The 72,089-nt window shown below is 38.6% G+C and overlaps 1 protein-coding gene, 2 non-coding genes and 1 pseudogene across 3 annotated transcripts; all 4 read left to right on the top strand.

Moving 5' to 3' along the window:
• Positions 1–3,637: 3,637 nt before the first annotated feature.
• On the top strand, positions 3,638–6,498 carry LOC130933776 (pentatricopeptide repeat-containing protein At2g26790, mitochondrial-like; annotated as a pseudogene).
• An 11,780-nt stretch (positions 6,499–18,278) lies between these two features.
• LOC130933777 (pentatricopeptide repeat-containing protein At2g26790, mitochondrial-like) lies at positions 18,279–41,933 on the top strand. Its single transcript, XM_057863390.1, has 2 exons — positions 18,279–18,923; positions 41,055–41,933. The coding sequence occupies exons 1-2, from the start codon at positions 18,279–18,281 to the stop codon at positions 41,931–41,933; spliced, it is 1,524 nt and encodes a 507-aa protein (XP_057719373.1).
• A 15,221-nt stretch (positions 41,934–57,154) lies between these two features.
• LOC130937697 (small nucleolar RNA R71) lies at positions 57,155–57,262 on the top strand. The gene has a single exon (XR_009068902.1). It is a non-coding gene; the product is annotated as a small nucleolar RNA R71 (small nucleolar RNA).
• A 10,253-nt stretch (positions 57,263–67,515) lies between these two features.
• On the top strand, positions 67,516–67,623 carry LOC130938062 (small nucleolar RNA R71). Its single transcript, XR_009069244.1, has one exon. It is a non-coding gene; the product is annotated as a small nucleolar RNA R71 (small nucleolar RNA).
• Positions 67,624–72,089: the final 4,466 nt, after the last annotated feature.

Raw genomic sequence — 72,089 nt, forward strand, 5'->3', positions numbered from 1 at the left:
GAGCTGCCGCCTTTGCCTTTGAACTTCACCATTTTCCTGAATTTTTTGGCAAACAACACAAATTCATTTTCAGATGAGTTATCACTAGATTCATCATCCAGAGGGTTAGTTACAGAAGAAAATGCAATTCCTTTCTTTCTTGACTCCTTTTTTAAATAAGTGTTTTCAAAAGCAAGAAGGTTTCCTCTCAAATCATCAAGTGTCATGGAATCAAGATTACTGCTCTCAGAAATAATTAAAGCTTTTGTTCCCACTCTTTAGTGAGACATCTCAGCACTCTTCTCACAAGCACAGAATCAGAATGTGTCACTCCTATAGCATCCAAGCCAACAGTGATGGTGTTGAACCGTTCAAACAGTTCATCAATGGATTCTCCTTCCTTCATTGTAAACATTTCATACTCCCTGTTTAACATGTCTATTTGAGTCTTCTTTACAATGGTGGTTCCTTCATGAGTGATTTGTAATTTATCCCAGATTTTCTTTACCGTTGTGCATCGTGATACCCGTCGGTACTCCTCGAAGCTGATAGCACAGTTGAGTAGATTTATGGCCTTGGCATTTAGCTCCACTTTCTTCCTATCTTCCTCTGTCCAGCTTGCTTCTGGTTTAAGAGTGACTACTCCTTCAGCACTAGTGTTAGTAGGAAACTGTGGTCCTTCTAGGATGATCTTCCAAAGCCTGTAGTCTACTGCTTGCACAAAGATCTTCATTCTCTCCTTCTAATAGGTATAGTTTTTCCCATTGAAAAGAGGCGGTCTGTTGCTTGACTGCCCTTCTGTGAGATTGTACGATACCAGATTTGAGCCACTACTTTCTGCCATGAGGATCTTTTCTCCAAGCTGCAAAGCTTGATCTCTTTGAGACCAGGCTCTGATACCAATTGATGGTTTCAGTGGCTAAGAGAAGGGGGGTTGAATCTTAGCCCCCTTTTTCTTGATTATACTTTCTGGTCTTTGAGGAGACTTTTCTATTTTTGTCTCGTCCCTAGCCACGAGACTTTTTACTTTTGTCTCGTCACTTGGCACGAGATATTTTTGATTTTAGCTCTTGTGCAGCAGAAACAGAAATGAAGAAGTAGAGAGAATATTACACCCAGATATATCCTGGTTCAGCTGCTAAGTGCAATGCAGCCTACATCCAGTCTCCATCACAATAATGATGGAATTTCACTATAATCAACCAGATTACAAATTGTAAAGTGCTAACCCAACTTACAAGGAGATTCCCACAGAATCATGAAATACAACCTAGATGAACAAAGGAACTCTAAGACATCTATGGCTTTTTCTTTTAATTTTGTACTCTCTACCTTTTTCCGCTCTATGGCTTTTTCATACAAACCTCACTTGTTTGCCTTTTTCCACGAGACTCAAGACATGACAAAATTAAACAGAAAATACAAAACAGAATACATTGAAAGAGAAGAAAATCTGTAAGCTTAGGTAACTCTGAGACTTCTGTGCCCTGCACTCTCAATGCTTACTTCTAACTCCTTGCTTCAAACCATGGCTGTTCACCCTTTTTATAGAAGAGTGAAGCCTCCACAGTTGAAACAAAACAAACCAAGCTTAACTTCTTCTCCATGCAGAACAAACCGGTTCGGCCAGAAAGAGAGAGGAGGTTATCCATGCAAAAACCAACATGCAAGTACCTCTAGTCCTTCCTTGGTCATCACCCTTCATCAATCCGAGCGCTCCATCCTTGGCTTGCTCTCCAATATGAATTTCTGGCCCTTGATGCTTCATGATGATGATGGCTTCATCTGCTCCAATCTCTGCCTCCTCCATCACTTCGCCACTCTAGCTACTTCCTGTGGTGGTTGAGCAAAATCAGAGACAAGCCATCCTCCAAAGATCTTCCTTGCTGGCCGAATCTTCATCAACCATTTTTGGTATGAAGAAGCCAAGATCTCATCACAGAATCTTACCATAAGTGATGCAGATCTTAGCCACATCATACTTTTCTTTTGTTATGTTTTCTTGCCATCATTAGTTCGATGGTCTTGAAGCATGCATCTTCTTCATTCATTTGGTCTTCCTTTGTTTCCTAGACAATAACCGAAGCAAAGAAAGAAAGAGATGAGAGAGAGAATAAGCAATCTTGGAAGAAAAGCAATTAAGTGAGTTAAACCAATTAATTGGTAAAAGTTGCTTTTACTTCCCTTAGAGTGGCGTGTAGCAAGGATCATAATGATTCCCATCAAATCAAAGTCAAATTCTCTCTCATAGTTCCCATGCAATAAATGGTAATGTAATGAATTTGAAATCCATCACATGGTTGGAATTGAGATCCGTTGGAAGGCATAGGCAAATATCAACATTTGCTTTCCTGATGAAGTATATTTCGGATCATGCATGAGGAACACTTTTTGGGCTCGGAGCATTTAAACTCATTCTGGCCCAAGTTATTTATTTTCTATTCAGCCACAAGAAGCTAACTTCATATTAATGCTGAATATTTTAATCATTGGGCTAGCAACATTTTTATTTCGGCCCAATGGTTTTAGCCATATATGATCATAATATACTAATACCAAGGCTGAATTGGGCTTGCACCAGAATTTTATTTTCGGCCCAAATAAAATCTGCATAGCAAAATTAATTTAATTAACATATATAGATCAAAATTAGATTAATTATTTTGCTGTTAATAATGTTTGATCATCATCAATTTAAATTAGAGTTTTCCAAACTCATCAATTATAAATTGTTGATTTTTGGCAGTGTAATATATATCGGTTTAATGGTGGATTGATGTTTTTTCTTTTTCTGATTTGGTGTTAATGATTGTTTTTGTTGCTGAGCTATGTTGTTGGGTTGCTGTGAATTTATAATTTATATTGTTGGATAGGGATAGGTTGATTAGGTTATGTGAATTTAGGATAACTGCTGTTTTATATTGTTGCTTTTTCATATTGTTTTAGGATAGCTTCGTCAAATACCCCATCAGAAACACTATTGGATATAGTTCATGGGTTGTTATTCTTATTGTGTCAAATTAAGATATTATTGTATTAGTACTGATTAATTTTGTCTTTTTATTAGTTATTTTTAGAATTCGAGACTTGATTTCTTAAAATATTAGTGAAGTTATGTATTTTAAATTTTGATTCTATGTTTTTGATTATTTTATATTGTTTATTTACATAGGACTGGCTCTACCGGTTCAACCAATGATTCATTAGTTGAACCAATATGCTGCTCTACTTCCTCTTTTTTGCTACTCTTTTAGTTGATAATGATGTGTTGTTGCTTCTGCTATAAGTGAATCTTTGCAGTGCATTATTGAATTGTAGCTGCTATAAGTGTTGTTGTTGCTTCTAATTTAGTTATTTATTGTTGCTGCTGCTGCTGATAATTTTTATTTATACCAATTCCTATGAATCTGAATTTGTTCTAAAGGTTAAACTATGTATGCTTGTTAAAGAAAATTGGATTAGGCATTGATAATAGAGCCAAGAAGTAGTATATTTGGAACATTAGGCAAGAAAAGAAACAAAATTATTGGATTATTTTGCACTAGCTTATTTTCAGCACAAGATTTTGTATTGTACGATTATCATTGAAGCATGTTTTCTGTTGTAAAGCCAAAAATTGAGGTTGTACAAAATTTTGATTCATTCTATAGATGGTGTTATGGCAATTGAGTATGATCAAGTTTTGCTGTTAGATTGCTGTATTAGAACTAATACTACATACCAGAATATCTTTAACTTGTAGTGTGCAATTTGATATTTATTTCTTCTTGCTAGGTTTGATGTCTAGTGTCTACTCCAGTTTTCGGAAGCTTGGTTTCCCTAACCAGTTACTCATAATACTTGGTGCTTTGTCTCTCTCTCTCTCTCTGCCACAGTTTTTGTTGTCAGAACAAAACCGAGTTTTGCTGTTGGTGTTGCTCAATATTAATCTTCCAAGTGGCTTCGCTTCAAGTTCCCCATCACCAAGTTCACTCACAGCTCCAAGTTTAAATTCAAGTTTGCTTCAACTGCTGCACTTGCACACTTCAACGATTCACACAACGATTTTAGTGAAAGTGAGCATTCTTCTTCGTCATCATCTTCTTCTTACTGTAGCAGCAATAACATCACCAACGACAACATAAAAGAAGAAAGTTTTCACATTGTGAAAAGTTTGCAGAACAATCCTTCTCTTGCTTTTTCATTCTTCACTCAACTGAAGCAACAACAATTTGTGGGGTTCCCTGAGAACATTTCAACCTATACAGCAATCATCAGGATTTTTTGCTACTGGGGCTTGAATAGAAGGTTGACTTTTGTGTTCCTTGATCTTATTGCACTGTCTAAACAGCACCCTTCATTTGAAATCCATGACTTGTTTGAGTTACTATTGGATGATGGTGGTGTTAATGGTGGGAATCACAATTACATGCTTAGAGCAATTGATGCGTATGTTAAAGATTGTATTGTTCTTAAAATGTTTGACGAGGCCATTGATTTCTTGTCCCCAACTAGGCACAGTGTTGTGCCGAATATCCTTACTTGTAACTTTCTTATAAATAGGTTGGTTGAGAATGGTAAGGTTGATATGGCGTTGGCAATTTATAGTCAACTCAAGAGACTTGGTTTGTGTCCTAACCATTACACTTATGCTATTGTGATAAAGGCATTCTGTAAGAAGTGTGAACTGGAAAAGGCAGTTTATGTGTTCAAGGAGATGGAAGAAGCCGGGGTAAGGCCTGATTCGTATTGTTACACGGCTTATATTGAGGGGCTTTGCAACAATATGAGGTCTAATTCGGGATATGAAGTCCTCCAAGCATGTAGAAGGGTGAATGTCCCTGTAGACCCTTATGCTTACATAGTCATTGTCCGGGGGTTTTGTAGTGAGATGAAGTTGGTTGGAGCTGAGATTATGTTTTCAAATATGATAAAGAAGTGGATGGTTTGTCAGCATGTTTATTCAGCATTGACCTATGGGTACTGTAAAAGTCATAAACTGTCAAAAGCTTTAGACCTATATGAAGACATGCGTTCAAGAGGTATAAAAAGGAATTGCGTGATTGTTAGCTACATCCTCCAGTGCTTGGTTGAGATGGGCCTTACTATGGATGCGGTTCAACTGTTCAAAGAATTTAAGAAATCAGGCATGTTTCTTGATGAGGTGGCCTACAACATTGTATTCAGCGCTTTGTGTAAGTTGGGGGAAGTGGACGATGCATTGGACATGGTGGAAGACATGAAAGCTAAGCGTATGGTTTTAGATATTAAGCACTATACAACCCTTATAAATGGATGCTTCCTTCGACGTCAACTTGTTGATGCCTTTGCTATGATCAGAGAAATGAAAGAGAAAGGTTTGAAGCCTGATATTGTCACATATAATGTTATTGCCGCTGGTTTGTCTAGAATTGGCTGGGCTCAGGATGCAGTTGACCTTTTGGACGAAATGGAGACTCAAGGTGTGAAGCCAAACTCCATTACACACAAGAGGATCATCGAAGGTTTATGTTCAGCGGGGAAGGTAGTGGAAGCCGAGACATTTTATCAGGTTGGAAGATAAGAGCATTGAAGTCGATTTCACTATGGTGAATGGCTACTGTGAAGCAAACCTTATCAAAAAATCCTATGAACTATTCCTTATTCTGTCAAACCAAGAAAATATTTCTAAAGGTTCTTGTTTTAAGCTACTTGATAAACTCTGCAAGGCAGATGGCATCCAAGAAGCTATTATGCTGCTAGACACAGTGATGGCTCTTAACGTGGGACTTGGCAAAATAATGTATTCTAAAGCAATAGCTGCTATGTGCCAAGATGGGAAATTGGAATATGCTCGTTCTTTGTTTCATTTATTCATCAAGAAAGGATTTACACCTGATTTAATAACTTACACAATTATGATAAATACATATTGTAGGATTAATTACTTGCAAAAGGCCCATGAACTCTTTGAGGATATGAAGAGAAAAGGGATAAAACCTGATGTCGTTACGTATATAGTTATACTTGATGGGAACTTGAAAGCAAATTTAAGAAGGCATTTCTTGTCTCCAAGTGGAAAAAGAACATGGGACGTTACTTCCCTCTGGAGAGAGATGCAGCAAATGGAAATAACTCAAGATGTTGTTAGTTACACTGTTTTGATTGATGGTCAAATAAGGGCGGCTAACTTTCAAGATGCTATTAGCCTCTTCGATGAAATGGTTGACAGAGGAATACAACCAGATACTGTAACATATAGTGCTATGATTTCTGGGTTTTGTATCCGAGGGAACATGGAGAAAGCTGATACACTGCTTAAGGAAATGTCTTCCAAAGGAATGACACCAGACTCTGATCTCATCTCGGCTTTTAAACGTGGTATTATGAAAGCTAGAAAGGTTCAATTTCAAAAGTAATCAATCAGTATAGACGGTTTGAGCTTGGGTTTGTCTGAAGTCTTAAAGTGTAACATCCTAAGTTAAAACCTATCCTTGATTTGGCCTATTCATGTATTCAGGATAAATGGAAAACATTAGTGCACACTGCGAAAATTTTGCCTCAACAAAGGAGAGGAGAGCCAGTTCCCCAGGATCTGTTGAATAGGGTTTTGACTGCACATGCTTACTGGTGTCACCACCAAGCCAAGCAGCATGGGCATGGCAAGAACCAGGCTCTTACCATGAAGACTCCAGAAGCTTCTGCTGGAGAACTCAGTGTTGGTGCCGTCCTTGTGATTATGTAGAAAGAAATGGTTGATGTTGTTGACTTATGCAACGAACTTGTACATTTTGATTCAATTCCCTTGTAATATTCTCTCACCAAATTCATTGCCAGCCTTTTAGTTGCATTGAGGTGTTGGCATTTGTAAATGATTTGAAAGAATAAGATTATTATGGTAGGAACTTAACTATGTTCTTTCAATTTCTTGAATGTAAGTAGAACTCTCCAATGAACATGACAGCATAGCAAAGAAATAGGAAAGTGTTGTTGATTCCTTTTATTGTTGATCTTTTTCTATATCTTTGTCACATTCTACCAGTTGTTCTGTTTGGTTTATTTTCTTAAGAAGAGTAAAAACTAAAGAGGTTCAGGGCCACCTAATTAGAAGATAAGAGTTTGATTTTAATACAATAACAGATTTAATATATTCATTTTTTTAGATGATAATATAAAAGGTAAATATTTTTATTAATGTCATATTACGTATCTAAATTAAATTCTTTTAAACATTAGCCCGAAAAGAAAATATGCAAGTTTCATTGAACCTTAAACGCCTTGGCTATGTTGCTCGCTCTGCCTTCAAGGTTCTCGAAACTACTTCTTCTTCTTTTTCTAACTAACTAACTAACTAACTTTGAGTTAACAGTTGGTACAGATACAGAAGCAGCACAAGCTCATCAAGGCTGGCTCATCCGTACTGGAAGAAGCGTTTTTTGGAATTTACTGTTTTAATTTGGGGAGTGGTGGAACAATGTAGAAGAAGCAACAGGAAGAGGATAAAGAAGAAGTGGTTGTGGTTCCTGTTGGAGGATTCTAAGGCAATTATGAAGGACGCTGTTTTTCATGAAAATTAATTACCTATGTAAAGTAATCAAATAGAAAAGATGTTTGATTCTTTATATGAAAGATAAAATATTTTTTCTAATCTTACGTAAAAATATCTTAAAATGATAATTGAGATATAAATGTATTAAATTATCTAATAATGTTTAATTGTTATTTTCATGTAATAAAATATTTTTAGATAAGTAATCTATGTATTAAAGAAAGAGATCCATGCATTACTTTTAAGTTTTAATTAAGTTTTGCATGAGCTAAGGGGTAGGGTAAGCCCTAATTAAGATACGAGACTTGATAAGTGAGGAAATATGTTGAGAAAGTAACTAGGGAATCAGTGCATTATATTGTAGTAGTAATATTCTCTTCTATAAATAAAAGAGTAAACTCTTCTTTGGTCTCTAACCATTTATAAAAAGGACATGATGACTTTTGACTATTAGAAAATAATAATGCGGTTCTTATCTATTTTTTCTGTGTAATCGAAAGGACCCTGTAACAGTTCTTCTGTAAAATATAACTGAAAAATTCTATGTCTAACGGTAACTATCTGACGTGGATTCAAATAATTTGATGAGACAACTAGGTTCTTGCAAAATCATAAAAAAACGTTGCCGTTTTGATGCAGGATGGAATCAAATTCTAACATACATTCCTCATTCTCTCCCTGACATATCACACACTCTCACTTTTTGCCTTCATCTCACACAAAAAATTACCGTCAACCCTAGAGACGGTCAGACTTCCCGACAGAAACAACGAAGAAGGAGAGCCGATGAGGATGACGACGTGGCGTTTGCTGATGGAAGTGGTGACGTGTTGCTGACGAAGCTGGACTTCCATTCTTGGAGGTGAGTTTTTTCAACTGTTTGTAGACCACATCATTGTGGTCTTTCGTTTGTTTATTTGAAGCAAGTATTTTTCCTATGGACCACCATACAGTATGATATCTGTATTGTTTTACATTTATAAAGAACAGTCACTTTCACTAGAGGGATTATTAGTTCAAGTAAATTTTTTTATTTGTTTTGGGGATATTAATGTCTGTTAATTATAATTTATTTGTGGACTATTGAGTAAAGTTTATATATTGCAAATGTCTGTTAAGATTATACCACTATTTCATCATGGGGGGTGGTTTGAAAGAGACGAAAATGAAATGCTTTGCTACCTTGATGGTAAGGTGGAGAGATTTTTCAAATTAGACATTGACTTTGTTAATTTTAAGGATTTAGAGGAGCTGTTCAAAGGTTTAGGGTATACAGAGTACAAGATCATGTATTGGCAAGACCCCATTGCCCCTTACCTAGAGGCTGGCCTCCACATATTGAAAGGTGACAAAGAAATTAACCATATGTGTGATAATAAGACGGCGAATTTGGAAACTAATGAGTTGCATGTGTATTTTGATCATCCTGTGAGCCAGCCAGTTGTGAACGAAGCAGGAGATGTTCTTGTAGAGTTAAATGATTCCTCCACTGATGATGGCTATGAGAGCACTGAAGACGAGGCTTATAAGCCTCCCCCACCTGGTTATAAGATACTAAGCAGCAGTAGTAGTGAGGAGTTAAGGTCAAGGAACAGGCTCAGAAATAAGAGTAAGAAGGACATACCCAAAAAGAAGACAATGACACCTAAAAAGAAAAGAGCAACACCTAGAAAAAAAACAATGACACCTGTGAAGGAAAAAGTTAACGATGATGATGGCATATCTCCTAAAACCAAGAAGAAGAAAAATAAAAAATATGTGGCGAGGACAAGAAGGCATATCTTGGAAAGGGATGGACTGTAAATGGGCCAAAGCAAGGGCAACATGCTGGAGAGGAAGGTCCAAATTGTAATCATACTATGGGTGAGAATGAAAACCCAAACGAAGTGCTTAAAGCAGAGGCCAATGATGAGCCCATTGTGGAGGAGGTAGATTTTGATATTGGCAAATCATATCAGTATGAGTCAGAAGCATTCAACTCTCCAATTTCGTCTGATGATGAGGGCAGAAGGCCTAAATTTTATGAATTTGATGATGACACTGGTAATGGTGAGGTGGATTTTGAAGTTGGAGAAATGTTTGACACCATGGCACAATTGAAGCAAGCATTGAACGACATGTTTATTTTTGAAGGAAAAAAGTTAGAGTATATAAAAAATGAAAAGTATAGAGTGAGAGCAAAGTGCGTGGAAGAGGGCTGTCCTTGGCTAATCCTAACTTCCTGGAACAGTCAGAAAATGTGTTTTCAAGTCAAAACATATGTTAAAGAGCACACATGTGCTAGAAATCTGACAAGCAACATGGCAAGTAGATCATGGGTCACAAGCAAGCTAGTGAAAAGGTTGGTCACACAGTCACAGCTATCACCTAAGGAGGCATTAGAGCACATGAAAGATGACTATAATCTGCATATCCACTATAAAATGATCAGCAGAGCTTTGAAGGCAGCTAGAGAGGAGGTTATAGAAAATGAAAAGGAACAATTTGGAAAGGTTAGAGATCACTTGTCTGAGCTTCATAAGAGTAATCCAGGGTCAACAGCTATAGTGGATGTGATCCCCCAACTTGAATCACCACCTATGTTTGACAAGATATACATATCATTATATGCATACAAGCGTGGATTCAAGGCAGGATGTCTCCTTTAATCAGGCTAGATGGCTGTCACCTGAAGGGTTACTTTGGTGGCCACCTCCTTTCAGCCGTTGCTCAAGATGATAACAACCACTTCTTCGTCATTACTTACGCTGTGGTTGATAGTGAATGTACTGAAACATGGAGGTGGTTCCTAACTCTCCTCCAGGAGGACCTAGGCTCATGCACTGAATTTGGCTGGAATTTTATTTCTGATTAGTAGAAGGTACGTTAATTATTAATGTGTTAATTAATTTTGTGTTCATTTTATTAATGTGTTCATTAATGTGTTAATTATTGATCTGATGCCTGTCTGAATTATTAATCCAATGATTGCGTGTCTATTGTTTAGAAGGAATTGGAGGTTGCTCTTCAAGAAGTTATGCCAGGGGTGCATCACAGAAACTGTGTCCTCCACATCCGGAAAAATTTTGTTAAGCAATGGAAAGACAAACAATCCAAGGGTTTAGTATGGGAATGTGCAAGGAGTACAACAACTCCAAAGTTTCATGCGAATATGGACAAGTTGAAATCAGTTAACCAGCCTGCTTGGGAGTATCTCTCTAGATTTCGTGAATCTGCATGGACTAAAAGTCAATTCTCTCATTATCCGAAGGTTGATAACATCACCAACAATATGTGTGAGGTTTGAAATGCGAAGATTGTAGAGTATAGGAGCAAGTCGATATTGACAATGTGTGAGGATTTGCAGTGTTATATAATGAAAAAAAAATGGCTGGACATGAGAAAAGGTTAAGTAATTATCATGAAAAATTGGCTCCTGTGCAACAGCAAAGATTGGATGAATTTATTAAGCCTGAAAGTACCAAGTGGACTAGAGACAATGAACAAGTTATCTTTGAGGTTCAAAGACGCCAAAGCAAGCTTGGGATGAATCTAAAGAAAAAGACATGCACTTGTAATCTATGGCAGCTTACTGGTAATTCTCTAGTAAAGTCCAATTTGTTGTTTTTATTAAGTACACATGTAATAATGTAATTTGTTGCAGGCATGCCATGTAAACATGCAGTTGCTGCAATCTCAAGGCTGCGAAAGCTTAACTTGAAGCCTGAAGATTTTGTGCATGAGTGGCTTACCATGGATGTCATGCATGCAACTTATGGTATTATTCAACCTGTAAATAGTGAGAAATTTTAGGAGACATCATATGCTCTTAGGCCAGTGGCACCTGCCATCAAGAGACCCCCTGGTCGTCCTAAGAAGAGAAGAACTACTGATCATGTGTCTGAGAGCCAACTAACAGGGAGAAGGTAAAGAAGGCCTTCAAGGTGACATGTAGCAAGTGCGGAGAAAAGGGTCACTATTACAAGACATGTAAGGGAGCTCCAAAGAATCCCAATTGGCAGACAAAGAAGAAGAAGGCAAGACATCCAAAGGTACAATACTTAGGCTAGTATTAAGAATTATGGGGATTTAAATGTTTCATAGTGTGAGTATCGAAGGGATTTATGTGTCTTGCAAATAGTTTAATGAGGGATTTATGAGTCTTAAAATGGTATAATGAGGGGTTTATGAGTCCTAGAAATAGTTTAATGAGGGGTTTATGTGTACTAAATGTCTCATTATTGATTACAGGGTGATAACCAAGCTAATGTTGCACCTAAATCTGGTACTGCTTCCTCTACGGTTATAGATCCTGTGGTAAGTTTATAACTAATTTGTGTTATCAAATTATGGTGTGACTTAAAATAGGATAACCCTAACATTGTGCAAAAATTATAGGCTAAAGCAAGGAAGCATAAGAAGAAGTTACCAAAAAATATTACTCCAGTGACACTTCCACAAACAGGAGAATAAATTTCAGTATCACAGTCTGCTCCTACGAATGAGGTAATAGTAGTGAAGAAGTTAACATTGTGACTGAAATTTTAGTGTAATGTTCATTCTCTAATCCACATTATCTTTGGTCAAAAAAGCAGACTCAAGACATCAACAGACAAAGTGGTGAAAATGCCAATAGATCACTTGCACCAAACCTAGCTATACCTAGTCCAATTGCTCCAAGCCCAACCACAACTATAACCAACCATGTCTTGCAAAATATGATGAATGATCCACAAATTCCTGCACCATTCAGGAAGAAACAGCCAATTCGTAAGCCATTAACACCTCAAGTTCATGGGCCGTTACTTCCACCCACTGTGGCCACAATCCAAGCCCCATTAACTGAACCAAAGATAGCTACAAGATCAACTAAGTCCATTGGCATTTCTCTTGAGACACAGGCAACAACTAGTGTGGACACAGCAGCTAGGTTGTTCCAATTCATCCCAACACCAGGACTCAAACAAGGAATCAAGGCACCAAGCTTCAGAGCACCACCAAGCTTTAAAGAATTTGGCTCCACTGCACTCCCTTTTAAAGCTCCATAAAAAAATGAAGACTAGATAGTTATTGCTAGTATTTTGGATAGTATTTTGTAACTTATATTTGAATGCAAACTAGCCTAGCATTGGTTTAGTATTTTGGAACTTCTAATACTTGAACACTTTAGATTATCTATTTTGTTTAGTTATCAAGGCACAGTATGTAATGGCATGTAGGTGTTTTGCAACTTTTTATATATTATGCTATTTTATGTTTCAGGCTAAAGATTTTCATTGCATACTAGATTTGGTTTATTCTTGATTGAATGAGATTGTATGAAAACATACTTCAAATAACAAAATACTGAAAAATTGTCACTTCAACTTAAAACAGTAAAAAATACTAGAAGACCAAATATCACAAAGTTACTTACAATTTAACTCACAATAATCTTTTCATCATTGAAATTCAACAATTTTATATCACAGTCATCATCCTTAATGTGCATCTAGTTTATAACATCAACATCTAAAATAAGTTATAATTTTTTACATCCTACTAAGCTGAAGTGCAATGAAAAAAAATCCAACAACAACAGCAATGAAAAATGCCATGATGATACATCTATTTTGTCTTGTGTATCTTCTTTCTTGAACTCCATCATATACCTTAATCTCCATATCTTTAATTTTGTCCTCCAACTCTTTCAATCTACCATGAACTTTCATCTTCTGGACTTCCACCACTATATAGCCCTTCTCAGTTATGAGCTCATCCAGCCACTTAAAATATTTGCAATGTGTTGAAGGAGTCTACAATTATGAACAATTATTTTTTAATCAATCTAATTACAGAGAAGATTGTAAGATGGAGTAAACCCTAATGTACCTTGAAATAACTGTAACCAAAGAACAACCTATTTGAGTTATTTGATGTGGTGGATTCAAAGAGAATCACATAAGCTCCACAATAGCAGTTTGGATGTGTGAAGTTCTTCCTTGTCATGCCAACATTGCCAGAGTTGTCGCTTGAAGAGCCCATCAACTTCTCTTTCCATGAACGACTGATTGAACCTGATGAATGTTCTTTCGTGTTCATTACTAAAGGCAAGGTGAAATTTGATATCTAAGGTTCACATTAACATTTGGGATTGCTCTTATTAAGAGCTGGAATCAAAACTACAGCGTTTTTGATGACTGTATACAGAAATTTTATCCTATCAATAATAATCAGTCCACATATAACAGTAATCGGTACAAGTAAGCTCTTCCAATTATTTTTCACTCAAAAACTGACAAGAGAATCCTTTCAATCACACGAAAAAAATAGATAAGGACTGCGTTGTTATTTTTTAATAGTCAAGAATTGCCAGATCCATTTCATAAATCGTTAAGAACTGAGAAAGAGTTTTACTCTAAATGAAATACCATAATCTTTTTTATTTTCCCGTTATGTTTGTTTTGGACACTATTAGGTTCAAATATGTATTGATTTTTTGATACGGCTATGATGGAGCCTCTCTTTAAATATGTATTGGTTCAAATATTAACACGCATGGAAATTAATGCATTACAAACAAAACAAAATAGACGAAACCTACAGGTAAGTAATCTATGTATTGAAAAAATATTTGCATCTTTTAAATTTTGAATTTTTATTTTAGAGAATAAAGTGTGATCTTTTATTTTTAAATAGTTTTTTTTATATTTTTTTTGTTTCACCTATAAAATAAATGGTGAGAAATCACATTTTACTCTCTAAAATAAAATTCAAAATTTAAAAAATCTAAATCCATTGAAAAAAAAATTTCTTGCTAATGCTAAGTATGGAGTGTTGTAGATCTCGTTCATTCATTGATTCTAAACTCTTTCTGGATTAAAAAAAATCCTGTTAATCAAGTTAATCATTTTTTTAATTATAAAATTTAGATTTGTTTTATAAGTTTTAAATATTGAACTGAAGTCCAAAATAAAAAAATAATATATGAATATTAAAATAATATGTCTGTACAAAAAAAATATAACTGAACTTTAGAATTAAAATAAATAATACCCAAAATAAATTAAAAATCCATGTACCAAATCTAGAAAAAAAAATACATTAGATTTTTAGAAAAAATAATATTAAATATGTATTATGTATATAATATTAAACTTTAAATAAATTTTATTTTGTGTGAAACAAAATTACAATATTAAATATAAACACAATGATAAAAGATTTTGTATTATATAAATTTAATTAAAAAATATATATACTCACGTAAAAAGTAAACAAACATATAATAATTTTATTTTGTGTGAAACAAAATTATAATATTAAATATGAACACAATAATAAAAGATTTTGTATTATATAAATTTAATAAAAAAAACATATATACTCACCTAAAAAACAAAATTATAATTGCTTTGTTCTTTTTAAAATTAGTTATGAGAGAATTTTAGTTTTTAGAGTACACATTTATTCTCTCTAATATAATTAAATAAACTTTATTCTAAAAGCATATTTTAATATTTTTAAAATTAATGCAAAAAAAATATTTATTTTTTAAATGTATTTGGTGGGTATTTTAGTCTTTTGTAATTAAATTTAAATTTTAATTTGTAATATAGTAAAAAAAACTTAAACATAAAATAGCATTTTAGTCTGTTTAATATTATTAATCATAGAATACTAACTTTTAAGAATATTAAAAAAAAAGTTTTTAACTCTTAAAAAATTAATGTATATTTATACCTAAAGATTCAAATAATATGCTATCTTCACAGTTTACACATATGCCTTGTTATTTTTCATCACAATTATATTTTTAATGGAGACAAATTTATTCACATTTGATTATTTTTATCATGATCTTAAAAATTAAAATTATTGGCAATATTTTTATTATTTTTGTCATTTAAAATTATTTTTGTTGGCACTTAGATTCTTAGAAATATTTTTAGTAATTTATTTTTATTTTTTTACTTCTTGGTGACATAATATGCTTTTATTAGATAGATTAATTTATTTATAATTTTTTACAAGATATTATATACTATATTTTTATTATCCAATTTTTTTAATTGATTACGAGACAAATTTATATATTTTCGGTTTAAAAATTATTTATATTTTAAATTAATTGTTTTCATATATTTTAATAAACTATGTTTTATTCATGTAAATATTTTTTACTTAAAAGAAAAAAAAAAAGAATAATTTCAACCCAATTTCATCTCAAACAGACTCAATAATATCCATTTTTATCGCATAAAAGTATAAAGCCATAATGAAAACTATTCCTAAAAATTTGCACAGTTTACTCTCTAAGTTAGCCAATTAGCCATAAGTCCATAACTACTACTGCAAAGTTGCTCTCTAATTAAAAACAAAAGCTAAAAACTAATGTATCTACAATACATGTGTCATTATAGCAAAGTTTTAAAATTGAATCGATTATCAAACCGCTCTAATTACTGATTTATTGGTTTAATCGGTTCGACTGTAGTTCAACCAAAAAAACTATTTTTTAGTAAAATAAGACATAAAATATAAATACACATAGTAAAATATAATTATAGTCTAATATAAACTTTAAAATATTATTAAAATTAAAAATATTACGTAAACCACAATGTTATGATCTCTTTCCAATACAAACTCAAAAGTAAAATAAGAAAAATCATAAAATGCCATATGATAAACTATTCAAGATTATTCACAATCGTACACCACACAATAATAAAAAATTACAGTTCACGAATTAACTAACAACAAATATTCAAGATTATTCACAATCCTAACCAACACAGTAATAAAAAATCACACTTCACATATTAACAAACAACAACTATTAAAGATTATTTCCAATCCTAAATCTCAAAGTAATAAAAAATCACAGTACACAGATTAACTGACAACAATTACTCAAAATTATTCACAATTCTAAACCACACATTAATAAAAAATTATAGTTCACAAATTAACTAACAATAGTGACAGATAAAAAAATATTTAAAAGAGAGCAAACTGAGTAGTGAGCACACAAGGAGACAGGGAGCACGACTAGAGGGGCTGACGCAGTTGAAGGGGAGGAGCGCGGTGGAACAGAAATAATATATATTAACTATAATCACAAATTAAACTATTTTAAATTAAATAATTTATATAACGGTAATTTCATTTATTATTATAAATACTGAATTAAATAAGTCATTATGATTATTTTTTATTTAGAATTAGATGAGAATAAGATCAGAGATACTATTTTTTTTAACTTTAGAATTTAATAGGTGCCATATATGATATATAAATATTGACTTTAAGATTTCGATCCTAACATATCAAAATTGCTTCCGTAACTCTTTTCCTATAAGAGTTGCGCATTAGAAAAGGTTTTGGTGGAGAAAAATTAAAGAACTATAAAATTCAAGCTCTCTCAATCATGCTCTCAAATTTAAGTATGTACTCACTTTTCTTTTTTAATAATTTAACATGGGTGAGATTGAGAATTCTTGAATTTCAACCGTAATTACTTAGTAAAAAATATTTATCTAAACTAAAAAAAGTTTTTAACATGAAGTTTTTTTTTGTAATTTTAACATTATGCTAATTTCAATCACAGTTGTCAGATAGGATTGAACTAGCCGGTCGGACTAGAAAATTGAAAAATCAGTTATTAAACCGATTCAATTGAGGTATCTGACCAGACAAAAAAGAAAATCGGTCGAAACTGGTTTGAACCAGCCGGTTCGGATTTGTTAAAAAAACCACCCCCGTGCCAAAACGAGGTTTTGGAAGTTTAAAAGAAACCTAATTGCTCGAAGGCCCCTTAACTCTCTCAAACTCACACAGCCTCCATACCAAAGGCCCTCTCTCACACTCACAAGAAAACTACCGGCCACCCCAACTGCACGGTTGCTGCCACGTTTTGCCGGCTCCTCTGCCTCGTCTCGCCGGCTCTCACCGCGTCTCCGTCACTGCGTCGCCCTCCGTCAGTGGCTCGCCTGGTTTGCGTCGTCTGTCTGTGGTTCGCCTGGTCTACGTCTCGCCTGTGCGTCTCTCGTCGTCATCGTCGTCGCACCCTCGTCCGGCGTAGCTCACTGTCGCTACTGCCTCCCCCTTGCTAGTCTCTGCTTCGCCTTGCTTGGACAGTTTGGTTTCTCTCTTCTCTGCCCGCGTTCTGCATCAGATTCAGCCGTTCAGGTATGCTTTTTTATTTTACTTATGAATGATTATTTTTGTTGATTATAACTTGTTGATGATTATACTTATTGATTATAAATTGTTGATTTTTGGCAGTGTAATATATAGTTTTAATGGTGGATTGATGTTTTTTCTTTTTCTGATTTGGTGTTTATGATTGTTTTTGTTGTTGTGCTATGTTGGGTTGCTGTGAATTTATAATTTATATTCTTGGATAGGGATAGGTTGATTAGGTTGTGAATTTAGGATAACTGCTGCTTTATATTGTTGCTGTTCAATATTATTTTAGGATGGCTTCCTCAAATACACCATCAGAAACACCATTGCATATAGTTTATGGATTGTTATTCTTATTGTGTTAAATTAAGATACTATTGTATTAGTGCTGATTGATTTTATGTCATTGCATATAGTTCATGAATTGTTATTTTTATTGTGTCAAATTAAGATACTATTGCATTAGTGCTGATTGATTTTATGTCTTCTTATTAGTTATTTTTAGAATTCGAGACTTGATTTTTTAAAAATATTAGTGAAGATATGTATTTCAAATTTTGTTTCTAGGTTTTTGATTATTTTATATTTTTTATTTATATGGAACCAGTTCTACCGGTTCAACCAATATTTCATTAGTTGAACCATGTGGCTTAGCTTCAAGTTCCCCATTACCAAGTTCACTCACAGCTCTAAGTTCAAATTCAAGTTTGCTTCAACTGCTGCACTTGTACACTTCAACGATTCACACACCGATTTCAGCGAAAGTGAGGATTCTTCTTCGTCATCATCTTCTTCTTATTGTAGCAGCAATAACATCACCAACGACAACATAAAAGAAAAAAGTTTTCCCATTGTGAAAAGTTTGCAGAACGATCCTTCTCTTGCTTTTTCATTCTTCACTCAACTGAAGCAACAACAATTTGTGGGGTTCCTTGAGAACATTTCAACCTATGCAGCAATCATCAGGATTTTCTGCTACTGGGACTTGAATAGAAGGATGGATTCCGTGTTCCTTGATCTTATTGCACTGTCTAAACAGCACCCTTCATTTGAAATCCATGACTTGTTTGAGTTACTATTGGATGATGGTGGTGTTAATGGTGGGAATCACAATTACATGCTTAGAGCGATTGATGCGTATGTTAAAGCTTGTACTGTTCTTAAAATGTTTGACGAGGCCATTGATTTCTTGTTCCGAACTAGGAGGCGCAGTGTTGTGCCGAATATCCTTATTTGTAACTTTCTTATAAATAGGATGGTTGAGAATGGTAAGATTGATATGGCGTTGGCAATTTATTGGCAACTCAAGAGACTGGGTTTGTGTCTGATGAGCGGATAATTTATACGCTTTTTGGCATTGTTTTTAGGTAGTTTTTAGTAAGTTCAAGCTACTTTTAAGGATGTTTTCATTAGTTTTTATGTTAAATTCACATTTCTGGACTTTACTATGAGTTTGTGTGTTTTTCTGTGATTTCAGGTAATTTCTGGCTGAAATTGAGGGATGGTGCACGAAATTGCAATCACACTTTTGCAATCCCGCACAACTAACCAGCAAGTGCACTGGGTCGTCCAAGTAATACCTTACGTGAGTAAGGGTCGATCCCATGGAGATTGTCGGCTTGAAGCAAGCTATGGTTATCTTGTAACTCTTAGTCAGGATATCAAAGATTATCAGGATTGATTGTAAAAAGCAAAAGAACATAGAACAGGTACTTGAATTGCAGTGATGGAAAATAGGTTGAGGTTTTGGAGATGCTCTGTCTTCTGAACCTCTGCTTTCCTACTGTCTTCTTCTTCAAACACGCAAGGCTCCTTCCATGGCAAGCTGTATGCAAGGGTTTCACCGTTGTCAGTGGCTACCTCCCATCCTCTCAGTGGAAATGTTCAACGCACCCTGTCACGGCACGGCTATCCAGCTGTCGGTTCTCGATCATGTCGGAATAGAATCTAGTGATTCTTTTGCGTCTGTCACTAACGCCCCACAATCGCGAGTTTGAAGCTCGTCACAGTCATTCAATCATTGAATCCTACTCAGAATACCACAGACAAGGTTTAGACCTTCCGGATTCTCTTGAATGCCGCCATCAATTCTAGCTTATACCACGAAGATTCTGATTAAGGAATCCAAGAGATATCTACTCAATCTAAGGTAGAACGGAGGTGGTTGTCAGGCACGCGTTCATAATTGAGAATATGATGAGTGTCACGGATCATCACATTCATCTGGGTTAAGAACAAGTGATATCTTAGAACGAAGCAAGCATGATTGAATAAGAAACAGTAGTAATTGCATTAATCCATCAAGACACAGCAGAGCTCCTCACCCCCAACCATGGGGTTTAGAGACTCATGACGTAGAAGATACAATGAGAAACGTGTAAAGTGTCATGAGGTCCAGATACAATGTCAAAAGATCCTATTAATAGTGAACTAGTAACCTAGGGTTTACAGAAATGAGTAAAAGACAGAAAAATCCACTTCCGGGCCCACTTGGTGTGTGCTTGGGCTGAGCATTGAAGCATTTTCGTGTAGAGGCTCTTTCTGGAGTTAAACGCCAGCTTTTATGCCAGTTTGGGCGTTTAACTCCAATTTTTATGCCAGTTCCGGCGTTAAACGCTGGGAATTCTGAAGCTGATTTGCAACGCCGGTTTGGGCCATCAAATATCGGGAAAAGTATGGACTATTATACATTACTAGAAAGCCCAGGATGTCTACTTTCCAACTCCGTTGAGAGCGCGCCAATTGGGCTTCTGTACCTCCAGAAAATTCATTTCGAGTGCAGGGAGGTCAGAATCCAACAGCATCTGCAGTCCTTTTCAGCCTCTGAATAAGATTTTTGCTCAGGACCCTCAATTTCAGCCAGAAAATACCTGAAATCACAGAAAAACACACAAACTCATAGTAAAGTCCAGAAAAGTGAATTTTAATTAAAAACTAATAAAAATATAATAAAAACTAACTAAATCATACTAAAAACATACAAGAAATAATGCCAAAAAGCGTATAAATTATCCGCTCATCATAACACCAAACTTAAATTGTTGCTTGTCCCCAAGCAACGGAAAATCAAAATAGAATAAAAAGAAGAGAATATACTATAGACTCCAAAATATCAAAGAAACATAGTTCCAATTAGATGAGCGGGACTAGTGGCTTTTTGCTTTCGAACAGTTTTGGCATCTCGCTTTATCCTTTGAGGTTCATAATGATTGGCATCTATAGGAACTCAGGATTCAGATAGTGTTATTGATTCTCCTAGTTAGGTATGATGATTCTTGAACACAGCTACTTTATGAGTCTTGGCCGTGGCCCAAAGCACTCTGTCTTCCAGTATTACCACCGGATACATACATGCCACAGACACATGATTGGGTGAACCTTTTCAGATTGTGACTCAGCTTTGCTAGAGTCCCCAATTAGAGGTGTCCAGGGTTCTTAAGCACACTCTTTTTGCCTTGGATCACGACTTTAACCGCTCAGTCTCAAGTTGTCACTTGACACCTTCACGCCACAAGCACATGGTTAGGGACAGCTTGGTTTAGCCGCTTAGGCCAGGATGTTATTCCTGTAGGCCCTCCTATCCACTGATGCTCAAAGCCTTGGATCCTTTTTATTACCCTTGCCTTTTGGTTTAAAGGGCTATTGGCTTCTTCTGCTTGCTCTTTCTTTTTCTTTTTTTTTTCGTTTTTTTTAAATCACTGCTTTTTCTTGCTTCAAGAATCATTTTTATAAAAATTTTTCAGATCCTCAATAACAGTTCTCCTTTTCCATCATTCTTTCAAGAGCCAACAATTTTAACATTCTTAAAACAACAAATTCAAAAGACATATGCACTGTTCAAGCATGCATTCAGAAAACAAAAAGTATTGTCACCACATCAAACTAATTCAACTAGTTTCAGAGATAAATTCGAAATCCTGTACTTCTTGTTCTTTTGTGATTAAAGCATTTTTCATTTAAGAGAGGTGATGGATTCATAGGACATTCACAGCCTTAAGACATGAATTTTAAATTTTATTAATCATGAATTAAGAACAAAACTCAGAAATAGATATAAGATAAGACTAATAATAATATAAAACAAAAAAAAATTTAAATAGGCTCCTAATGATAGAGGTTATCACAGAGTTAGGACTCAACAACCTTGATTTTGAGAAGTGGATGCTCCCTCAACTTGAGGGGAGAGCTTTTGGCGTTTCATCTCTTGAAGTTCACGCCCCTGCTTCTCTTGTTCCTTCAGCAATTTGCAGAGCATGCAGTTCTGATTCTGCTATTCTTCCTTAAGTTGCTCCATAGTTTCTTGCAACTTGGTGATGGATGCTTCTAGGCTGGCCCAGTAGTCAATTTCAGGAAATTCAGGGAGGAATTCCTGCGCCCTCTTTTTGATAGAATTGTCTTGCATTTGTCCTTCCATTGACTTCTTGGTGATTGGATGTTCAATGGGTATGAATTCATCTACTCCCATCTTCACCCCAGCCTCTTTACAGAGCAAAGAGATCAAGCTTGGGTAAGCCAGTTTGGCTTCAGTGGAATTCTTATTTGCAATTGTGTAAATCTCACAAGCAATCAGATCGTGAACCTCCACTTCTTTTCCAAGCATAATGCAATGAATCATCACTGCTCTCTTGATGGTGACCTCAGAACGGTTGCTAGTGGGCAATATGGAACGCCCAATAAAGTCTAGCCAACCTCTTGCAATTGGTTTGAGGTCTCCTCTCTTGAGTTGGTTTGGGACACCTTTTGAATTGGTTATCCATTTAGTTCCAGGGAGGCATATGTCCTCTAGAACTTGATCCAACCCTTTATCTGCTCTCACCATCCTCCTATTAAAGGATTCAGGATCATCATGCAGTTGAGGCAATTTGAAGACCTCTCTTATTTTGTCCAGATGGAAGTAAATAATTCTCCCTCTGACCATGGTTCTGTAGGTATGAAAAGCAGTTCCAGTCATTCTCTGCTTATCTGTCAGCCACAGATTTGAGTAGAATTCCTGAACCATGTTCCTTCCAACCTTTGTCTTAGGGTTGGTTAGAACTTCCCATCCTCTATTTCGAATTTGCTCTTGGATTTCCGGATATTCATCTTCTTTCAGATTGAATTTGACTTCCGGGATCACTGACCTCAGACTCATTATTTTGTGGTAATGGTCTGCATGTTCTTTGGTTAAGAACTTCTCTTGACTCCAAACATCCTTTGGATTATTCTCTTTCTTGCCTCTTGAATTGGTTTGTTTTCCTCTAGGAGCCATGATCTTGATAAATCTTGGCCTAGTGATCACGGAAAAGCACACCAAACTTAGAGGTTTGCTTGTCCTCAAGCAAAAGAAAGGAAAGAGGAGAGAGAGGAGAAGAGAAAATTCGAATGGTGTGGGGGATTAGGGAGGCCGAACATGTATATATAAGGGGGGAAGGAGAGATTTCGAAAATTTGGAAGGAGATTTGAGAAGATATGGAAAAAAATTGAGAGAAAATTGAGTTTTTGAACAAGATTTGGGAAGGATTTGAGAGAGATTTGAAAATTGATTTTGATTTTTTTGAAGATTTGAAGATGAATGATGAAAGTTTGAAATGTGTTTGTGTTGAAAAGTATGGTTCAAAAAAGGAAAGTTTGAAAAAAAATTTAATCAGAAAACAAAATCTCTGTCCCCCCACCTTTCTGGCGTTAAACGCCCAGAATGGTATCCATTCTGGCGTTTAACGCCCATTTGCTAGCCATTGTGGGCGTTTAACGCCCAGCCAGGTACCCTGGCTGGCGTTAAACGCCAGAGTCCCCTTTGCCACTGGGCGTTTTGTTAAACGCCCAGGATGCTGCACACCTGGCGTTAAACACCCAGAATGGTGCCCATTCTGGCGTTTAACGCCCAAAATGGCACCCTTACTGGCGTTAAACGCCCAGAATGGTGCCCATTCTGGCGTTTAACGCCCAAAGTACCTCTTACTGGCATTTTTTCGCCAGTAAGCTCTTTTTCTCTGCTTTTTGCACTGGATCCTTCTGTAACTCTGTGAATTCCTTCAATTTTGATAATTGCCCTTGTAGAAATAAAACACATAACCTGCTAATGACTGGGTTGCCTCCCAGCAAGCGCTTCTTTATTGTCTTTAGCTGGACCTTTACTGAGGATCATTCCAGCCTCAGTTTTGAGCATTCCTGCTCAAAATTGCTTTCAAGATAATGCTTGATCCTCTGTCCATTAACAATGAACTTTTTGTCAGAATCAATATCCTGAAGCTCAACATATCCATATGGTGACACTTCTGTAATCACATACAAACCCCTCCACCGGGATTTAAGTTTTCCTGGGAACAATCTGAGCCTAGAGTTGAATAGCAGAACCTTTTGTCCTGGCTCAAAGACTCTGGAGGACAACTTCTTGTCATGCCACTTCTTTGCCTTTTCCTTATAAATCTTTGCATTTTCAAAGGCACTGAGTCTAAATTCATCTAGCTCATTTAGCTGGAGTAATCTCTTCTCACCAGCTAACTTAGCATCCAGGTTTAGGAATCTGGTTGCCCAGTAGGCTTTATGTTCCAGTTCCACGGGCAAATGACAGGCCTTGCCATACACAAGTTGGTATGGTGAGGTCCCAATTGGGGTCTTAAATGCTGTTCTGTATGCCCACAGAGCATCATCCAAGCTCCTTGCCCAATCCTTTTTTCGGGCCATCACAGTCCGTTCTAGGATTCTTTTTAACTCTCTGTTAGAGACCTCAGCTTGCCCACTTGTCTATGGATGATACGGGGTAGCCACTTTGTGGCTAATTCCATATCGGACCATAGTAGAGTACAGCTGTTTATTGCAGAAATGAGTGCCCCCATCACTGATTATGACTCTGGGAACACCAAATCTGCTGAAGATGTGTTTCTGGAGGAATTTCAGCACGGTCTTAGTATCATTAGTGGGTGTGGCAATTGCTTCCACCCATTTAGATACATAGTCTACTGCCACTAGAATATAAGTGTTTGAGTATGATGGTGGGAAGGGACCCATGAAGTCAATTCCCCATACATCAAACAATTCAATCTCTAAGATCCGTTGTTGAGGCATGGCGTATCCATGAGGTAAGTTACCAGCTCTTTGGCAGCTGTCACAGTTACGCACAAACTCTCGGGCATCTCTATAGAGAGTAGGCCAGTAGAAGCCACATTGGAGGACCTTAGTGGCTGTTCACTCACTTCCAAAATGTCCCCCATACTGTGATCCATGGCAATGCCACAGGATCCTCTGTGCTTCTTCTCTGGGTACACATCTGCGGATCATTCCGTCTGCACATCTCTTAAAGAGATATGGCTCATCCCATAGGTAGTACTTGGCATCTGAAATTAATTTCTTTCTTTGCACTCTACTGTACTCCTGTGGTATGAACCTCACAGCTTTATAATTTGCAATATCTGCAAACCATGGAGCTTCCTGGATGGCAAAGAGTTGCTCATCTGGGAAAGTCTCAGAAATCTCAGTAGAAGGGAGGGACGCCCCAGCTACTGGTTCTATTCGGGACAGATGATCAGCTACCTGGTTCTCTGTCCCTTTTCTGTCTCTTATTTCTATATCAAACTCTTGCAGAAGCAACACCTATCTTATAAGCCTGGGTTTTGAATCCTGCTTTGTGAGTAAGTATTTAAGAGTAGCATGGTCAGTGTACACAATCACTTTGGATCCCACTAGATAGGATCTAAACTTGTCAATAGCATAGACCACTGCAAGTAACTCTTTTTCTGTGGTTGTGTAATTCTTCTGTGCATCATTTAGAATACGGCTGGCATAATAAATGACGTGCAGAAGCTTGTTATGCCTCTGTCCCAACACTGCACCAATGGCATGGTCACTGGCATCACACATTAGTTCAAATGGTAATGTCCAATCTGGTGCAGAGATGACTGGTGCTGTGACCAGCTTGGCTTTCAGGGTCTCAAATGCCTGCAGACACTGTGTGTCAAACACAAATGGTGTGTCGGCAGCTAGCAGGTTGCTCAAAGGTTTTGCAATTTTCGAAAAATCCTTTATGAACCTTCTGTAGAATCCTGCATGCCCCAGAAAGCTTTTGATTGCCTTAACATTGGCAGGTGGTGGTAATTTTTCAATTACCTCTACCTTTGCCTTATCCACCTCTATTCCCCTGTTTGAAATTTTGTGCCCAAGGACAATTCCTTCAGTCACCATAAAGTGACATTTCTCCCAGTTTAAAACCAGGTTAGTCTCTTGGCACCTTTTCAGGACAAGTGCTAGGTGGTTAAGACAGGAGCTGAATGAGTCTCCATATACTGAGAAGTCATCCATGAAGACTTCCAGGAATTTCTCCACCATATCAGAGAAGATGGATAGCATGCATCTCTGAAAGGTTGCAGGAGCATTACACAGACCAAAAAGCATCCTCCTGTAGGCAAACACGCCAGAAGGGCAAGTAAATGCTGTTTTCTCTTGGTCCTGAGGATCTACTACAATTTGGTTGTAACCTGAGTAACCATCCAAAAAGCAGTAATACTCATGACCAGCTAGTCTTTCTAGCATTTGGTCTATGAATGGTAAAGGAAAATGATCCTTTCTGGTGGCTGTATTGAGCCTCCTGTAGTCAATACACATACGCCACCCTGTGACTGTTCTTGTAGGAACCAGTTCATTTTTTTCATTATGAACCACTGTCATGCCTCCCTTTTTGGGGACAACTTGGACAGGGCTCACCCAGGGGCTATCAGAAATAGGATAAATAATCCCAGCCTCTAGTAATTTAGTGACCTCTTTCTGCACCACCTCCTTCATGGCTGGATTTAGCCTCCTTTGTGGTTGGACCACTGGTTTGGCATTATCCTCCAACAGGATCTTGTGCATGCATCTAGCTGGGCTAATGCCCTTAAGATCACTTATGGACCACCCAAGAGCTGTCTTGTGTGTCCTTAGCACTTGAATAAGTGCTTCCTCTTCCTGTGGATTTAAAGCAGAGCTTATAATCACTGGAAAAGTGTCACCCTCTCCCATAAATGCATACTTCAGGGATGGGGGTAGTGGTTTGAGTTCAGGTTTGGGAGACTTATCCTCCTCCTGAAGAATTTTTGAAAATTCCTTTGTTTCCTGTGGTTCTTCTTGATTAGGTTGAGCATCCATGAAGATGTCCTCAAGCTCTTATTCTAGGCTTTCAGTCATATTGATCTCTTCCACCAAAGAGTCAATAATGTCAGCGCCCATGCAGTCATTTGGTGTGTCTGGATGCTGCATAGCTTTTACAGCATTCAACTTGAACTCATCCTCATTGACTCTCAGGGTTACTTCCCCTTTTTGTACATCAATGAGAGTTCGTCTAGTTGCTAGGAAAGGTCTTCCTAGAATGAGAGTTGCACTCTTGTGCTCCTCCATTTCCAGCACTACAAAGTCAGTTGGAAAGGCGAATGGCCCAACCTTGACAATCATGTCCTCTATTATGCCTGATGGGTGTTTAATGGAGCCATCAGCAAGTTGAAGGCATATCCGGGTTGGTCTGACTTCTTCAGTCAATCCAAGCTTTCTGATAGTGGATGCAGGTATTAGATTGATGCTTGCTCCAAGATCACATAGGGCTGTCTTGGTGCAGGCACCTTCTAATATGCATAGTATCATAAAGCTCCCTGGATCTTGAAGCTTTTCTGGTAAGCTTTTCAGAATGACTGCACTGCATTCTTCAGTGAGAAACACTTTTTCAGTTTCTCTCCAATCCTTCTTATGACTTAAGATCTCTTTCATGAACTTAGCATAAGAAGGTATTTGCTCAAGTGCCTCTGCAAATGGAATCTTTATTTCAAGAGTCCTTAGATAGTCTGCAAAGCGGGCAAATTGCTTATCCTGTTCCGCTTGGCGGAGTTTTTGAGGATAAGGCATCTTGGCTTTATATTCTTCAACCTTAGTTGCTGCAGGTTTATTCCTTGCAGAAGTGGTTGAAGAAGCCTTTTTAGAGGGATTACTGTCAGCACTCTCAGGTGTCTGATCCTCCCTTGACGTCTGAACGCCAGGCATGGGTGAAGATTGGGCGTTTAACGCCAACTTCTCTCCCTTTTCTGGCGTTTGAACGCCAGAACTGGGCAGGGAATGGGCGTTTAACGCCAGCTTTCCTCCCCTTTCTGGCGTTTGAACGCCAAAAGTACTCCTCTCCGGGCTCTTACTGTCCTCAGAGGGATTTTGGACAGTGGTTTGGTTATCTTCTGTCAATTGTTCCTTATTTGGCTTTTTGCTACTTTGAGCAGTGCCATTTAATGTCTTCCCACTCCTCAGTTGAACTGCTTGACATTCTTCTGTTATCTGTTTAGATATCTGCTGTTTTGCTTGATTCAACTGCAGTTCTATGTTCTTATTGGCAATTTTAGTTTCATGGAGCATCTCTTTAAATTCTGATAACTGTTTTGTCATCAGGTGTAATTGTTGATTAAGCTCAATCATCTGTTCTTGAGGATTAGGATCAGTGGCTGCTGCCATGTCTTCCTCTTTTGGAGAGAACTCATTGCTAGAGTACAAATATTGATTTCTAGCAACAGTGTCTATAAGCTCTTGAGCCTCTTCAATTGTCTTCCTCATGTGTATAGATCCACCAGCTGAGTGGTCTAAAGACATCTGAGCTTTTTCTGTAAGCCCATAGTAGAAGATGTCTAATTGTACCCACTCTGAAAACATTTCAGAGGGGCATTTTCTTAGCATACCTCTATACCTCTCCCAGGCATTATAAAGGGATTCATTATCCTCTTGTTTAAAGCCTTGGATGTCCAGCCTTAGCTGTGTCATCCTCTTTGGAGGGTAAAAGTGATTCAGGAATTTGTCTGATAACTGTTTCCATGTCTTTATGCTTGCTGTAGGTTGGTTATTCAACCACCTTTTAGCTTGATCTTTTACAGCAAATGGAAACAGTAATAATCTGTAGACATCCTGATCCACCTCTTTATCACGTACTGTGTCAGCAATTTGCAAGAACTGTGCCAGAAACTCAGTGGGTTCTTCTTGTGGAAGACCGGAATACTGGCAGTTTTGCTGCACTATGATAATAAGTTGAGGATTTAGCTCAAAGCTGCTTGCTTTGATGGGAGGTGTACAGATGCTACTCCCATATGCAGCTGTAATGGGGTTAGCATATGACCCCAGAGTCCTTCTGGACTGTTCATTCCCATTTATGTCCATATTGGAGAAAAGGGAATTGATGTGAATAGTAATCAAGATATATATGTATATATATTTTTTTGAAAAGAGGAAAGATAAAAACAACAAAGAGACACCAAACTTAAAATTTTTCAAAAAATCAAACATGAATTTTCGAAATTTTAAAGAAAAACACAAAGAAGACACCAAACTTAGAATTTTTAAAGATCAACAAGGGACTAAGGACATGCAAATTCGAAAATTAAAAGAAAAACAAAAACATGCAATTGACACCAAACTTAAAATATGAAATTATACTAAAATAAAGGACTCTAAACCAACAAAACAAAACAATCCTAATCTAAGCAACAAGATAAGCCGTCAGTTGTCCAAACTCGAACAATCCCCGGCAACGGCGCCAAAAACTTGGTGCACGAAATTGCAATCACACTTTTGCAATCCCGCACAACTAACCAGCAAGTGCACTGGGTCGTCCAAGTAATACCTTACATGAGTAAGGGTCGATCCCACGGAGATTGTCGGCTTGAAGCAAGCTATGGTTATCTTGTAACTCTTAGTCAGGATATCAAAGATTATCAGGATTGATTGTAAAAAGCAAAAGAACATAGAACAGGTACTTGAATTGCAGTGATGGAGAATAGGTTGAGGTTTTGGAGATGCTCTGTCTTCTGAACCTCTGCTTTCCTACTGTCTTCTTCTTCAAACACGCAAGGCTCCTTCCATGGCAAGCTGTATGCAAGGGTTTCACCGTTGTCAGTGGCTACCTCCCATCCTCTCAGTGGAAATGTTCAACGCACCCTGTCACGGCACGGCTATCCAGCTGTCGGTTCTCGATCATGTCGGAATAGAATCCAGTGATTCTTTTGCGTCTGTCACTAACGCCCCACAATCGCGAGTTTGAAGCTCGTCACAGTCATTCAATCATTGAATCCTACTCAGAATACCACAGACAAGGTTTAGACCTTCCGGATTCTCTTGAATGCCGCCATCAATTCTAGCTTATACCACGAAGATTCTGATTAAGGAATCCAAGAGATATCTACTCAATCTAAGGTAGAACGGAGGTGGTTGTCAGGCACGCATTCATAGTTGAGAATATGATGAGTGTCACGGATCATCACATTCATCCGGGTTAAGAACAAGTGATATCTTAGAACGAAGCAAGCATGATTGAATAAGAAACAGTAGTAATTGCATTAATCCATCAAGACACAGCAGAGCTCCTCACCCCCAACCATGGGGTTTAGAGACTCATGCCATAGAAGATACAATGAGAAACGTGTAAAGTGTCATGAGGTCCAGATACAATGTCAAAAGATCCTATTAATAGTGAACTAGTAACCTAGGGTTTACAGAAATGAGTAAATGACAGAAAAATCCACTTCCGGGCCCACTTGGTGTGTGCTTGGGCTGAGCATTGAAGCATTTTCGTGTAGAGGCTCTTTCTGGAGTTAAACGCCAGCTTTTATGCCAGTTTGGGCGTTTAACTCCAATTTTTATGCCAGTTCCGGCGTTAAACGCAGGGAATTCTGAAGCTGATTTGCAACGCCGGTTTGGGCCATCAAATATCGGGCAAAGTATAGACTATTATACATTGCTGGAAAGCCCAGGATGTCTACTTTCCAACTCCGTTGAGAGCGCGCCAATTGGGCTTCTGTAGCTCCAGAAAATCCATTTCGAGTGCAGGGAGGTCAGAATCCAACAGCATCTGCAGTCCTTTTCAGCCTCTGAATCAGATTTTTGCTCAGGACCCTCAATTTCAGCCAGAAAATACCTGAAATCACAAAAAAACACACAAACTCATAGTAAAGTCCAGAAAAGTGAATTTTAATTAAAAACTAATAAAAATATAATAAAAACTAACTAAATCATACTAAAAACATACAAGAAATAATGCCAAAAAGCGTATAAATTATCCGCTCATCAAGGGACTTGAGCAAAACTCTGAAAAAGGCTGACAAAAGGACTGTTGATGCTGTTGGAATCTGACCTACCTTCACTCGAAATGAATTTTCTGGAGCTACAGAACTCCAAATAGCGTGCTCTCAACGGCGTTGGAAAGTAGACATCCAGAGCTTTCTAGCAATATATAATAGTCCATACTTTATTCGGAAATTGACGATGTAACTTGGCGTTGAACGCCAAGTACATGCTGCTGTCTGGAGTTAAACGCCAGAAACACGTCATGACCCGGAGTTGAACGCCCAAAACACGTTATAACTTGGAGTTCAACTCCAATAAACGCCTCAGCTCGTGTATAGATCAAGCTCAGCCCAAGCATACACCAAGTGGGCCCTGGAAGTGGATTTATGCATCAATTACTTACTCATGTAAACCCTAGTAGCTAGTCTAGTATAAATAGGATGATTTACTATTGTATTAGACATCTTTTGACAGTTTAATCTTTTGACTGTTTAGCCTTTGATTATTCGGTCTCTTGATCATTCAAGGGGGCTGGCCATTCGGCCATGCCTGAACCTTTCACTTATGTATTTTCAACGGTGGAGTTTCTGCACACCATAGATTAAGGGTGTGGAGCTCTGCTGTACCTCAAGTTTCAATACAATTACTATTACTTTCTATTCAATTCTCTTTTATTCTTATTCCAAGATATACGTTGCACAACACTTTGATGAATGTAATGATCCGTGACACTCATCATCATTCTCACCTATGAACGCGCGTGATTGACAACCACTTCCGTTCTACTCTAGGCCGGGCGCATATCTCTTAGATTCCCCAACAGAATCTTTGTGGTATAAGCTAGATAGATGGCGGCATTCATGGGAATTCGGAAAGTCTAACCTTGTCTGTGGTATTCCGAGTAGGATTCCGGTATTGAATGATTGTGACAAGCTTCAAACTCCTGAAGGCTGGGCGTGATGACAAACGCAAAAGAATCAATGGATTCTACTCCAACCTGATTGAGAACCGACAGATGATTAGCCATGCTGTGACAGAGTATTTGGACCATTTTCACTGAGAGGATGGAATGTAGATATCAACAAGGGTGATGCCTCCAGACGATTAGCCGTGCAGTGACAGCGCATAGGACCATTTTCCCGAGAGGATTAAAAGTAGCCTTTGATGATGGTGATGCCCTACATACAGCTTGCCATGGAAAGGAGTAAGAAGGATTGGATGAAAGTAATACGAACGTAGAGATTCGAAAGGATTCTAGCATCTCCACACGCCTATCTGAAATTCCCACTATTGATTTACATAAGTATTTCTATCCCTTTTTATTTTCTATTTATTATTAATTTTCGAAACCCATAACTATTTAATCTGCCTATCTGAGATTTACAAGGTGACCATAGCTTGCTTCATACCAACAATCTCTGTGGGATCGACCCTTACTCACGTAAGGTATTACTTGGATGACCCAGTACACTTGCTGGTTAAGTTGAACGGAGTTGTGAGCTTCTCTAACAGTGCCTGGAACTCTTTGATCACAATTTCGTCCACCAAGTTTTTGGCGCCGTTGCCGGGGATTGTTCGAGTATGGACAACTGACGGTTCATCTTGTTGCTCAGATTAGGTAATTTTCTTTTTAAAAATCTTTTTCAAAATTTTTCTTTTCTTTTTCGTTTTTCCTAACATTATTTTCGAAAAAAAAAATTAATAAAAATACAAAAATATCATAAAATCATAAAAATCAAAAATATTTTGTGTTTCTTGTTTGAGTCTTGAGTCAATCTTTAAGTTTGGTGTCAATTGCATGCTTTAAAAAATTTTTCTTGCATTTTTCGAAAATTGCATGCATTCATAGTGTTCTTCATGATCTTCAAGATGTTCTTGACAATTCTTCTTGTTTGATCTTGATGTTTTCTTGTTTTGTGTTGTTTGTTATTTTTCATATGCATTTTTTGTTTGTTAGAGTCCATGCATTAAAGATTTCTAAGTTTGGTGTCTTGCATGTTTTCTTTGCATAAAAAATTTTTCAAAAATATGTTCTTGATGTTCATCATGATCTTCAAAGTGTTCTTGGTGTTCATCTTGACATTCATAGCATTCTTGCATGCATTCATTGTTTTGATCTAAAAATTTCATGCATTGAGTATTTTTGTTGTTTTTCTCTCTCATCATAAAAAATTCAAAAATAAAAAAATATCTTTTCCTTTTTTTTATCTCCAAATTTTCGAAAATTTGAGTTGACTTAGTCAAAAATTTTAAAAATTAGTTGTTTCTTACAAGTCAAGTCAAAATTTCAATTTAAAAAATCTTATCTTTTCAAAATCTTTTTCAAAAATCATATCTTTTTCATTTTTTTTCTATTTTTCGAAAATTTCAAAATTATTTTTCAAAATACTTTCAAAATCTTTTTCTTATCTTTATATCAAATTTTCGAAAATTAGCTAACAATTAATGTGATTGATTCAAAAATTTGAAGATTGTTACTTGCTTGTTAAGAAAGGTTCAATCTTTAAATTCTAGAATTTTATCTTGTAGTTTCTTGTTAGTTAAGTCTTTTAAAAAAAATTAAATCTTTTTCAAAATATCTTTTTTCTTAAAATTTTTATCTTATCTATTTATCTTATCTTTTTCAAAAACTTTATCTTTTTCAAAATTTGATTTCAAAAAAATCTTATCTAACTTCTTATCTTCTTATCTTTTTAAAATTTGATTTCAAATCTTTTTCAATCAACTAACTAACTTTTTGTTTGTTTCTTATCTTTTTCAAAACCACCTAACTACTTTCCCTCTCTAATTTTCGAAAATATCTCACCTCTTTTTCAAAAATTCTTTTTGTTCTAAATTTTAATTTTAATTATATCTTATATTTAATTTTTGAAAATTACTAACCCTTTTTCAAATTATTTTCGAAATTCTCCCTCTCTTTTCTTATTCTATTTAATTATTTAATTACTAACACTTCTCTTCACCTCTCTCTATCTAAAAATCCGAACCATTCTTCTTCACTCTTCTCCCCTTTCTTTTTCTACTAACATAAAGGAATCTCTATACTGTGACATAGAGGATTCCTCTTCTTTTCTTGTTTTCTTCTCTTTCATATGAGCAGGAACAAGGATAAAGGCACTCTTGTTGAAATTGATCCAGAACCTGAAAGGACCCTGAAGAGAAAATTAAGAGAAGCTAAGTCACAACAATCTAAAGGTAACCTTTCAGAAACATTAGAACAAGAGAAGGAGATGGCAGCCGAAAATAATAATAATGCAAGGAGAATGCTTGGTGACTTCACAAAGCCAACGTCCAAATTTGATGGAAGAAACATCTCCATTCCTGCCATTGGAGCCAACAACTTTGAGCTGAAACCTCAGTTAGTTGCCTTAATGCAACAAAACTGCAAGTTTTATGGGCTTCCATCTGAAGATCCTTATCAGTTTTTAACTGAATTCTTGCAGATCTATGAGATTGTTAAGACGAATGGAGTTGATCCTGAAGTCTACAGACTCATGCTTTTCCCTTTTGCTGTAAGAGACAGAGCTAGAATATGGTTGGATTCACAACCTAAGGATAGCCTGGACTCCTGGGATAAGCTGGTCACAGCCTTCTTGGATAAATTCTTTCCTCCTCAAAAGCTGAGCAAGCTGAGAGTGGATGTTCAAACCTTCAAACAAAAAGATGGTGAATCCCTCTATGAAGCTTGGGAAAGATACAAGCAACTGACCAAAAGATGTCCATCTGACATGTTTTCAGAATGGACCATATTAGATATATTCTATTACGGTCTATCTGAATTTTCGAAAATGTCATTGGACCATTCTACAGGTGGATCTATTCACCTAAAGAAAACGCCTGAAGAGGCTCAAGAACTCATTGACATGGTTGCAAACAACCAATTCATGTACACTTCTGAGAGGAATTCCGTGAATAATGGGATACCTCAGAAGAAAGGAGTTCTTGAAATTGATGCTCTGAATGCCATATTGGCTCAGAACAAAGTGTTGACTCAACAGGTCAACATGATCTCTCAAAATCTGAATGGATGACAACATGCATCTAACAGTACTAGAGAGGCAGCTTCTGAAGAAGCTTATGATCCTGAGAACCCTGCCATGGCAGAGGTTAATTACATGGGTGAACCTTATGGAAATACCTATAACTCATCATGGAGAAATCATCCAAATTTCTCATGGAAGGATCAACAAAAGCCTCAACAAGGCTTTAACAATGGTGGACGCAACAGGCTGAGCAATAGCAAGCCTTTTCCATCATCTTCTCAGCAACAGACAGAGAATTCTGAACAAAGCACCTCTAATTTAGCAAATTTAGTCTCTGATCTGTCAAAGGCCACTTTCAGTTTCATGAGTGAAACAAGATCCTCCATCAGAAATCTGGAGGCATAAGTGGGCCAGCTGAGTAAGAAAGTCATTGAAACTCCTCCCAGTATTCTCCCAAGCAATACAGAAGAGAATCCAAAAGGAGAGTGCAAGGCCATTGATTTAGTCAATATGGCCGAATGCACAAGGGAGGAGGAGGACGAAAATCCTAGTGAGGAAGACCTCCTGGGACGTCCCTCAAGCAAGAAGGAGTTTCCTATTAAGGATCCAAAGGAATCTGAGGCTCATATAGAGACCATAGAGATTCCATTAAATCTCCTTCTGCCATTCATGAGCTCTGAAGACTATTCTTCCTCTGAGGAGGATGAAGATCTGACTGGAGAGCAAGTTGCTCAATATTTAGGAGCTATCATGAAGCTGAATGCCAAGTTGTTTGGTAATGAGACTTGGGAAAGTGAACCTCCCTTGCTCATTAGTGAATTGAATACCTGGATTCAGCAAATTTTACCTCAAAAGAAACAAGATCCTGGCAAGTTTTTGATACCTTGTACCATAGGCACCATGACCTTTGCAAAAGCTCTGTGTGATCTGGGGTCAGGGATAAATCTTATGCCACTCTCTGTAATGGAGAAGCTGTGGATCATTGAGGTACAACCTGCCTTGTTCTCATTACAACTGGCAGACAAGTCATTGAGACAAGCTTATGGAATAGTAGAGGACGTGTTAGTAAAGGTTGAAGGCCTTTACATCCCTGCTGATTTCATAATCTTAGACACTAGGGAGGAAGAGGATGATTGCATCATCCTTGGAAGACCTTTCCTAGCCACAGCAGGAGCTGTGATAGATGTCAACAGAGGTGAATTAGTCCTTCAATTGAATGGGGACTACCTTGTGTTTAAGGCACATGGCCATCCCTCTGTGACAAAAGAGAGTAAGCATGAAGAGCTTCTCTCAGTTCAGAGTCAAGAAGAGCCCCAACAGTCAAACTCTAAGTTTGGTGTTGGGAGGCCACAACCAAACTCTAAGTTTGGTGTTAAGACCCCATATCCAAACTCTAAGTTTGGTGTTGGGACTATACAACATTGACCTGATCACCTTTGTGGCTCCATGAGAGCCACTGTCAAGCTATTGACATTAAAGAAGCGCTTGTTGGGAGGCAACCCAATTTTATTTATCTAATTTTTATTTTATTCTATATTATTATTATTTTGTGTTTTATTAGGTACATGATCATGTGGAGTCACAGAAAAAATATAAAAATTAAAAACAGAATCAAAAATAGTAGAAGAAAAAAATCACACCCTGGAGGAAGCACAGGCTGGCGTTCAACGCCAGTAAGATGCATCTGGCCGGCGTTCAACGCCAGAACAGAGCATCATTCTGGCGCTGAACGCCAGAAACAAGCAACATTCTGGCGCTGAACGCTAGGAATGTGCCTAGAAAAGAAAAGCTGGCGCTGAACGCCAGTAACAAGCATGAAACTGGCGTTCAACGCCAGAAACATGCTTTACATGGGCGTTGAACGCCCAGAACGTGCAGCACTCGGCGTTTAAATGCCAGAATGGTGTGCAAAGGCATTTTACATGCCTATTTGGTGCAGGGATGGAATTCTTTGACACCTCAGGATCTGTGGACCCCACAGGATCACCTCAGGATCTGTGAACCCCACAGGATCCCCACCTAACATATTCCCACCTTACCTCCTAACCCTAGTTTTACTCTTCCCCATATCACACTTCCCAAAAAAAACCCTTCACCAATCACCTCAATCTTTCTTCCCAATCACCCCCTTCACCACTCACATCCATCCATTCTTCCCCATAAACCCCACCTACCTTCAAAATTCAAAACCATTTTCCCACCCATTCCCACCCTAAATGGCCGAACATATACTCTCCCCTCTCCCTATATATACCCTTCCATTCTACTTCATTTTCACACAACACAACCCCTCTTCCATACCTTGGCCGAACCTACATCTCTCCTTCTCCTCCATATTTTCTTCTTCTTCTTCTTCTCTTCTTTCTTCTATTGCTCGAGGGCGAGCAATATTTTAAGTTTGGTGTGGTAAAAGCATAAGCTTTTTGTTTTTCCATTACCATCAATGGCACCTAAGGCCGGAGAATCCTCTAGAAAAGGAAAAGGGAAGATAAAAGCTTCCACCTCCGAGTCATGGGAGATGGAAAAATTCATCTCCAAGAGCCATCAAGACCACTTCTATGATGTGGTGGCAAAGAAGAATGTGATCCCTGAGGTCCCTTTCAATCTCAAGAAAAATGAGTATCCGGAGATCCGACATGAAATCCGAAGAAGAGGTTGGGAAGTCCTAACCAACCCCATGCAACAAGTCGGAATCTTAATGGTTCAAGAGTTTTATGCCAATGCATGGATCACTAGGAACCATGATCAAGGTATGAACCCGAGTCCAAAGAATTATCTCACAATGATTCGGGGGAAATACTTAGATTTTAGTCCGGAAAATGTGAGGTTGGCATTCCACTTGCCCATGATGCAAGGAGATGAACGCCCCTACACTAGAAGGGTCAACTTTAATCAAAGGTTGGACCAAGTCCTTATGGACATATGTGTGGAAGGAGCTCAATGGAAGAGAGACTCCAAAGGCAAGCCAGTCCAACTAAGAAGACTGGACCTCAAGCCTGTAGCTAGAGGATGGTTGGAGTTTATTCAACGCTCCATCATTCCCACTAGCAACCGATCTGAAGTTACTGTGGATCGGGCCATCATGATTCATAGCATCATGATTGGAGAGGAAGTAGAAGTTCATGAGGTCATCTCCAATGAAATCTACAAAATAGCTGACAAGCCCTCCAACACGGCATGGCTAGCTTTTCCTCACCTTATTTGCCATCTATGTTACTCAGCTGGAGTTATCATAGAAGGAGACATCTCCATTGAAGAGGATAAGCCCATCACCAAGAAGAGGATGGAGCAAGCAAGAGAGACCCTCCATGGTTCTCAAGAGATGCATGAGGAAGCTCATCATTAAGAAATCCCTGAGATGCCTCAAGGGATGCACTTTCCTCCCAACAACTATTAGGAACAACTCAACACTTCCTTAGAAGATTTGAGCCACAATGTGGAACAATTAAGGGTGGAACATCATGAGCACTCCATCATTCTCCAAGAAATAAGAGAAGATCAAAGAGCAATGAGGGAGGAGCAACAAAGGCAAGGAAGGGACATAGAAGAGCTTAAGAACATTGTTGGTCCTTCAAGAAGAAGACGCCACTAAAGGTGGATTCATTCCTTGTTCTTATTTCTTTCTGTTTTTTGGTTTTTAATGTTGTGTTTATCTATGTTTTTGTGTCTCTACTTCATGATCATTAGTATGTAGTAACTATGTCTTAAAGCTATGAATAAAATTCATTAATCCTTCACCTCTCTTAAATGAAATATGTTTTAATTCAAAAGGACAAGAAGTACATGAATTTCGAAATTATCCTTGAATTTAATTTAATTATATTGATGTGGTGACAATACTTTTTGTTTTCTGAATGAATGCTTGAACAGTGCATATTTTTTATCTTGTTGTTTATGAATGTTAAAACTGTTGGCTCTTGAAAGAATGATGAACAAAGAGAAATGTTATTGATAATCTGAAAAATCATGAAATTGATTCTTGAAGCAAGAAAAAGCAGTGAAAAAGAAGAAGCTTGCGAAAAAAAATGGCGAAAAAAAATAGAAAGAAAAAGAAAAAGCAAGTAGAAAAAGCCAATAGCCCTTAAAACCAAAAGGCAAGGGTAAAAAGGATCCAAGGCTTTGAGCATCAATGGATAGGAGGGCCCAAGGAAATAAAATCCAGGCCTAAGCGGCTAAATCAAGCTGTCCCTAACCATGTGCTTGTGTCATGCAGGTCCAAGTGAAAAGCTTGAGACTGAGTGGTTAAAGTCGTGATCCAAAGCAAAAGAGTGTGCTTAAGAGCTCTGGACACCACTAACTGGGGACTCTAGCAAAGCTGAGTCACAATCTAAAAAGGTTCACCCAGTTATGTGTCTGTGGCATTTATGTATCCGGTGGTAATACTGGAAAACAAAGTGCTTAGGGCCACGGCCAAGACTCATAAGTAGCTGTGTTCAAGAATCAACATGCTTAACTAGGAAAGTCAATAACACTATCCAAAATTCTAAGTTCCTAGAAAAGCCAATCATTCTGAACTTCAAAGGAAAAAGTGAGATGCCAAAACTGTTCAGAAGCAAAAAGCTACAAGTCCCGCTCATCTAATTATAATTAATATTCATTGATATTTTGGAATTTATAGTATATTCTCTTCTTTTTATCCTATTTGATTTTCAGTTTCTTGGGGACAAGCAACAATTTAAGTTTGGTGTTGTGATGAGCGGATAATTTATACGCTTTTTGGCATTGTTTTTAGGTAGTTTTTAGTAAGTTCAAGCTACTTTTAAGGATGTTTTCATTAGTTTTTATGTTAAATTCACATTTCTGGACTTTACTATGAGTTTGTGTGTTTTTCTATGATTTCAGGTAATTTCTAGCTGAAATTGAGGGACTTGAGCAAAACTCTGAAAAAGGCTGACAAAAGGACTGCAGATACTGTTGGAATCTGACCTCCCTGCACTCAAAATGAATTTTCTGGAGCTACAGAACTCCAAATGGCGCGCTCTCAACGGTGTTGGAAAGTAGACATCCAGAGCTTTCCATCAATATATAATAGTCCATACTTTATTCGGAAATTGACGACGTAACTTGGCGTTGAACGCCAAGTACATGCTGCTGTCTGGAGTTAAACGGCAGAAACACGTCATGACCCGGAGTTGAACGCCCAAAACACGTTATAACTTGGAGTTCAACTCCAATAAACGCCTCAGCTCGTGGATAGATCAAGCTCAGCCCAAGCATACACCAAGTGGGCCCCAGAAATGGATTTATGCATCAATTACTTACTCATGTAAACCCTAGTAGCTAGTCTAGTATAAATAGGATGATTTACTATTGTATTAGACATCTTTTGACAGTTTAATCTTTTGACTGTTTAGCCTTTGATTATTCGGTCTCTTGATCATTCAAGGGGGCTGGCCATTCGGCCATGCCTGAACCTTTCACTTATGTATTTTCAACGGTGGAGTTTCTGCACACCATAGATTAAGGGTGTGGAGCTCTGCTGTACCTCAAGTTTCAATACAATTACTATTACTTTCTATTCAATTCTCTTTTATTCTTATTCCAAGATATACGTTGCACAACACTTTGATGAATGTAATGATCCGTGACACTCATCATCATTCTCACCTATGAATGCACGTGATTGACAACCACTTCCGTTCTACTCTAGGCCGGGCGCATATCTCTTAGATTCCCCAACAGAATCTTCGTGGTATAAGCTAGATAGATGGCAGCATTCATGGGAATCCAGAAAGTCTAACCTTGTCTGTGGTATTCCGAGTAGGATTCCGGTATTGAATGACTGTGACAAGCTTCAAACTCCTGAAGGCTGGGCGTGATGACAAACGCAAAAGAATCAATGGATTCTACTCCAACCTGATTGAGAACCGACAGATGATTAACCGTGCTGTGACAGAGCATTTGGACCATTTTCACTGAGAGGATGGGATGTAGCTATCAACAAGGGTGATGCCTCCAGACGATTAGCCGTGCAGTGACAGCGCATAGGACCATTTTCCCGAGAGGATTAAAAGTAGCCTTTGATGATGGTGATGCCCTACATACAGCTTGCCATGGAAAGGAGTAAGAAGGATTGGATGAAAGTAATACGAACGTAGAGATTCGAAAGGATTCTAGCATCTCCACACGCCTATCTGAAATTCCCACTATTGATTTACATAAGTATTTCTATCCCTTTTTATTTTCTATTTATTATTAATTTTCGAAACCCATAACTATTTAATCTGCCTATCTGAGATTTACAAGGTGACCATAGCTTGCTTCATACCAACAATCTCTGTGGGATCGACCCTTACTCACGTAAGGTATTACTTGGATGACCCAGTACACTTGCTGGTTAAGTTGAACGGAGTTGTGAGCTTCTCTAACAGTGCCTGGAACTCTTTGATCACAATTTCGTCCACCAGTGTCCTAACCATTACACTTATGCTATTGTGATAAAGGCATTCTTTAAGAAGTGTAAACTGAAAGAGGCACGTTATGTGTTCAAGGAGATGAAAGAACGCGGGGTAAGGCCTCATTCGTATTGTTACACGGCTTATATTGAGGGGCTTTGCAACAATATGAGGTCCGATGAGGGATATAAAGCCCTCCAAGAATGTAGATGGGAGAATGTCCCTGTAGACCTTTATGCTTATATAGTCGTTGTCCGGGGATTTTGCCGTGAGAAGAAGTTTGATGAAGCCGAGATAGTGTTTTTAGATATGGAAGAGAAAGGGCTGGTTTGTCAGGATGTTTATTCAGCATTGATCTTTGGGTACTGTAAAAGTCATAATCTGACAAAAGCTTTAGCCCTATATGAAGACATGCTTTCAAGAGGTATAAAAACGAATTGTGTGATTGTTAGCTACATCCTTCAGTGCAGGATTGAGCTGGGCCGTACTATGGAGGTGGTTAAGATGTTCAAAGAATTGAAGGAATTAGATATGTTTCTTGATGAGGTGGCCTACAACATTGTATTCAGCGCTTTGTGTAAGCAGGGGAATGTGGACGATGCAGTGGACATGGTGAAAGACATGAAAGCTAAGCGTATGGTTTTAGATATTAAGCACTATACAACCCTTATAAATGGATACTTCCTTGGGGGTCAACTTGATAATGCCTATGCTATGATCAAAGAAATGAAAGAGAAAGGTTTGAAGCCTGATCTTGTCACATATAACGTAATTGCCTCTGGTTTGTCTAGAAATGGCTGGACTCATGGTGCAATTTTGTACTATTTGGAGACTCAAGGTGTGAAGCCAAACTCCATTACACACAAGATGATTGATGGTTTTAGTGGCTAAGAGAAGGGGGGTTGAATCTTAGCCCCCTTTTTGCTTGATTGAGCTTTCTGGTCTTTGAGGAGACTTTTCTGTTTTTGTCTCGTTCCTAGCCACGAGACTTTTTATTTTGTCTCGTCACTTGGCACGAGATATTTTTGGTTTTAGCTCCTGAGCAGTAGAAACAGAAGTAGAGTAGTAGAGAAAGAAGATTACACCCAGATATATCCTGGTACAGCTGCTAAGTGCAATGCAGCCTACATCCAATCTCCATCATAACAATGATGGAATTTCATTATAATCAACATGATTACAAACTGTAAAGTGCTAACCCAACTTACAAGGGGATTCCCACAGAATCATGAAACACAACACAGATGTACAAAGGAACTCTAAGATATCTATGGATTTTTCTTTTAATTTTGCACTCTCTGCCTTTTTCCGCTCTATGGTTTTTTCATACAAACCTCACTGTTTGCCTTTTTCCATGAGACTCAAGACATGGCAAAATTAAACAGAAAAATACAAAACAGAATACATTGAAGGAGAAGAAAATCTGTAAGCTTAGGTAGCTATGAGACTTCTGTGCCTTTCACTCTCAAACTTTCTCCTTGAATCAAACCGTGACTGTTCACCCCTTTTATAGAGAAGAGAAGCCTTCACAGTTGAAACAAAAACAAGCTTAACTTCTTTTCCTTCAAAACATAACCGGTTCGGCCATACAGAGAGAAGAAGTAACTCATGCAAAACCCAACATGCAAATACCTCTAGTTCTTCCTTGGTCATCACCCTTCATCAATCCGAGCGCTCCATCCTTGGCTTGCTCTCCAAGATGGATTTCTGGCCCCTGATGCTTCATGATGATGATGGCTTTATCTGCTCAAATCTCTGCCTCTTCCATCATTTCGCCACTCTAGCTACTTCCTGTGGTGGTTGAGCAGAATCAGAGACAAGCCATGCCTCCAAGAATCTCTTCCTTGCTGGCCGAATTTCCTTCTTTCTTTTTGGGTATGAAGAGCTCGAGATTACCTTACCAAATCTTACCATATTTAGTGAAAATCTTAGCCATAGCATACTTTTATTTTGTTATGTTTTCTTGCTATCATCAGATGGTCTTGAGACGTGCTCCATCTTCTTTTTGGTGAGTAGGTGTAGCTTCCATGGCTTCTTGGACAATGACCGAAGGAGAAGAAGGAAAGATGAGAGAGAATAAACAACTTGGAAGGAAAGCAATTGAATGAGTTAATCAATATAATTACAAAGTTGCTTTTACTTCCCTTAGAGTGGCGTGCAGCACTAAGCAAATCAATCATGTCACTCATATTCTCTCTCTCATTTATGTTTCCAATGCTACCAAATTAAAATTTGAAATCCATCCTTAATGAGAGATGGAATCCGTTGGAGAGCATAAGGCAAATGGTAACATTTGCTTTCCTGATGGATTTTGGATCATGCATTGGATCTTAGCATAGATCTTGGGCTTGTAATAATAAAATTAATTTGGCCCATTATAACTAGCATCAGCCACAAATTAATTTGAACATTCAAGGCTGAGCAAATAGTAAAACACTTGGGCTCATCAATTTTGTTTCGGTCCAAATTCAATTCAGCCATACTCATCAATGTATTCTTGTATTAAATCAAGGCTAAGTGAGTTTTGGGCTAGCAATCATCTTCCGGCCCAAGCAAAACCTGTATTTGCAAAAATTAATTTAATCAGCCCATATGAATTAATATTTTTGCAATTAATTAAATTAATAATGTTTAGTCATCACAAATGTTAATTTAGAGTTTTCCAAACTCGTCAATCTCCCCCTTGATGACAAACATTATTAAAAATTGAAAAAAAAAAGAAATTAAAGATTAGAGTATAGAATACTCCCTTTGAATATTTTGAATTTCTCCCCCTTTCAAATTGTCACATGGCTCCCCCTAAGTATATGCCATTTTTACCAAAAGAAGCTTTATACCTGTAACAATTTAATCAAGCTTCAAGTAACAATGTTATTTAGCATATTCATTCCATGATGCTAAATGCTTGATTTATGAGCAGATTTGAATGATATACAAAACTTATTTGCTATCACAAATTTGATTTTCTGCCCAAACTCACCATAATCAATCAAAATCTATTTTTGGTAGAAAACTTGCTGTTCAAAAAATATTTTTCAATAAATCGGAGCAATCTTGGTAGGAAAAATATTTTTCAATCATGATATAATCTTTCCAAACACAGCAACTCTCATCATTAAGAACTACAGGAACTGCCAAAAATAAATCCAACATAAATCATTTTATCAAGGTAAGTCAAATGTATTATAAACACAGTAAACACACATTTTACCAAGATAAATATCAAATATTGGCAGCAATCAAGATAAACCGAATGCATTCTTAATCAACATAAACCAAATGCATAAACCAAATGCATTGTTTAATCATCAATAGAGGTGATCATGAATTTTCACAAAAATTTTATCCCATGTTCCCGTTTCAATTTTTTTTATCTTATTCTCCCCCTTTTGTCATCAAAGGGGCACCTGTAATTAAAATTTTGTCATAGAAAACAAGATATGCAAGATATAGCCAAACAAAACAGAGTATCACAGAGTATCTCAAAGTTATAGCAGTATCTTAACACAAAACAAAGAAACAGATTGAGCCTAATTAAGCCCATATCCTAAACTTAAACAGAAATTTAATCATCAGATAAATGCAGATCAGATTCTCCTTCATCTTCTTCACTATCAACTCCCAAATCTTTCTCCAAGTTTTCCAGCATTAGACCCACTCTATCTTTGCATCTCATCCATGCTCTTTCAGATTCATATGCTAGTTGACGTGCAGCCTTATGAGATTGTATCATGACTTCTGACATATTTGAAAATTCTGTGAGAATTTCTTTGATAGACTTGGTGGTCTTGGAGGACTCAGGTCTACCCTCAAACTCACTTTCTAAAGCCATGAATTTCTTGCTTTTGGTTCCTTTAACTGCTCCACCTCCTTTGACCATTGACACTTTGTTCTCTACTGCCTCATTCAAAAGGTCAACTTTAAAGAATTCAAAGATACTGGTTAAGAACATACCATAGGGCAGATTTGCCTTTTTGGTGCTCTTGACCGAGTCCCACATATGGCGGATCATAATATAACCAAAAGAAATGAGAGTAGATGTAATAAGTGCAAATAAGATGAGGGAGTCAGAATATGTTACTCTATTGTGAGACCCGCTTTGAGGAGTTAAAATGTGGGTGATGATCCTGTGAAGCAATGAGTTGGTGGAACCTAGGGCCTTGTGGGTAGGAACATTTCCATCCACCTAAGAGATGCTCACATATGTGTTGAAGAACAACCTTATGGGTGATGCCGACTTGGGAGTCCCACCTTTCGGCCATGTATGCTCTTGGCCTTTCATCTTTGTAACCCAAGGCAATTCCAATGGTGGCAGTGTCAAGAGTGATGTGAACTCTTTTCACATATGAATGGATGGTACCATAAAAAAGTCTCATGTTGGCGTAGAACTCACGGACCAGACCTGGATAAACTGGCTTCTGGATGTGAAGCAGAGGAGTCCATTGAAGCAGTTCGAAGAGAGGAGAGACATTTATTCCCTTTTTGGCAAGAGTCTCAAGGTTGACAAGGTAAGTCAGACAGAGACGACTGATGTTAAGATTTTTGCCAGTAAAGAATTTCATAAAAACAGTCACGTTGTAGATATAGTCTCTAAACTGACAGAAATCCCTTCGTACAAACGTTTTGGTTGTCACAAGTAACAAACCCCTTTTTAAAATTGATAACCGAGTATTTAAACCTCGGGTCGTCTTCTCAAGGAATTGCAGGGAAGTATGTTCTTATTATTGGCTATGAGTTTGTAAATTGGGGGTTTTAAGAATGAGGAACAATTATGATGAATGACAAGTAAAATAAATCAATGGCAGTAAAATAAACTCTTGGTAAGGTATAAGAACTAGAAGTCATATCCTAGTTATCCTTATCGATTATTAAGAGAGTTGGATTCTTCTCCCACTTTGTTAACCTCTAACTATGAAGGTAAGTTAAGTGGATGAATTAATTCGAATCCTCAAGTCCTAGTCTTTCCTTGGAAAAGGCTAGAGTTATTGGAATATAAATTAATGAAATGAAGAAATTCAATTTCCAATCAATAATGAGTTTGATAACTCCAGGGTCACCAATTATTCAGCCACAGCCAAGAATGTAAAAAGCTAAATTAAAATTATAAATATCTGAAATACCTTCAATTCATTCAAAGCAGTAAAATCTAATATGGAAAATATTCATAAGCTAATTGGACAACAGAAAAATCCAAATTATTTATATAAATAAAAGACAGCAGTCATCAATCTGACATATCTCAAATAACATCAATCAAGAAAATCAATCTAAACATGGAACATTGAAAAATAAATAAAAATAAAGAACCTGGAATTGAGAGTCACTCCTAAAACTAAGAGAAGTCCTAATCCTAATCCTAAGAGAGAGAGGAGAGAACCTCTCTCAAAACTATATCTAAATCATGAAAGGTGAATTCTATGAGAGCATAATCATGAATGGATGCCTTCCTCCACTTCATAACCTCTGGTCTATGACTTCTGGACTTGGATTTGGGCCAAAAAGGCTTCAGAATTCGCTATGAGCATTTTCTGCAATTTTTGGTGCGTGGCCACTGTCACGCGTCCGCGTGGGTCACGCGGTCGCATCATTCGGAGTTCTCCTTGTCACGCCGTCGCGTCGGTCACGCGTCCGCGTCGTATGCGATTTACTCAAGTCGCGCAGTTGCGTCGGTCACGCATCCCCGTCGTTGCCTCTTCGCTTCTGGCACGCGATCGCGTCGTCCATGCGATCGCGTGGATGCCAGTTCCTTCAGAAACTCCATTTTGCACTTTCCTTCCATTTTTGTATGTTTCCTTTTCCATCCTTTAAGTCATTCCTGCCTTAGAAGATCTGAAACTACTCAACACACTAATCACGGCATCGAATGGAATTAAAGGTGATTAAAATAATTAATTTAAAAGCATAGGAAAACATGTTTTTCACATACATCACATACTAAGGAAGGAGAGGTAAAACCATACAATTAATATGAATAAGTGGGTGAAGGATTGAATAAATCACTCAGATTAAGCATAAAATATATCATAAAATATGGGTTTATCAACCTCCCCACACTTAAGTAATAGCATGTCCTCATGCTATGTCCAAGGTAAAAATCAAGGTTTTGAAGTGGTTGAATGCCATGCAATGCAATTCTGATCTAAATGCAACTAACTAAATGCATGATGCAATTCTAATTTTATTCACTCATATATAAAGCTTACATGTTGTTAGGTCAATTCACATTCTCAAGGATTCATATATATATATAGCCAACCTTAGATAGTGATAAAGCACTTTTACAATTGAGATGGGAAAAGAAACATTTATAAACCCGCAAGACAATTAGTAATTTAAACAGAGATATATGTTAATGAGTTAGTGAACCCTCACTGGATTTTGTGTTTACTCTCTAATCACTCAGTGCTTATTGGGTTAATCACTCTATTCTTCTTTTTATCCTTACTTTCTATAACTTTGTTTTTCATCTAACCAATCAACAATTATAAAATATAGACATACCAAAAATCATGAGGTCTTTGATTAATGTTGTAATGGGGCCAAGGTAAGGGTAAGGGTATATGTATAAGGCTAAGTGAGCTAATGAGTAAATCCTTAATTAGTCTAAGATCTCACCTAACATACATACTTAGTAAAACAAAACTTTTTTACCTACTTTCCCATATTTTCCCACTTGTTGTTACATGCCCATATTTTGTTCTTATACCATGTGCATTGCTTTTATTTTGGAAAAATTATTCTTTTTTCTTTTTTTTAATGCACATGGTAATTAATTTTGATTTTTCATGAGCATGCTTCCCAAAGTTTCTGAGTTATTTTATTTCTTTCAACTTTTCCTACCGTTGTTTCTATCATCCAAGTTCCCAATAGGTTTCCCACACTTTAATCTATTCACAATTTTCTATCTTAAGCTAACCAAGGATTCAACTTGGGATTTTATTTTGTTTTCCTGCTTAAGGCTAGTGGTGTGGCTAAATAGAATAAAAGGGATTCAAAAGGTTCAAAGAGACTAACAATGATGGCATAAAAGGTAGGCTTTATTTGGGATAGTGAGTTAAAATCAAACAAGGCCTCAATCACTCTCTTGGTATGTATCTATATTTTATAACTGGACATATAGATTAAAACAAAGCAAAGAACACCAGAATAGAAAAGAAGAGTGGAACACACAGGAATAAAATATTATGGTTTAAATGTAACCATACAATTAAGCTCAAAAACTCACAGGTTGTATGTTCAAACTCATAAATCATATATCACTCATGTATGTCATGGAGGTTTAGTTAAAATTTCCCATTATTCTCTTAAAAAAATGTCTTAGGTGGCCTTTAAGGTTTTAATGTTCCTCCTTGATGAAATGTTGTCAACTTAACTATATGATGTAATGCTCTATATACAAGATTTATGGATTTAAATCTGTTATGTTCAATTTCCTAGCTTACTTTCTTTTTATATTTTTCAATTTAGACTATGCTATCTTATGCTAAAAAGGGAAAACTATACTAATTAATCCACTAATAAGTTTAAAATTGCAAACTAAACTAAATAACTAAAATAAACTAAATAGCTAAAATATGAACTAAAAATGCAAAATGCAGAAATAGAGTAGAAATACATCAAAGTAGCAATGTATAAGTGCTCAAAAAATAACAATAAAAAGAAAAATACAGAAAAATATCTAGAATAAAAGAAAAAGAGATGTAGTGGTTCACCAAAATAAAACGCCAGAGATGGCGACCTCCCCACACTTAAAATAAAGCATCATCCCTGATGCTCAGTCAAGCTGGGTGTGAGGGGGTGTCATCACTGGTAGGGATGGTAGCTGGAGGCTCTGTGGTGGTGGGCTGAGGATCTGGCTACGGTAGAGGAGGTGCTGACTGGATCGGGATCTCAGGATCTGCGGCCTCAATCTGAGGTGGAACCTCTGCCTAGGGAGCAGCCTGCTCTGTGCCTGCCTGTGGATGGGTCTCCTCCTGGTGCTCATCTGCCTCCTCCTCTGAGGGCTCTGATGGTGAGTCAGGCTCGAAGGGGATGTCACTGCCCTGTCAGATCATCAGCTTCAGATGCTTATACCGGCGCCGGTTACGGCGTTCCATCTGATCAAGCTGTCAAAACAAGTGGTGCACGAGGCGGTAAATGGGCTCTGAGGTAGGTGGAGATGCAGTGGCGGCAGCAGGGGCAGCTGTGGATGAAGAGGGTCCGGCGGACGGTGGGGCTGTCTCATCAGTAGCAGTGAAAGGTGGTGGTCTGTAGCCCAAAGCCAGGAAGTTTCTACTGTGAGGAATGATCTTCCTGCAGTCCGTAGCCGATGGTCTCTCATCGGTATCCTCCCATGGCACGTCAGCTCGATGGCCTAGCTGTGTAATCAGATAAGGAAAGGGGAGAGTACCTCGGACGTGGACCTTGGCCATATAATGCCGGATAAAGCGTGGCAAGTACAGGTCCTTACCCTCCATCACACACTAGAGGAGGGTGATCATAGCAGCTGGAATCTCTGTCTCATGAGTACTCGGCATCACATAATTACTCATGATCTGATGCCATAACCGAGCCTCATCATTTAGGTACGCCCTCTTGATACCCTTGGGCAGGGTGGTGTCCTGACCCATCTCCCAAGGAACAGTCGGGTCCTGGGCTATCCTTTCCTTGACATCATCCCAATCGAACCTCAAGAAACGCATGTCCTTCTCAGCCGTTTTGTAACCATCAGGCTGATCGGACTTAGGTGGGAGCTGTAGGATGTCCTCTATGGCCTCTTCAGTGACCAGAATCTGCTTGCCCCGTAGGTGTACTACATCTAGGGTGGTGAGATAGCAGTTACAGTAGAATTTCCTAACCCAAGATGCATTGATCTCTGTCAGTGCTCTTTTCAGAAAGAACCAGCCTCTTTGTTTGATTTGCTCAGTGGTGTATTGCTAGAGTTCTCCTGGGATCCTCAGAGTCCTCTCCAGGTACTGGTTCCTGGAGGTTGCAAACACCGGGTACTTCAGCTCACAGTACCGGTTTGCAAATTTTATCGGATCAGTGGCAGGGAGTAGCTGGTCAGCTTTTTTCTGCTGGGTAAAGTTCTTCTCCCGCCATGAAGAATTATGCATTAGATCTATGATGGACTGGGAGGGGTCTCCTCTTTTGCGCTTGCCAGTAGCCCTGCCTTTTCCTTTTCTCTGTGAGGTAGACATCCTGAAAAACAGAAAACTAGGAAATATAAAAATAGGAAAACAAATAGGCAATTAAACAAAGAAAACTCAAAGCAGCAAAGGAGTTAGGTAAATATGCATTAAGGATTGTATAGCAGTTTAAAAGTTTGAAAGGAATAATTTACAATCCAAAATGTATTAGAATTCAAGTTAAATAGAGAAATTGTCATTATGCCATGGTGAAAAAGTTAGAGGAAAGTGAGAGTCAGAAAAGATGTTATAAAAAGTCAGTATGGTTAGAATTTGAAAAAGAAGTTAGTAAATTAAAATTGGTGGGTCAGTAAAAGGTGGGTAAAGTAAATGGCATAAAGAAAATAGTCTAGGTAACAAGGATTCATAGGTAGGAATAGAAGTAACTTATAACCAAATAAGGAAAACAATTTGATGCTGATTCAAAGAGATGGAAAGAAGAATTGGAATCAGAGCATCACAGATGCAGTTTATAAACCAGGAAATCAAAGAGGATAATAAAGCATGCCCTGGCATTCAAGAAATGGTCCGGGTAAAGCAGAGTAAAACAGAGTTCAAAATGCCAAACCAAAACATGGATGAAAATATTTTATAGAAATTTGGGCAGCATTCCGGCTAAATATGGATTACCCCGGAAAATAAACAGCAATCAAAGCAGTGCATATGAATTAAAAATTAAGCTGCAGTTACAGATAATGAATATAAACATGAAAAGTCAGAGTAATAAGCAGCAAATGCAGGAGATCACAGCATATGAACAAGGGCATAGCAACAGCAGAATTGCAGATTTGATAAAACAGAAACATGAACAGTGCAAGTAAACAGACCTAAATCTACTAACCAAATCTTAGGCTACCTAACAACCTAAAATCCACTATAACATGCATATCAAACTAGCCTAAACATGAACATAAAACGGAAAAATTAAGAAAAACTACGAACGGATAAAAGGGAATGCGTGTTGCAGAACCTGGGAGGGCGAAAGGAGTAGAACGGGTAGGAAACGGCTGGGTGGTGGCGGTGACAGCGTCCGGCGCGGTGGAGGGCACGGCGGCGCAGAGGGGCAATTCTGTCAGGGGGGAAAGGGAGGGATGGGGGCTGTTGCTGGTGGAGGGTGGCGGCGGCGTATGGGGGTGCGGGTGGCGGCGGCGTATGGGGGCAGTGGCGGAGGAGGAAGGAGGAAGAAGAAAGAGGAAGAAAGAAGGGAAGAGGAGAGAGGGGAAGTAGGTGGCGGCGGCGTATGGGTGGTCGGCGGCTTCCGGTTGGTGTCGGTGGTGGCTGGGTGGTGGTGGCGGCGGATAGAGGAAGGAGAGAGGGGGAAGAGGATGGAAGTGTGCGCGCGACTGATAGGGTTTGCGTGGCTGGGGGGTTTATATTTTGAAATCCACGCGGCCGCGTGGGGTATGCGGTCGCGTGGTAGGGGTGAAAAATGGGTGACTGCAATCGCGTGGGTCGCGCGATCGCATGGGAGGGGTAGGAGAGGGGTGGACGCGATCGCGTGGTTCGTGCGATCGCCTCGCTGGAATTTGTGTTAGACGCACGATTCCAGCATCGTTTTAGCGCAACTCTCTGTCTCTATTTAGGGTGTTGTGCAATCCATGCGACGCGGTCGCGTCGCTCACGCGGTCGCGTGGAATCGGTTATGCACAAGTGACGCGATCGCGTCAGGGACAAGATTGGTGCGCGAAATTGTGATTCACTACACAACTTTGCACAACTAACCAGCAAGTGCACTGGGTCGTCCAAGTAATACCTTACGTGAGTAAGGGTCGATCCCACGGAGATTGTTGGTATGAAGCAAGCTATGGTCACCTTGTAAATCTTAGTCAGGCAGACTCAAATGGGTATAGATGATGAATAAAACATAAAGATAAAGATAGAGATACTTATGTATATCATTGGTGAGAGCTTCAGATAAGCGTATGAAGATGCCTTCCCTTCCGTCTCTCTGCTTTCCTACAGTCTTCATCCAATCCTTCTTACTCCTTTCCATGGCAAGCTTATGCAAGGGTTTCACCGTTGTCAGTGGCTACCTCCCATCCTCTCAGTGAAAATGTTCCTATGCTCTGTCACAGCATATGGCTAATCAGCTGTCGGTTCTCGGTCAGGCCGGAATAGAATCCATTGATTCTTTTGCGTCTGTCACTAACGCCCCGCCTGCTAGGAGTTTGAAGCACGTCACAGTCATTCAATCATTGAATCCTACTCAGAATACCACAGACAAGGTTAGACCTTCCGGATTCTCTTGAATGCCGCCATCAGTTCTCGCCTATACCACGAAGATTCCGGTTAAAGAATCCAAGAGATATTCACTAGAGCCTCGTATGCTTGTAGAACAAGAGTGGTTGTCAGTCACTTTGTTCATAAGTGAGAATGATGATGAGTGTCACGGATCATCACATTCATCAAGTTGAAGAACAAGTGATATCTTGGACAAAGAACAAGCGGAATTGAATAGAAGAACAATAGTAATTGCATTAATACTCGAGGTACAGCAGAGCTCCACACCTTAATCTATGGTGTGTAGAAACTCCACCGTTGAAAATACATAAGAACAAAAGTGATCATTGGTTTCGGCCCCAGAGAGGGAACCAGAAGAACCAAGATCTGATCTAAGAACTAGATGTCCGAAGATGATCTAGAGATCTAAAGTGATCAAAAGATGAAAATACAATAGTAAAAGGTCCTATATATAGAAAACTAGTAGCCTAGGGTGTACAGAGATGAGTAAATGACATAAAAATCCACTTCCGGGCCCACTTGCTGTGTGCTTGGGCTGAGCAATGAAGCATTTTCGTGTAGAGACTCTTCTTGGAGTTAAACGCCAGCTTTTATGCCAGTTTGGGCGTTTAACTCCCATTTTGGTGCCAGTTCCGGCGTTTAACGCTGGGAATTCTGAAGGTGACTTTGAACGCCAGTTTGGGCCATCAAATCTTGGGCAAAGTATGGACTATCATATATTGCTGGAAAGCCCAAGATGTCTACTTTCCAACGCCGTTAAGAGCGCGCCAATTGGGCTTCTATAGCTCCAAAAAATCCACTTCGAGTGCAGGGAGGTCAGAATCCAACAGCATCTGCAGTCCTTTTCAGTCTCTGAATCAGATTTTTGCTCAGGTCCCTCAATTTCAGCCAGAAAATACCTGAAATCACAGAAAAACACACAAACTCATAGTAAAGTCCAGAAAATTGAATTTTAACTAAAACTAATAAAAATATACTAAAAACTCAACTAAAACTACTAAAAACATACTAAAAACAATGCCAAAAAGCGTATAAATTATCCGCTCATCACAACACCAAACTTAAATTGTTGCTTGTCCTCAAGCAACTGAAAATCAAATAAGATAAAAAGAAGAGAATATACTATAGACTCCAAATTATCAATGAAACTTAGCTCCAAATTAGATGAGCGGGACTAGTAGCTTTTTGCCTCCGAACAGTTTTGGCATCTCACTCTATCCTTTGAAATTCAGAATGATTGGCTTCTTTAGGAACTCAGAATCCAGATAGTGTTATTGATTCTCCTAGTTAAGTATGATGATTCTTGAACACAGCTACTTATTGAGTCTTGGCCGTGGCCCAAAGCACTCTGTCTTCCAGTATTACCACCGGATACATACATGCCACAGACACATAATTGGGTGAACCTTTTCAGATTGTGACTCAGCTTTGCTAGAGTCCCCAATTAGAGGTGTCCAGGGTTCTTAAGCACACTCTTTTTGCCTTGGATCACACTTTATTTCTTTCTTTTTCTTTCTTTTTATCTCTTTTTTTTTCATTTTTTTATTGTATTCACTGCTTTTTCTTGCTTCAAGAATCATTTTTATGATTTTTTCAGATCCTCAGTAACATGTCTCCTTTTTCATCATTCTTTCAAGAGCCAACAATTTTAACATTCATGAACAACAAATTCAAAAGACATATGCACTGTTCAAGCATACATTCAGAAAACAAAGAGTATTGTCACCACATCAAACTAATTAAGCTAGTTTTAAAGATGAATTTGAAATCCTGTACTTCTTGTTCTTTTGTGATAAAAACAGTTTTCTTTTAAGAAAGGTGATGGAGTCATAGGACATTTATAACTTTAAGGCATAGACACTAAGACACTAATGATCATAAGACACAAACATGGATAACATAAGCATGAAATTTTCGAAAAACAAGAAAACAAAGAACAAGGAGATTAAAGAACGGGTCCACCTTAGTGATGGCGGCTTGTTCTTCCTCTTGAAGGTCTTATGGAGTGCTTGAGCTCCTCAATGTCTCTTCCTTGTCTTTGTTGCTCCTCTCTCATGATTCTTTGATCTTCTCTAATTTCATGGAGGAGGATGGAATGTTCTTGGTGCTCCACCCTTAGTTGTCCCATGTTGGAACTCAATTCTCCTTGGGAGGTGTTTAGTTGCTCCCAATAGTCTTGTGGAGGAAAGTGCATCCCTTGAGGCATCTCAGGGATCTCTTGATGAGAGGGGTCTCTTGTTTGCTCCATCCTTTTCTTAGTGATGGGCTTGAGGTCATGCCTTCTCAGTTGAACCGGCTTTGGATGCCATAAATGGTTATGGAAAAACAAAAAGCAATGCTTTTACCACACCAAACTTAAAAGGTTTGCTCGTCCTCGAGCAAAAGAAGAAAGAAGAGAGTAGAAGAAGAAGAAATGAGGAAGAAAGGAATGGCTATGTGTTCGGCCAAAGAGGGGGGAAAGTGGTGTTTAGGTTGTGTGAAAATGAAGGGGTGAAGAAAGGTTTATATAGGAGTGAGGGGAAGAGGTATTGAGGTGATTGGTGAATGGGTGAAGAAGAAGAGAGAGAGTGGTGGGTTGGTGGGGATCTTGTGGGGTCCACAGATCCTGAGGTGTCAAGGAAAAGTCATCCCTGCACCAAATGGCATGCAAAATCACGTTTTGAGCCAATTCTGGCGTTAAACGCCGGGCTGGTGCCCCTTTCTGGCGTTTAACGCCAGGTTCTTGCCCTTTCCTGGCGTTTAACGCCAGTCTGGTGCCCCTTTCTGGCGTTAAACGCCCATCTGCTAGCCTCACTGGCGTTTAAACGCCAGTGAGTTCTTCCTCCAGGGTGTGCTGTTTTTCTTCCTGTTTTTCATTTTGTTTTTGCTTTTTCAATTGATTTTGTGACTTCTTATGATCATCAACCTACAAAAAACATAAAATAACAAAAGAAAATAGATAAATATAACATTGGGTTGCCTCCCAACAAGCGCTTCTTTAATGTCAGTAGCTTGACAGTGGGCTCTCATGGAGCCTCACAGATACTCCGAGCAATGTTGGAACCTCCCAACACCAAACTTAGAGTTTGAATGTGGGGGTTCAACACCAAACTTAGAGTTTGGTTGTGGCCTCCCAACACCAAACTTAGAGTTTGACTGTGAGGGCTCTGCTTGACTCTGAGTTGAGAGAAGCTCTTCATGCTTCCTCTCCATGGTGACAGAGGGATATCCTTGAGCCTTGAACACAAAGGATTCTTCATTCACTTGAATGATCAGTTCACCTCTATCAACATCAATCACAGCCTTGGCTGTGGCTAGGAAGGGTCTGCCAAGGATGATGGTTTCATCCATGCACTTCCCAGTCTCTAGGACTATGAAATCAGCAGGGATGTAATGGTCTTCAATCTTCACCAAAACATCCTCTACAAGTCCATAAGCTTGTTTTCTTGAGTTGTCTGCCATCTCTAGTGAGATTCTTGTAGCTTGTACCTCAAAGATCCCTAGCTTCTCCATTACAGAGAGAGGCATGAGGTTTATACTTGACCCTAAGTCACACAGAGCCTTCTTGAAGGTCATGGTGCCTATGGTGCAAGGTATGGAAAACTTCCCAGGATCTTGTCTCTTTTGAGGTAATTTCTGCCTAGACAAGTCATCCAGTTCTTTGGTGAGCAAAGGGGGTTCATCCTCCCAAGTCTCATTTCCAAATAACTTGTCATTTAGCTTCATGATTGCTCCAAAGTATTTAGCAACTTGCTCTTCAGTGACATACTCATCCTTTTCAGAGGAAGAATACTCATCAGAGCTCATGAATGGCAGAAGTAAGTCCAATGGAATCTCTATGGTCTCATTTTGAGCCTCAGATTCCCATGGTTCCTCTTTGGGGAACTCATTGGAGGTCAGTGCACGCCCACTGAGGTCTTCCTCAGTGGCGTTCACTTCCTCTCCTTCCTCTCCAAATTCGGCCATGTTGATGGCCTTGCACTCTCCTTTTGGATTTTCTTCTGTGTTGCTTGGGAGAGTACTAGGAGGGAGTTCAGTAATTTTCTTGCTCAGCTGTCCCACTTGTGCCTCCAAATTCCTAATGGAGGATCTTGTTTCAATCATGAAACTTTGAGTGGTTTTGATTAGATCAGAGACCATGGTTGCTAAGTCAGAGGGGTTCTGCTTAGAATTCTCTGTCTGTTGCTGAGAAGATGATGGAAAAGGCTTGCCATTGCTAAACCTGTTTCTTCCACCATTATTGTTGTTGAAACCTTGTTGAGGTCTCTCTTGATTCTTCCATGAGAAATTTGGATGATTTCTCCATGAAGAATTGTAGGTGTTTCCATAGGGTTCTCCCATGTAATTCACCTCTTCCATTGAAGGGTTCTCAGGATCATAGGCTTCTTCTTCAGATGAAGCATCCTTAGTACTGCTTGGTGCATTTTGCATTCCAGACAGACTTTGAGAAATCAAATTGACTTGTTGAGTCAATATTTTATTCTGAGCCAATATGGCATTCAGAGTGTCAATCTCAAGAACTCCTTTCTTCTGATTAGTCCCATTGTTCACAGGATTCCTTTCAGAAGTGTACATGAATTGGTTATTTGCAACCATTTTAATTAGCTCTTGAGCTTCTGTAGGCGTCTTCTTCAGATGAAGAGATCCTCCAGCGGAGCTATCCAAAGACATCTTGGATAGTTCAGAGAGACCATCATAGAAAATACCTATGATGCTCCATTCAGAAAGCATGTCAGAAGGACACTTTCTGATTAATTGTTTGTATCTTTCCCAAGCTTCATAGAGGGATTCTCCATCCTTCTGTCTGAAGGTTTGGACTTCCACTCTAAGCTTACTCAATTTTTGAGGTGGAAAGAACTTTGCCAAGAAGGCATTGACTAGCTTTTCCCATGAGTCCAGGCTTTCCTTAGGTTGAGAGTCCAACCATATTCTAGCTCTGTCTCTTACAGCAAAAGGGAATAGCATCAGTCTGTAGACCTCAGGGTCAACCCCATTAGTCTTGACTGTGTCACAGATTTGCAAGAATTCAGCTAAAAACTGATGAGGATCTTCCAATGGAAGTCCATGGAACTTGCAATTCTGTTGCATTAGAGAAACTAATTGAGGCTTAAGCTCAAAGTTGTTTGCTCCAATGGCAGGGATAGAGATGCTTCTCGCACAGAAGTCGGGAGTAGGTGCAGTAAAGTCACCCAGCACCTTCCTTGCGTTGTTGGCATTGTTGTTGTTTTCGGCTGCCATAGGTTCTTCTTCTTTGAAGAATTCGGTCAGGTCCTCAACAGAGAGTTGTGCCTTAGCTTTTCTTAGCTTTCGCTTCAAGGTCCTTCCAGGTTCAGGGTCAGCTTCAACAAGAATGCCTTTGTCTTTGTTCCTGCTCATATGAAATAGAGGAAAACAAGAAAATATGGAATCCTCTATGTCACAGTATAGAGATTCCTTGAGGTGTCAGAGGAAAAGAAAAGTAGAAGACAGAAGTAGAAAATTCGAACTTATCAAAGAAGATGGAGTTCGAATTTTGCATTAAGGAATAGAGTTAGTTCATAAATAGAAGAATGTGAGAAGAAGGGAAGTAATTTTCGAAAATTAAGTAAAAGATTTTGAAAACATTTTGAAAAACACTTAATTGATTTTCGAAAATAAGAGTAGAAAAGAAATCAAGTGATTTTTGAAAAAGATTTTGAAATTAGAAATAAAAAAAGATTTGATTGAAAACTATTTTGAAAAAGATGTGATTAAAAAGATTTGATTGAAAAGTTATGGTTTTAAAAAGATATGATTGAAAAGATATGATTTGAAAACAATTTTAAAAAGATTTGATTTTTAAAAATTAATGACTTGCCTAACAAGAAAAGATATGATTCAAACATTAAACCTTTCTCAACAGAAAAGGCAACATACTTAAAAGGTTCAATCAAATCATTAATTGTTAGTAAGTATCTTTGAAAAAGGAAAGAAATTGATTTTGAAAACATTTGATTGAAAAGATATGATTTGAAAAAGATTTGATTTTGAAAAACTTTGAAAACTTGAAAAAAATTGATTTTGAAAACAAAATCCTCCCCCTTGTGCCATCCTGGCGTTAAACGCCCAGAATGGTGCACATTCTGGCGTTTAACGCCCAAACTACTACCCTTTTGGGCGTTAAACGCCCAGCCAGGCACCCTGGTTGGCGTTTAAACGCCAGTCTGTCTTCTTCACTGGGCATTTTTGAATGCCCAGCTTTTTCTGTGTGATTCCTCTGCAGTATGTTCTGAATCTTCAATTCTCTGTATTATTGACTTGAAAAGACACAAATTAAAAATATTTTTGGATTTTTAATAATGAGGAATAATCAAAATGCAACTAAAATCAAATAACAATGCATGCAAGACACCAAACTTAGCAGTTTGTATACTATTGACACTAACAAAATGAGAATGCACATAAGAAATAACAAAACACTCAAGTCAATAGAATTCAAAGATCAAAACAAGGAAATCATCAAGAACAACTTGAAGATAAATGAAGACACATGCATAAATTTGAAAAATGCAAGAAGAACAGAAACATGCAATTGACACCAAACTTAAAATGAGACACTAGACTTAAACAAGAAATATTTTTTTTTGTTTTTATGATTTTGTAATTTTTTTGGATTTTTCGAAAATTAAGTGGAAGAAGAAAATAAAGGTATCAAAATTCTTAATGAGAATTCCAGGAATCATGCAATGTTAGTCTAAAGCTTTAGTCTAAAGGAATTAGACATAGCTAGCTAAGCTTCAGCAGGACATTGCATTCAAGAGCTAAATTGATGATGATCAATCAGCTTTGGTGATGATAAGAACATCACCTTGAAACACTAGAATTCATTCTTAAGAACTCTGAAGAAAAATAATACCTAATCTAAGCAACAAGATGAACCGTCAGTTGTCCATACACAAACAATCCCCGGCAACGGCGCCCAAAACTTGGTGCGCGAAATTGTGATTCACTACACAACTTTGCACAACTAACCAGCAAGTGCACTGGGTCGTCCAAGTAATACCTTACGTGAGTAAGGGTCGATCCCACGGAGATTGTTGGTATGAAGCAAGCTATGGTCACCTTGTAAATCTTAGTCAGGCAGACTCAAATGGGTATAGATGATGAATAAAACATAAAGATAAAGATAGAGATACTTATGTATATCATTGGTGAGAGCTTCAGATAAGCGTATGAAGATGCCTTCCCTTCCGTCTCTCTGCTTTCCTATAGTCTTCATCCAATCCTTCTTACTCCTTTCCATGGCAAGCTTATGCAAGGGTTTCACCGTTGTCAGTGGCTACCTCCCATCCTCTCAGTGAAAATGTTCCTATGCTCTGTCACAGCATATGGCTAATCAGCTGTCGGTTCTCGGTCAGGCCGGAATAGAATCCATTGATTCTTTTGCGTCTGTCACTAACGCCCCGCCTGCTAGGAGTTTGAAGCACGTCACAGTCATTCAATCATTGAATCCTACTCAGAATACCACAGACAAGGTTAGACCTTCCGGATTCTCTTGAATGCCGCCATCAGTTCTCGCCTATACCACGAAGATTCCGGTTAAAGAATCCAAGAGATATTCACTAGAGCCTCGTATGCTTGTAGAACAAGAGTGGTTGTCAGTCACTTTGTTCATAAGTGAGAATGATGATGAGTGTCACGGATCATCACATTCATCAAGTTGAAGAACAAGTGATATCTTGGACAAAGAACAAGCGAATTGAATAGAAGAACAATAGTAATTGCATTAATACTCGAGGTACAGCAGAGCTCCACACCTTAATCTATGGTGTGTAGAAACTCCACCGTTGAAATACATAAGAACAAAAGTGATCATTGGTTTCGGCCCCAGAGAGGGAACCAGAAGAACCAAGATCTGATCTAAGAACTAGATGTCCGAAGATGATCTAGAGATCTAAAGTGATCAAAAGATGAAAATACAATAGTAAAAGGTCCTATATATAGAAAACTAGTAGCCTAGGGTGTACAGAGATGAGTAAATGACATAAAAAATCCACTTCCGGGCCCACTTGCTGTGTGCTGGGCTGAGCAATGAAGCATTTTCGTGTAGAGACTCTTCTTGGAGTTAAACGCCAGCTTTTATGCCAGTTTGGGCGTTTAACTCCCATTTTGGTGCCAGTTCCGGCGTTTAACGCTGGGAATTCTGAAGGTGACTTTGAACGCCAGTTTGGGCCATCAAATCTTGGGCAAAGTATGGACTATCATATTGCTGGAAAGCCCAAGATGTCTACTTTCCAACGCCGTTAAGAGCGCGCCAATTGGGCTTCTATAGCTCCAAAAAATCCACTTCGAGTGCAGGGAGGTCAGAATCCAACAGCATCTGCAGTCCTTTTCAGTCTCTGAATCAGATTTTTGCTCAGGTCCCTCAATTTCAGCCAGAAAATACCTGAAATCACAGAAAAACACACAAACTCATAGTAAAGTCCAGAAAAGTGAATTTTAACTAAAAACTAATAAAAATATACTAAAAACTCAACTAAAACTACTAAAAACATACTAAAAACAATGCCAAAAAGCGTATAAATTATCCGCTCATCACAACACCAAACTTAAATTGTTGCTTGTCCTCAAGCAACTGAAAATCAAATAAGATAAAAAGAAGAGAATATACTATAGACTCCAAATTATCAATGAAACTTAGCTCCAAATTAGATGAGCGGGACTAGTAGCTTTTTGCCTCCGAACAGTTTTGGCATCACACTCTATCCTTTGAAATTCAGAATGATTGGCTTCTTTAGGAACTCAGAATCCAGATAGTGTTATTGATTCTCCTAGTTAAGTATGATGATTCTTGAACACAGCTACTTATTGAGTCTTGGCCGTGGCCCAAAGCACTCTGTCTTCCAGTATTACCACCGGATACATACATGCCACAGACACATAATTGGGTGAACCTTTTCAGATTGTGACTCAGCTTTGCTAGAGTCCCCAATTAGAGGTGTCCAGGGTTCTTAAGCACACTCTTTTTGCCTTGGATCACACTTTATTTCTTTCTTTTTCTTTCTTTTTATCTCTTTTTTTTTCATTTTTTTTATTGTATTCACTGCTTTTTCTTGCTTCAAGAATCATTTTTATGATTTTTTCAGATCCTCAGTAACATGTCTTCATCCAATCCTTCTTACTCCTTTCCATGGCAAGCTTATGCAAGGGTTTCACCGTTGTCAATGGCTACCTCCCATCCTCTCATTGGAAATACGTTCCTGATGCTCTGTCACAGCATCGGCTATCCATCTGTCGGTTCTCAATCAGGCCGGAATAGAATCCAGTGATTCTTTTGCGTCTGTCACTAACGCCCCGCCCTCAGGAGTTTGAAGCACGTCACAGTCATTCAATCATTGAATCCTACTCAGAATACCACAGACAAGGTTAGACCTTCCGGATTCTCTTGAATGCCGCCATCAGTTCTTGCCTATACCACGAAGACTCTGATCTCACGAATGGCTGGCTCGTTTGTCAGGCGAGCACTCGGTTGTCAGGCGATCAACCATGCATCATGCAATCAGAAATCCAAGAGATATTCACTAAGCCTCAAATGCTTGTAGAACAAGAATGGTTGTCAGTCACCTTGCTCATAGGTGAGAATGATGATGAGTGTCACAGATCATCATATTCATCAAGTTGAAGAACAAGTGATATCTTGGTAAAAGAACAAGCGGAATTGAATGGAAGAACAATAGTAATTGCATTAATACTCGAGGTACAGCAGAGCTCCACACCTTAATCTATGGTGTGTAGAAACTCCACCGTTGAAAATACTAAGAACAAGGTCTAGGCATGGCCGAATGGCCAGCCTCCCAAAGTGAGTTCAATCATCAAAACATGATCAAAAGACTCTCTAATGATCTAAGAACTAGATGTCCAAAGATGAAAATACAATAGTAAAAGGTCCTATATATAGAGAACTAGTAGTCTAGGGTGTACAGAGATAAGTAAATGACATAAAAATCCACTTCCGGGCCCACTTGGTGTGTGCTTGGGCTGAGCAATGAAGCATTTTCGTGTAGAGACTTCTCTTGGAGTTAAACGCCAGCTTTTATGCCAGTTTGGGCGTTTAACTCCCAATTAGGTGCCAGTTCCGGCGTTTAACGCTGGAATTTCTGTAGGTGACTTTGAACGCCGGTTTGGGCCATCAAATCTTGGGCAAAGTATGGACTATCATATATTGCTGGAAAGCCCAGGATGTCTACTTTCCAACGCCGTTGAGAGCGCGCCAATTGGGCTTTTGTAGCTCCAGAAAATCCACTTCGAGTGCAGGGAGGTCAGAATCCAACAGCATCTGCAGTCCTTTTCAGTCTCTGAATCAGATTTTTGCTCAGGTCCCTCAATTTCAGCCAGAAAATACCTGAAATCACAGAAAACACACAAACTCATAGTAAAGTCCAGAAAAGTGAATTTTAACTAAAAACTAATAAAAATATACTAAGAACTCAACTAAAACTACTAAAAACATACTAAAAACAATGCCAAAAAGCGTACAAATTATCCGTCATCACAACACCAAACTTAAATTGTTGCTTGTCCCCAAGCAACTAAAGATCAAATAAGATAAAAAGAAGAGAATATGCAATGAACTCCAAAAACATCTATGAAGATCAGTATTAATTAGATGAGCGGGGCTTTTAGCTTTTTGCCTCTGAACAGTTTTGGCATCTCACTCTATCCTTTGGAATTCAGAATGATTGGCTTCTTTAGGAACTCAGAATCCAGATAGTGTTATTGATTCTCTTAGTTAAGTATGATGATTCTTGAACACAGCTACTTATTGAGTCTTGGCCGTGGCCCAAAGCACTCTGTCTTCCAGTATTACCACCGGATACATACATGCCACAGACACATAATTGGGTGAACCTTTTCAGATTGTGACTCAGCTTTGCTAAAGTCCCCAACTAGAGGTGTCCAGGGTTCTTAAGCACACTCTTATTGCCTTGGATCACAACTCTTTTTCTTTCTTTTTCTTTCTTTTTCTATATATTTTTTTTTCGGTTTTTTTTTTTCACTGCTTTATCTTGCTTCAAGAATCATTTTTATGATTTTTCAGATCCTCAGTAACATGTCTCCTTTTTCATCATTCTTTCAAGAGCCAATATTCATGAACCACAAATTCAAAAGACATATGCACTGTTCAAGCATACATTCAGAGAACAAAAGTGTTGCCACCACATCAAAATGATTAAACTGTTATAAAATTCAAAATTCATGCAATTCTTTTCCTTTTCAATTAAGCACGTTTTTATTTTAAGAAAGGTGATGGATTCATAGGACATTCATAGCTTTAAGGCATAAACACTAAGACACTAATGATCATAAGACACAAATATGGATAAACATAAGCATAAAAATTCGAAAAACAGAAGAATAAAGAACAAGGAAATCAAGGAACGGGTCCACCTTAGTGATGGCGGCTCTTCCTTCCTCTTGAAGGTCCTATGGAGTGCTTGAGCTTCTCAATGTCTCTTCCTTGCCTTTGTTGCTCCTCTCTCATGATTCTTTGATCTTCTCTTATTTCATGGAGGAGAATGGAGTGTTCTTGGTGCTCCACCCTTAGTTGTCCCATGTTGGAACTCAATTCTCCTAGGGAGGTGTTTAGTTGCTCCCAATAGTTTTGTGGAGGAAAGTGCATCCCTTGAGGCATCTCAGGGATCTCATGATGAGAGGGGTCTCTTGTGTGCTCCACCCTTTTCTTGGTAATGGGCTTATCCTCATCAATGGTGATGTCTCCCTCTATGTCAACTCCAACTGAATAACAGAGGTGACAAATGAGGTGAGGGAAGGCTAACCTTGCTAAGGTAGAGGACTTATCCGCCACCTTGTAGAGTTCTTGGGCTATAACCTCATGAACTTCCACTTCTTTTCCAATCATGATGCTATGGATCATGATGGCCCGGTCTAAAGTAACTTCGGACCGGTTGCTAGTGGGAATGATTGAGCGTTGGATAAACTCCAACCATCCTCTAGCCACGGGTTTGAGGTCATGCCTTCTCAATTGAACCGGCTTGCCTCTTGAATCTCTCTTCCATTGTGCGCCCTCTTCACATATGATTGTGAGGACTTGGTCCAACCTTTGATCAAAGTTGACCCTTCTTGTGTAAGGATGTTCATCTCCTTGCATCATAGGCAAGTTGAACGCCACCCTCACACTTTCCGGACTAAAATCCAAGTATTTCCCCCGAACCACAGTAAGATAATTCTTTGGATCCGGGTTCATACTTTGATCATGGCTCTTGGTGATCCATGCATTGGCATAGAACTCTTGAACCATCAAGATTCCAACTTGTTGAATGGGGTTGGTAAGTACTTCCCAACCTCTTCTTTGGATCTCATGCGGATCTCCGGATATTCACCCTTTTTGAGTGAAAAGGGGACCTCGGGGATCACCTTCTTCAAGGCCACAACTTCATAAAAGTGGTCTTGATGCACCCTTGAGATGAACCTATCCATCTCCCATGACTCGGAGGTGGAAGCTTTTGCCTTCCCTTTCCTCTTTCTAGAGGTTTCTCCGGCCTTGGATGCCATAATGGTTATGGAAAAACGAAAAAGCAACGCTTTTACCACACCAAACTTAAAATGTTTGCTCGTCCTCGAGCAAAAGAAGAAAGAAGAGAGTAGATGAAGAAGAAATGAGGGAGAGGGAGATGGTGGTGTATTCGGCCAAGGAGGGGGAGAAGTGGTGTTTTGGTTGTGTGAAAATGAAGGGGTTAAGAAGGGTTTATATAGGAGAGAGGGGAGATGAGGTTCGGCCATTATGGGTGGGTTTGGGAGGGAAAGTGGTTTGAATTTGAAGGGTGAGGTTGGTGGGGTTTTATGAAGGATGGATGTGAGTGGTGAAGAGAAAGATGGGATTTGATAGGTGAAGGGTTTTTGGGGAGAGGTGTTGAGGTGATTGGTGAATGGGGAAGAAGAGAGAGAGTGGTGGTGGGGTCCTGTGGGGTCCACAGATCCTGTGGTGTCAAGGAAAAGTCATCCCTGCACCAAATGTTGCTCAAAATCACGTTTTGAGGCATTTCTGGCGTTAAACGCCGGGCTGATGCCCATTCCTGGCGTTTAACGCCAGGTTCTTACCCTTTTCTGGCGTTTAACGCCAGTCTGGTGCCCCTTTCTGGCGTTAAACGCCCAGAATGGTGCCAGACTGGGCGTTAAACGCCCAACTGCTAGGTTTACTGGCGTTTGAACGCCAGCAACATCTTCCTCCAGGGTGTGCTGTTTTTCTTCCTGTTTTTCATTTTGTTTTTGCTTTTTTTTTTTGGATTTTGTGATTTCTTATGATCATCAACCTACAAAAAACATAAAATAACAAAAGAAACTATATAAATTATAATCATTGGGTTGCCTCCCAACAAGCGCTTCTTTAATGTCAGTAGCTTGACAGAGAGCTCTCATGGAGCCTCACAGATACTCAGAGCAATGTTGGAACCTCCCAACACCAAACTTAGAGTTTGAATGTGGGGGTTCAACACCAAACTTAGAGTTTGGTTGTGGCCTCCCAACACCAAACTTAGAGTTTGACTGTGGGGGCTCTTCTTGACTCTGATTTGAGAGAAGCTCTTCATGCTTCATCTCTATGGTGACAGAGGGATATCCTTGAGCCTTAAACACAAAGGATTCTCCATTCACTTGAATGATTAGTTCACCTCCATCAACATCAATCACAGCCTTTGCTGTGGCTAGGAAGGGTCTGCCAAGGATGATGGTTTCATCCATGCACTTCCCAGTCTCTAGGACTATGAAATCAGTAGGGATGTAATGGTCTTCAATTTTAACCAAAACATTCTCTACAAGTCCATAAGCTTGTTTTCTTGAGTTGTCTGCCATCTCTAGTGAGATTTTTGCAGCTTGTACCTCAAAGATCCTTAGCTTCTCCATTACTGAGAGAGGCATGAGGTTTACACTTGACCCTAAGTCACACAGAGCCTTCTTGAAGGTCATGGTGCCTATGGTACAAGGTATGGAAAACTTCCCAGGGTCAGATCTCTTTTGAGGTAGTTTCTGCCTAGACAAGTCATCCAGTTCTTTGGTGAGCAAAGGAGGTTCATCCTCCCAAGTCTCATTTCCAAATAACTTGTCATTTAGCTTCATGATTGCTCCAAGGTATTTAGCAACTTGCTCTTCAGTGACATACTCATCCTCTTCAGAGGAAGAATACTCATCAGAGCTCATGAAAGGCAGAAGTAAGTCCAATGGAATCTCTATGGTCTCATGTTGAGTCTCAGATTCCCATGGTTCCTCATTGGGGAACTCATTGGAGGCTAGTGCACGCCCATTGAGGTCTTCCTCAGTGGCGTTCACTTCCTCCCTTTCCTCTCCAAATTCGGCCATATTGATGGCTTTGCACTCTCCTTTGGATTTTCTTCTGTGTTGCTTGGAAGAGTACTTGGAGGGAGTTCAGTAACTTTCTTGCTCAGCTGTCCCACTTGTCCTTCCAAATTCCTAATGGAAGACCTTGTTTCAGTCATGAAACTTTGAGTGGTTTTGATTAGATCAGAGACCATGGTTGCTAAGTCAGAGGGGTTCTGCTTAGAATTCTCTGTCTGTTGCTGAGAAGATGATGGAAAAGGTTTGCCATTGTTAAACCTGTTTCTTCCACCATTATTATTGAAACCTTGTTGAGGTCTCTCTTGATTCTTCCATGAGAGATTTGGGTGATTTCTCCATGAAGAATTATAGGTGTTTCCATAGGGTTCTCCTAGGTAATTCACCTCTTCCATTGAAGGGTTCTCAGGATCATAAGCTTCTTCCTCAGATGAAGCCTCCTTAGTACTGCTTGGTGCATTTTGCATTCCAGACAGACTTTGAGAAATCAAATTAACTTGTTGAGTCAACATCTTGTTCTGAGCCAGTATGGCATTCAGAGCATCAATCTCAAGAACTCCTTTCTTCTGACTAGTCCCATTGTTCACAGGATTCCTTTCAGAAGTGTACATGAATTGGTTATTTGCAACCATTTCAATGAGTTCTTGAGCCTCTGTAGGCGTCTTCTTCAGATGAAGAGATCCTTCAGCAGAGCTATCCAAAGACATCTTGGATAGTTCAGAGAGACCATCATAGAAAATACCTATGATGCTCCATTCAGAAAGCATGTCAGAAGGACATTTTCTGATTAATTGTTTGTATCTTTTCCAAGCTTCATAGAGGGATTCTCCATCCTTCTGTCTGAAGGTTTGGACTTCCACTCTAAGCTTACTCAATTTTTGAGGTGGAAAGAACTTTGCCAAGAAGGCATTGACTAGCTTTTCCCAAGAGTCCAGGCTTTCTTTAGGTTGAGAGTCCAACCATATCCTAGCTCTGTCTCTTACAGCAAAAGGGAATAGCATCAGTCTATAGACCTCAGGGTCTACCCCATTAGTCTTGACTGTGTCACAGATTTGCAAGAATTCAGCTAAGAACTGATGAGGATCTTCCATTGGAAGTCCATGGAACTTGCAATTCTGTTGCATTAGAGAAACTAATTGAGGTTTAATCTCAAAGTTGTTTGCTCCAATGGCAGGGATAGAGATGCTTCTCCCATAAAAATCAGGAGTAGGTGCAGTAAAGTCACCCAGCACCTTCCTTGCATTGTTTGCATTATTGTTGTTTTCGGCTGCCATGTCTTCTTCTTCTTTGAAGAATTCGGTCAGGTCCTCTAAAGAGAGTTGTGCTTTGGCTTCTCTTAGTTTTCTCTTCAAGGTCCTTTCGGGTTCAGGGTCAGCTTCAACAAGAATGCCTTTGTCTCTGCTCCTGCTCATATGAAAGAGAAGAGAACAAGAAAATGTGGAGTCCTCTATGTCACAGTATAGAGATTTCTTGAGGTGTCAGAGGAAAAAAGAAATAGAAAGAAGAAGGAGAAGAAGAATTCGAACTTTACTTAGATAAGGTTCGAATTGTGCATTAAGAAGGAGTGGTACTCCATAAATAGAAGGATGTGAGGAGGAGGGGAGTAATTTTTCGAAAATTAATTAAAATATTTTGAAAACATTTTTGAAAAACACTAATTGATTTTCGAAAACAAAAGTGGGAAAGAAGTAAAGTGATTTTTGAAAAAGATTTTTAAATTAGAAATCAAAAAGATTTGATTGTAAACTATTTTGATAAAGATGTAGTTAAGAAGATATGATTGGTTTTAAAAAGATGTGATTGAAAAGATATGATTTGAAAACAATTTTAAAAAAAGATTTGATTTGAAAATAAATAACTTGCCTAACAAGAAAAGATATGATTCAAACATAAAACCTTCCTCAACAGAAAAGGCAAAAAATGTTCAATCAAATCATTAATTGTTAGTAAGTATCTTTGAAAAAGGAAAGAAATTAATTTTGAAAACATTTGATTGAAAAGATATGATTTGAAAAAGATTTGATTTTGAAAAACTTTGAAAACTTGAAAAAAATTGATTTGAAAACAAAATCTTCCCCCTAGCACCATCCTGGCGTTAAACGCCCAGAATGGTATCCATTCTGGCGTTTAACGCCCAAAATGCACCCTTTTTGGGCGTTAAACGCCCAACCAGGTACCCTGGCTGGCGTTTAAACGCCAGTCTGCCTTCTTCACTGGGCATTTTTGAATGCCCAGCTTTTTCTATATAATTCCTCTGCAGTATGTTCTGAAGCTTCAATTCTCTGTATTATTGACTTGAAAAGACACAAAATATTTTTGGATTTTTAATAATCAAAATGCAACAAGAATCAAATAACAATGCATGCAAGACACCAAACTTAGCAGTTTGTGTACTATTGACACTATATGAGACACATAAACACTCAAGTCAAAAGAATTCAAAGATCAGAGTAAGAAATCATCAAGAATTACTTGAAGATCCTTAAGACACATGAATGCATGCAATTGACACCAAACTTAAGATGAGACACTAGACTCAAGCAAGAAACATCAAATATTTTTTGTTTTTATGGTTTTTGTGAAATTTTTTGTGATTTTCGAAAATTAAGTGGAAAAAGATATCAAAATTCTTAATGAGAATTCCAGGAATCAGTGCAATGCTAGTCTAAGACTCCGGTCCAGGAATTAGACATGGCTTCACAGCCAGCCAAGCTTTCAAAGAAAGCTTCGGTCCAAAACACTAGACATGGCCAAAGGCCAGCCAAGCCTTAGCAGATCACTGCTCCAAAAGCAAGATTGATAAAAAATCAACAAGCTTCTGTGATGATAAGTTGAAACCTCGGTCCAATGAGATTAGACATGGCTTCTCAGCCAGCCAGATTTCAACAAATCATCATGAAACTCTAGAATTCATCTTCAAGAATTTCGAAAAAAAAAAATAAATGCCTAATCTAAGCAACAAGATGAACCGTCAGTTGTCCATACACAAGAACAATCCCCGGCAACGGCGCCAAAAACTTGGTGCACGAAATTGTGATCACTACAACTCAAAACAATCCCTAGTAATGGCTCCAAAGACTTGGTGCTCAATACCATGGCATAAACACAACTTCGCACAACTAACCAGCAAGTGCACTGGGTCGTCCAAGTAATAAACCTTACGCGAGTAAGGGTCGATCCCACGGAGATTGGTGGTATGAAGCAAGCTATGGTCACCTTGTAAATCTCAGTCAGGCAGACTCAAATGGGTATAGATGATGAATAAAGTAATAAGATAAAGATAGAGATACTTATGCATATCATTGGTGAGAGCTTCAGATAAGCGAATGAAGATGCCTTCCCTTCCGTCTCTCTGCTTTCCTACTGTCTTCATCCAATCCTTCTTACTCCTTTCCATGGCAAGCTTATGCAAGGGTTTCACCGTTGTCAATGGCTACCTCCCATCCTCTCATTGGAAATACGTTCCTGATGCTCTGTCACAGCATCGGCTATCCATCTGTCGGTTCTCAATCAGGCCGGAATAGAATCCAGTGATTCTTTTGCGTCTGTCACTAACGCCCCGCCCTCAGGAGTTTGAAGCACGTCACAGTCATTCAATCATTGAATCCTACTCAGAATACCACAGACAAGGTTAGACCTTCCGGATTCTCTTGAATGCCGCCATCAGTTCTTGCCTATACCACGAAGACTCTGATCTCACGGAATGGCTGGCTCGTTTGTCAGGCGAGCACTCGGTTGTCAGGCGATCAACCATGCATCATGCAATCAGAAATCCAAGAGATATTCACTAAGCCTCAAATGCTTGTAGAACAAGAATGGTTGTCAGTCACCTTGCTTATAGGTGAGAATGATGATGAGTGTCACAGATCATCACATTCATCAAGTTGAAGAACAAGTGATATCTTGGTAAAAGAACAAGCGGAATTGAATGGAAGAACAATAGTAATTGCATTAATACTCGAGGTACAGCAGAGCTCCACACCTTAATCTATGGTGTGTAGAAACTCCACCGTTGAAAATACATAAGAACAAGGTCTAGGCATGGCCGAATGGCCAGCCTCCCAAAGTGAGTTCAATCATCAAAACATGATCAAAAGACTCTCTAATGATCTAAGAACTAGATGTCCAAAGATGAAAATACAATAGTAAAAGGTCCTATATATAGAGAACTAGTAGTCTAGGGTGTACAGAGATAAGTAAATGACATAAAAATCCACTTCCGGGCCCACTTGGTGTGTGCTTGGGCTGAGCAATGAAGCATTTTCGTGTAGAGACTTCTCTTGGAGTTAAACGCCAGCTTTTATGCCAGTTTAGGCGTTTAACTCCCAATTAGGTGCCAGTTCCGGCGTTTAACGCTGGAATTTCTGTAGGTGACTTTGAACGCCGGTTTGGGCCATCAAATCTTGGGCAAAGTATGGACTATCATATATTTCTGGAAAGCCCAGGATGTCTACTTTCCAACGCCGTTGAGAGCGCGCCAATTGGGCTTCTGTAGCTCCAGAAAATCCACTTCGAGTGCAGGGAGGTCAGAATCCAACAGCATCTGCAGTCCTTTTCAGTCTCTGAATCAGATTTTTGCTCAGGTCCCTCAATTTCAGCCAGAAAATACCTGAAATCACAGAAAAACACACAAACTCATAGTAAAGTCCAGAAAAGTGAATTTTAACTAAAAACTAATAAAAATATACTAAGAACTCAACTAAAACTACTAAAAACATACTAAAAACAATGCCAAAAAGCGTACAAATTATCCGCTCATCAATCAAAAGATGAAAATACAATAGTAAAAGGTCCTATATATAGAAAACTAGTAGCCTAGGGTGTACAGAGATGAGTAAATGACATAAAAATCCACTTCCGGGCCCACTTGGTGTGTGCTTGGGCTGAGCAATGAAGCATTTTCGTGTAGAGACTCTTCTTGGAGTTAAACCCCAGCTTTTATGCCAGTTTGGGCATTTAACTCCCATTTTGGTGCAAGTTCCGGCGTTTAACGCTGGGAATTCTGAAGGTGACTTTGAACGCCGGTTTGGGCCATCAAATCTTGGGCAAAGTATGGACTATCATATATTGCTGGAAAGCCCAGGATGTCTACTTTCCAACGCCGTTAAGAGAGCGCCAATTGGGCTTCTGTAGCTCCAAAAAATCCACTTCGAGTGCAGTGAGGTCAGAATCCAACAGCATCTGCAGTCCTTTTCAGTCTCTGAATCAGATTTTTGCTCAGGTCCCTCAATTTCAGCCAGAAAATACCTGAAATCACAGAAAAACACACAAACTCATAGTAAAGTCCAGAAAAGTGAATTTTAACTAAAAACTAATAAAAATATACTAAAAACTC

Source organism: Arachis stenosperma, chromosome 6 (assembly GCF_014773155.1).
Source record: "Arachis stenosperma cultivar V10309 chromosome 6, arast.V10309.gnm1.PFL2, whole genome shotgun sequence".
NCBI classification, from domain to species: Eukaryota; Viridiplantae; Streptophyta; class Magnoliopsida; order Fabales; family Fabaceae; genus Arachis; species Arachis stenosperma.

What these genes read in the sequence shown, in the direction of transcription:
- LOC130933777 (XM_057863390.1), top strand. Translation starts at nt 18,279, where the DNA reads ATGTGGCTTAGCTTCAAGTTCCCCATTACCAAGTTCACTCACAGCTCT. An exon ending in GTAAGATTGATATGGCGTTG is followed by an intron (nt 18,924 to 41,054) that starts GCAATTTATTGG and finishes TTCGTCCACCAG; the next exon opens with TGTCCTAACCATTACACTTA.